The sequence below is a fragment of the Carcharodon carcharias genome, chromosome 16 (assembly GCF_017639515.1).
Source record: "Carcharodon carcharias isolate sCarCar2 chromosome 16, sCarCar2.pri, whole genome shotgun sequence".
Lineage (NCBI taxonomy): Eukaryota > Metazoa > Chordata > Chondrichthyes > Lamniformes > Lamnidae > Carcharodon > Carcharodon carcharias.
The window spans coordinates 83,537,870-83,609,958 of record NC_054482.1 but is presented as its reverse complement, the minus strand read 5'-3'; the positions used below and the strand labels follow the sequence as shown (position 1 = coordinate 83,609,958).

General features: G+C 42.3%; 1 protein-coding gene across 1 annotated transcript; it reads right to left on the bottom strand.

The window, feature by feature from the left end:
* Positions 1 to 46,357: 46,357 nt before the first annotated feature.
* Positions 46,358 to 50,180, bottom strand: klf17 (Kruppel-like factor 17). Its single transcript, XM_041207765.1, has 3 exons — positions 49,917 to 50,180; positions 47,904 to 48,951; positions 46,358 to 47,515 (listed from the first exon to the last, which is right to left on the bottom strand). Exons 1-3 carry the CDS (start codon positions 50,001 to 50,003, stop codon positions 47,340 to 47,342), a joined length of 1,311 nt encoding a protein of 436 aa, XP_041063699.1. The 5' UTR covers positions 50,004 to 50,180; the 3' UTR covers positions 46,358 to 47,339.
* Between the last annotated feature and the right edge of the window lie 21,909 nt (positions 50,181 to 72,089).

Sequence of the window (72,089 nt, the reverse complement as noted above, 5' to 3'; positions counted from 1 at the left end):
GAGATTGGCTTCACAAACTGACTGCAATGACTAGAAGCACTATTTAAAGAAGTATTGAGATGCAAGCACTCAGATCTGCTGCTTAGTGAATTTCCAGTGGATTTATGAACCTGGAGATTGATTGAATTGAATTCTAACTCCCAAAACCTTGTCAGGTCAGAGGTTAAAATTCAAAAAATCTGAAACAGGAAACCAGCCAGCTTCAACTTGCAGTTTTAAGGGAGGTGCGATGAGGGAGGGGAACTGGTCCACTCATGGGAGGTGGGTTGGTCATTTAACTATTATAATTATGTTCTCTGCCTCCATTTTAACTGTCATTCAATTTTTAACTCACATCAGTCAGGTGCCCCCAGAGGTAAACATGAGGTAAATGCCTTCCAGCACTGCTTGTGGGCCAGGAGGAGAAGGACTGTTTCGCCAGGCCCAAAAAAATACTCAGTAAACCACATCCCACACCACCAGCACAATTATCTGTCTGCTATACTCACCCTCGATAACCATCGGAGCCTGCCAAACACTATCTGATCACACCTCCCCCGATCACGATCGCTGCCCCCAACCATCATTGAGCACCCCTTCACAATCTGGACTCTCCCCACTCCCCACCATCATCAGGGACATCCCCTCGATCTCTAATATCCTCTCACTTTAAGTAAGTCACTAATAAAAGAGGTGGGTTTCCTATTCAGGTTTAAATTGGGTGGAAAATCCACTTGCTGAACTTAAATGAGGTCCTGAAGTTAAAATAAGACGAGCCTCAAATTTTCGGCAGCTAGTGTGCCTCAAACTCATCAGGAAACATTTTCCCCCCCATTGGTGGGGGGAGGGGGGTGGATGGTAAGTGCAGGAGCGGGCACCGGTGGCCGGCCTTCCAATCGGCACCCCCGGCTAGGGGGGTGGGGCGGGGGTGTGGCCATTTTACATGGGCGGGCCAATTAAGACCTGCCCAGCGTGATGTCTGCCAGGAAGCGCTATGAGGGGGGGTTTCCCTCAACCGGGAGTGTGCTCTTTTGCGCATGCACATGAAAGAGCGCATAGATCCCCCTGAGGCAAAGTTGCTGCCTCAGGATGATCAGCTCCGAATAAAACGTTGACAGAAATATTATTTAAAAATTTCCCTGACATGTCCCCTCATGTGACACTGTCACGAGTTGGGACATATCCATAACTTGTATTTAAACATTTGATAAACATTTAAAAGCCCTCATGATGAGGTTTCATGCTTTTTCCGAGGCCCTACGATATGACCCTGATCATGCAGTGCAATTGAGCTGCCCTCAGCCAGACAGGATTCAGGCATTCTCAGAGGCTGTGTGAAGATCTATGTATATCATCATCCTCCTGCAATCGAGCGACTATTAGGGCCCCCACCACATCTCCATGACAGCAGCATTCTCACAGAGGGTGGTCACGCTGCCATAAGCCAGGCTGGAGTCAAAGGTTCACAGATACAATGTGAGGATCTCATGGTGTTTCCTCACTGCATGTTGTTATTATCTTCCACAAATCTAGCAGCAATGAGGGCCCCCTGAGCACACCTGCATAATCTAGCCAGTGTGAGGGCCTTATCTCTGTCATTGTTGCCTACGAGGGCCTCCTCAGCCTCATCTCTGTCGGTGCCTTCCTCATCAGAGGGGACGTGTAGCTCCTCCATTTCCTCCTCAGCCAGCTCGTCTCCCTGTTGCGGCACCAGGTTGTAAAGGGCACAGCATACGATGATGATGTGTGACACCCACTGGGGACTGTATTGCAGGGCTTCACCAGACTGGTCCAGGCACCAGAACCTCATCTTCAGCACCCAATGGTCTGCTCCACCATGTTCACAGCTACAGCATGAGCCTCATTATACCGGAGTTCTGCTGCAGTCTGAGGAAATCGCATTGGGTGTCATCAGCCACAACCTCTGTGACTAGCCCTTGTCCCCGAGGAGCCATCGCAGCAGCTTCTGTGGACCCTGGAAGACTCCAGGGATCTGTGACCGACTGAGGATGTAGGCGTCATGCACACTCCCTAGTAACCATGTGCACACCTGCAGGATGCATTTCTGGTGGTCGCATACCAGCTGGACATTCAGCGAATGGAAGCCCTTGTGGCTGATGTAGTCCACCATGTGTTGCGATGGAGATCTGAGCTCCACATGAGTGCAGTCAATCGCACACTGCACCTGTGGGAAACCCAAGATCTGGGCGAATTGAATCAAAGTTGCATCCTGGCTGTCCTAGTCCCAGGCATAAAGCTGTGTGCCTCGCAAAGATGGCATCTGTGACCTTATGGATGCACTTGTGGGTGGAGGCTTGAGAGACCCCACAGGGGTCACCTGTGGAGCCCTGAAAGGAGCCATTGGCACAGAAATTGAGCTCCATGGCCACTTTCACGGTCACTGGCAATGGATGTCCTTCATGTCCCCATGGCACCAAATCCTGCAGTAACTGGCAGATGTGAGCGACCAGTTCCCTAGACATTCGCAGTATTCGGTGACACTGCTTCTCAGTCATCTGCAGGCATGAATGGTGCCTGTCTATAGATTCTGGGTGTCACTCGACGCCGGCTTGCTACAACTCGCTGTGGCTCTTGGGCAGCATGTACAGGAGCCCCAGCTGCCCCTTCTTCCTGAGGTTGCTGCTCCTGCCTTTGCGTATCCAGGAGTCTCAGTTGCTCTCTCCTTCATCTTCTTTGTGCTCTGTAGACCACCAGGCATACAGCTAGTTCACCAGGCTCCATGAACCTGAAGTACTCCTCCTGTAGAATGAAAGAGAGACACATGGTTAGCATGGGTGTACTAAGGACATGTCCTGGTTAAGTGTGAAGGCCCCTTAATGCTTCCTGAAGAGTGCTGGCCACCACTTGGATGGCCAGAGATTAGTCCGCTGCATGGCTGCCCTGTTAACTTAAACCATGGGGGACACTCCCCAAATCAGGATGATGACATTGCAAGGGGCTGTGAGCTCCTCCAGCAGTGACTGCTACATGGCCAGCTTTAGCGAGGAGATTGTACAACATGTGCAGTCCAACTGCTCTGCAGTCCACTAAAGTGCTCATGAATTTGCAGTCTGTGCCAGGGGGCCGGCGGTGGTGGAGCTCTGGAGAACTTTGTGGTACTTTGATGCCTTTGCATCACTTGAGCGGGCAGATAGGCTAGGAGACCAGCCCCAACCATTCCAATGTGGCTGCACAGAAAATTCCGCCCTTTATTTTGAAAACTCCAATGAAATCGCCTCTTAAACTTCAAAACTATCATCGTAGATAAGCAACAACAACCATTTAAAGACATACCTCTCAAAGTATATAGATTCCATTGAGAAATGAAACCTCCTTGGGAAAAGAAAAACATCTGTGGCTAACTAAAGAGCTTACAGATAGTATTGAATTAAAAGTTTATAATATTGTCAAGAATAGTAAGCCTGAGGATTCAGAGACTTTTATAAATTGGCAAAGGATGACCAAAACATTGATGTGAAAAAATGGATTATGAGAATAAATTACCCAGAACTATAAAAACAAATTGTAAAAGCTTCTACAAGCATGTTAAAAGGAAGAGAGGAAGAGAGTAGCAAAAGTAAAGGTAAATCCCTGAGAGGTAAAGCCAGGAGAAAGGATAAAGGTGGCAAAGGAAACAGTAGTGATGTTAAACAAATATTTTGGGATGGATTTTACCAATGTCATTGGCAATCTGACTCAATTCCCAGGCCAAGAATCCAGAAGTGGTTGTGGCGTGACATTGCTCGATTTCCTTCCCAGAGGCGGCTTATTAAGGATAAAAACAAAAAAACTGCGGATGCTGGAAATCCAAAACAAAAACAGAATTACCTGGAAAAACTCAGCAGGTCTGGCAGCATCGGCGGAGAAGAAAAGAGTTGACGTTTCGAGTCCTCATGACCCTTCGACAGAACTGGCTTATTAAGGAGCTGTTTCCAGGAGCCCTGTCCAATTAAGGGTGGTTGATGGATAAGTGAAGTGGGAGGCCCGATCAGAAAGTTTGCTGCAATATCCAGTTGGTAGTGCCATCACGAGAGGCAGACGCTGCTGGGCCAGGCAAGAGACTGCCAGAGTGCCTCAAAATGGAGGTGCTCTCTGTAGCATTGTAAAAGGTGAAAGATCCCTTATGGTCAGAGTTGTCAGGTCATTGACCTGAGGCGGAGCTCCTCAACAGCATGGCTTGAAGGCACAGCTGTGGTATTGCACCTAAGCAAGTTTGTGCAGGGATAATGGAGAGGAAGCTTTGATGGCCCCTGGGCCTGCCATTGGGAGGTCCTTCCAGTTCAATTCTAGGATTTGCTGTCAAAGGTGGCTGACACTACTCCTCCAATTGGTCCAATGATGGACCTAACTGTCATTCCTGCTGCTGGGTGCATAGATTCTGCTGTTCTCACCCCACCCCTGGCAAGGTCACGCAGAGGTGTGATTGTGTTAGGCACACAACCCAACACACTCATTTCCAATTTTGCTGTACACCCTGCCTCCCACCCCACCTTTGGGGCTGGGAAAATTCAGCCCCTTGTATCTGTCTTCACAATATAATAGAAGACACAAAAAGACATACCAAGGGTCTAACAGGAATTAGGAACTTAAATAATTAATATTCATAAAGAAAAATTACTGGAAAAGCCAACAAGACTGAAAGCTGACAAATCTCCTCGACTGATGGCTTACATGCTGGGGTTCTGAAAGAGGTGACTGGAGAGATAATAGATGTAATGTTTGGAGTCATTGAAAATGTTCCTCAGATCTTGGAATTATCCTCATGGTTTAGAAGATAGCAAATGTAACACTGCTATTCAGGATAGGGGGGAGAGAGTAAACAGGCTTTGAAAAGCAGCCTCTCAGTGTTCATGCTGGAGCTCTTCAGTGTAACTGATCAAGGCTTTCTGTTGCAATCCCTGAAGAGCCTGATAACTTTTAAAAAGAGATTAATTCCACGGAAATCAAATGAAATGACCAAGGAACAATATTTCACATTTTAAGACTTTTACTGCAACAAATAAACTAAAAGCACAGAGACTAAATATTACTTAATAGGCAATTAATACAGAAAACTAAGGAAAAAATATATTCCCATTAACTAACTAACACAACCAAAATATTCTTTATAGCACAGTTTTATTTTATGCCCAGCTTTCAGCAGACATGTAATCTTAAAGATTAAGTTCCAAGCTCCTCCCAGATTTTCAGCAGGCTTCCTTCTTCCTGCCATGCCAGGTCAAGTCTTTCAATATCCTTTGAACATCATGCCATTCAGTCTTCTGAGTATCCCCAAACTGACCTGAGCAGCATGGCCTGATCCAGCAAATCCTTGTTCCTTAAATCTCCACAAGTTTCTCTCTTCAAACAAAGAATGAGTTCTCACTAGCATCTTGCCTGGTGGTTAACACACAAAGTATTTTCCTCTGTTCTTCACAGCAGTAGCCCTACGTCAGTGTCTCTATGTCTGTGTGTCTCTTTATCCAGAAACCCAGCTGCCCCTCTTTGTGTCAAGGTGTGAAAACTGTCACTTGATTTTCAATAGATTTTGGTTACAGATCACATGGGCCAGTATCCAGGCAGAATTAGCATGATCACTATCTAGGACATTCTGTTTTACCTTAGGTTAAAAAGAGGCATTTTAAAACATAACTCTCTTGTAAAGTTCCACATTTGTGCCACTGCCCAGATTGGCAATTTCATTGAAGAAGCTCTTCACACTATTCACTTGGTGGGTTGACCCTGGCCAATTGCAGACACAGTGTGGAAGCCATGTGTTGTTGGATAAAAAGGAATTCATTCCTTTATATGTACCATTAGCATTTAATTTTTAGTTAGTCTTGCTTTACAAGGATAATCATTTGTTGAAGGATTCCTCTATATAATTGAATAGGCCAAAGGATCATTGCAACAGATTTACATTACTGGTAACAAGCATATTTCTTGCAAATATATTTCTTTCAGGAGTACAATCTCTATTATATACCCTTCTCAGTTTTGTTCTTCCGCCCATTGATACCAGGTTTTGCTTTCTACCTACGTCAATAGATAATTGACCTATTTCATCTGAGATTTTCTCCAATTTTTTGCAATCAGCTTATAGACACTTGCTGTCTCATCTTTGCTTGTAGAAATATTTTTCTACAGGGTAATTAGTAGGTGACCCAATTATATTTTTAAAAACCCTATAGGTTTAAAGTGTTTGAAGATTTCAGCGTAGTTTCCCCACAAGAAGATCCTGGGAGTGGCTGAGAAAAAGCAATCTGGCTGCCAGCATTATTGGCAGGGGCAGCAGAGGCCTTTCTCTTGGCAATGGCTCCTACCAGGCGCCTATCCTGCATTGCTCATGATCCTTGATCCGGGGAAATAGGTCAGGCCGAGTAGGCGTGGCAGATGGAAGTCCCATTCTGCTGCTACTTCACCCCAAAGAGAAGAATACAGATTTGATCTTATGGTTGGCTGCTGCATTGTTGTGTTGCTGGTTAATATTACATAATGAGCCTTAAAGTTTACAATTACCAACATCGTACATACTCATTGGCTCATTTGTAGCTTTTAGGCTGGGCACCTGGCTAACACTCATTCTGTTCTTCCAAATTCTGACATTTGGGGAGAATTTTCTCCCTGTTGGGAGGGCTGGGCAGAAGCAGGTGTGGGCGGGCCTGCTGCCATTTTACGTGGGAAGGCCAATTAATGTCTGCCCAGCGTGATAGGCACCCGAAGGCCCTCAGCGCTACCTCTGTGGGCGGGGGGAGGAGGAAGAATCGGGGCCTGCACGCAGAAATCTCCCTGAAGCACAGAGCTACCTTAGAGAGGTAAAGAAAAGTCATAAAAATGTGAAAAATTAAAAAATGAAATTATTCTGACAAGTCCCCTCTTATGACATTGTCACATGAACTGGGACATGTTTACGAATTTACATGAAACATTTTAGTAAATTAATAAACCCTTCATGAAACCTCATCCCGCCATGGATGAGGTTCCATGAAAAATGCAAAGGTCGCCTGGGCTCTTCACCTGCCCATCAACCTTAAGGTTGGATGGGCAGCCCTGACTGAACGGAAGATTTAGGCCATATATATTTTACATGCGCTTTATTTGTTTTAAGTGTCTGCACATAACAAGTTGGAAGAAATATGGTCACAGAAGGTCCAATGCCTACAATCTGCATTCCCCTTACCTTAGCCCCCGCTATACCTGGCTAACATCATCTCCTCCCACCATTAATACTGGGCTCTCCTCTGTCATTCTTTCCCCCCAGCTTAAACCTGCCATATATTCTGCTCTCCAGTCCTCCCCCACTGCCTCCTAATCCCCACACCTCAGTTTATACCATTGTGCTCACCTTCACCCATCACATATTAATGCTTTAGGCCTGCCAGGTGGTAATGTATATTTCTGAAGCTTGCAGAAATCAGTATATGCTGTAACCATTAAGGAAGAATATATGAAAAAAAATTCTGTAACACCCTCATCTCTTATATCAAATTAACTGATGCTTAATGGTTTCAGCAAACCTTTTATTTCCAGTGCAAGGGGAAATTTTACTTGTTCCATTCACAGAGAAAGCCCTGCAAATGCCAAAAAAGTCACACAACAAAAAGTTAACTTCTAATAGCTCCATGTCAATGAGATAATAAATGTCACACGTAGGGGCCTGATCACCAAAATTTGACTTAATTTGTGAGTAAAATGAAGCAGTCATGACTAGTTACCGCAGCCTCACCTCATGGCTCATCGAGGAATGTAAGACTATTTGGCTGAGTAGATTTCTGAAAGAGCTCCGCTGTATTCTTCAGTTTTGAGTACCATCTTTTAGCAGCAGCATTCTTACTTCCTTACCTCCATTACATAACCATCAATGGATCAGAGATCTTGCCAAACACAGATTCAGAATATGGCAGCACGTTGGCATTCTGCCTGTACATTTCTCTGGTACCATTCACTTCTCCAAGGCAACAGTATTCTTAATCCACTTCACCTAATAGCTGTTCTCTTCATGGGGTCAGAGCTGAACTTGTCCTTTGTACTTACACAAGAGGAGGGGTAATCAGCATTCTCAGCTACCCTCTCTTGCTTTCCTTCATCTATTTAGGCAGCTGTCACAAGCTATCACTGCTCATTGTACAATCTTTTTCACTTTCAGGCTCCTACTGATTTCACAAGACTTTCTTTAGCAACTGCTGCTCCATTCTGCTACAGGCCTCACTTGAAGAAAATAAAAAGCGCCAATCCTTTGCTGTATCTCCTGATTAAACAATATTTGATTACTTAATCCCATTCCTAAAAGCCCATTAACAAAATTCCTATTGCTTGCTTTTGAGGACACGCTTCTAATCAGTGTCTCATGCAAATATAAACCAAACAAGTTGCCATTGCCAGAAATATATCACCCAGTTAGTTCCTGTGCCTGCCTTACTTCCTCACCCCTCCCACTTATTTGCCCATATTGATTATCTAATCCAAGATACTTTTTAATATAGGTTTTAGCACATGATATGTTATATCTTCTGAAATCAGAATCTTGCTTTATGAATTCTTAAACATAATTTAATTACGAAAGGAGTTACCATTAACTTTATTTTTTATGTGTTTACTAAGGAATATTCCAAGAAAAATATAGAAGTTCATATAGTTAGGTTGGATTTATTTTGAAGGAATGGATGAGCAATTGGCTTCCATGGAGCATTGTGAGCTCAGGTACAGAGGCTGCCTGCCACTAGTTCCAGTCATCAATTTTCACGCAGGCTGCTGGAAAAGTATTTTGATTTTCTGACAGGTTCCTTTTACATCATGATAGTCAGCTTTACTATTGAAAACTGACTCTCTCTTTCTCTTTATGATTCCTTCCCACTCTTTTTCTTCTCTCTTAAGTCTTGTTATGTTTATTCTTTTCAGGTGGGAGGTGTGCTTTTGCTTGAAAAGAGCCTTTCCTTGCTCCTATCCTCCCCTTCTATTCAATTCCCTTAAGGGAGCTTTGTTTCTTTTGAAAATTCAGTGGGCTTTTTAAATTAAATATATGTGTGCAAGATATATATCATGTATACAATATTTAAATGTATATCAAATTAAGATGAAGAAAGTCACTTTGTTTACTTTCTGTCTCAATGTTAATATTTGGAATGTTTACATTTTCTATTAACAGAACATCAATGGAATAGTCAGAAGCTTTTCGTTTGCTTCAAAATCAAACTTGTGCATTTTTGATAAATAAACAAAACTTAGAATGGTGAGAAACAATGGCACTCAATTTATTGTTCTCACTAGAGTGACGGAGATTGACGGGCGACTTGATAGAAGTTTACAAAATTATGAGTGGCATGGACAGAGTAGATAGTCAGAAGCTTTTTCCCAGGGTGGAAGGGTCAATTACTAGGGGACATAGATTTAAGGTGAAAAGAGAAAACTATAGAGATGTGCGGGGAAAGTTTTTTATGCAAAGGTGTTTAAGAGGCTGCTTGACAAATACATGAATAGGATGGGAATAGAGGGATACGGACCCCAGAAGTGCAAAATGTTTTAGTTGACGGGCAATATGATTGGCGTAGGCTTGGAGGGCTGAAGAGCCTGTTCCTGTGCTGTACTTTTCTTTGTTCTTTGTTCAATTTCTTTGAGGATTCTAATAATATCTTGGCAAAAATTGTAGGGACCTTGTTGCATTGGGTTTCCCATGTCCCTGGGAGTTCCCAGCTGGATTGTGAAAAAAGAACCACTGCCCACCTTATACAAAGTCAATAATGATGAAGGTTGGAGCAGGGGCTAAGGCTTCCAAATTTTGGGAGTTCACAATTCTCCAACTAGGAAGAGACCAGCATATTCCTGAAAGCTAAATCATAGTTTAAGGTAGATACAAGTGGATCCCGTTAAGAGTCCATAAGAGGAGATCAATTTGGACCTCCAAAGAAAAGTGAAATCATTTTATTTTTAAAATTTGGCTGCTCCCCCTTACGTATGAGATTGCCCATAAAGACACCGACACTAATTGGCTTCATGTAAATGAGATGCCCTCCCACTGACCCTGCAAACTTCAGCAGGGTCAGTGCTCAATGATCAGCAGGCACAATCCTGTCAGAGTTGCTGGTTGCCAAGCCTGCAGATTTTCAGGGCCTCTGTCTGGGTGTCTCAGCTTAATATGCTTTCAGAAGTTTATAGCACCAAAAGTAAAAAGTTACAACAAGTAAGACATTTATACATTCAGTCATTTTTTTTTCTTTTTGATTTGCACACATGGTGTTGTACTGTGGGTTCTTTAGATATCTCAATGATGAGATTTTGAGACTTGTATATCTAAACATGAACCCTTTATTGTTAACCTTTAACTATTTATAGATCCCAGATTACTCTCATGCATGGTGCTGTTAGCTCCATGCAGGCTGGTTGTTTCCAGAGTGTTCTTTCTAGAGACTGTTCTCTCAGTCTATTACCATGTTATTCTATGCATCAAACTTTGGGCAGTGTTATTCTCCAGTCCCACATTAACTCTTGCTCTGTTGAGCACCTTTACATTACAATGACATGTAGCCACGTACAACGTCATACAACACACAGCCTTTCTGTTTTCCAAAATAAACATAAATTTAACCAATTTTGCAATAGTCAGAAGCTTTTCATTTGCCGGATAAAGCTTTTCAATGTGGGTCCTCTGGCATTTTTGTTCAAGTAATAATTGAGCTGAAACTGCTGGAAGCCAAATGTTGGCACTTGTGAATCCCAGTTGCATGCTTGTTGTGGGGTGACAGCAAGAGTTGGTACTTTAGATAGAATTTATCAGCAGACACTTCTTAGGTGGAACACATTCTGTTTACTTACAAGGTACTCAGCAGCTACACGTGTTTTTTCACATCAAACCCTAAATCCATACTTCTGCTTCTAACTACAGACTACTGATTACAGGCGTAACCCACGCTACTCCTCTATTAGTTACAAGAGATCATGTGATCTTCCTTTATAACATCCTTCTTAAACGTATACTACACATTACATAAAACCATAATTTCCACATTCCTCCCTCTTTACTCAGAAACATATTTTATATTTACAATTACAGTTTTCTCAAAATAGCAAATTATTTACACAGGTAAGTAATTTACAAATTCCATCTTTCTAGGCGTTTCCTTAGGCATGTAGAACATCTCAGCTCCACAACTTCAAATGCTTTGTTAGGAACTTCATTTTCTGGAGTTGTCTGAACATCAGGTTCTTTGGTGGGCACCTGGAAATCTGTTTCCTCAACTTTTGTAGGTATACCAGATACTTCAGACACATCTGTACTAGGCTGAGTTCTCTCAACAGGAGATATTGACCCGGTCGTGAACACTGGTGGTAACATTTCTTGGTGATTTGCTTCTCTCTTCCTTAGATGGTCCACATGTCTCCACATGACTCAGCCTTCCACCTTCACATGGTAAGATAGAGGTCCAGTCACTTGCCTTATTTCACCCGGTAACTACTTTGGCCCCTCTCCAAAGTTCTTCATATATACCGTCTCTCCCACAGTAAATTTCCTCTCGTAACTATGCCAGTCATGTCTAGTTTTCTGGCTTCCCTGGCTCCTTTCCACCTTGCCCCCTAAATTTGGCATTATCAAGCTCAATCTCATCCTGAGACGCTGTTTCATCAATAATTCTGCAGGTGCGACGCCTGTTGTTGTGTGAGGGGTGGTCCTATAATGGAAAGGAAAGCATGTTAGCTTGGTTGCTAAGGAATCCCCAGTTAACTTTTTCATGTTTGACTTGAACGTTTGAACCACCATTTCGCCTAGTCCATTTGAGGAAGGGTGGTATGGTGAAGTTTTTACATGAGTGATACCATTAAGGCTGATAAACTGTTGAAACTCAGCACTGGTAAATGCCATGACATTATCTGATACAATGTTGTAGTTTATTTAGATGATGTTCTGGTGACAGGACTCACTGAAAAGGAGTATTTGGCGAACTTAGAAGAAGTCTTAAAACGTTTCTTGCAAGCTGGAGTGTGTTTAAAAAGGAAAAGTGTATGTTCCGAGCAAGGGAGGTAATCTATTTGTGTCACCAGGTAGATTCACAGGGTCTCCACCTGGTTGAGAAAAAAGTGAGAGCCATAAGAGAGGTACCTACGTCAAAGAACACCTCCAAGCTCAAATCATTATTGGAAATTATCAATTTTTATGGGCAGTTCTAACCCAATTTGTCTACAGAACTGTATTCTCTACTCAAGAAGAACCACTGTTGGTCTTGGGAGGCGCCCCAGAAAGAAGCTTTCATTAAGGTGAAACAATTGTTGCACTCATCCAACCTATCAGTACATTATGACTAGAGGAAAGAATTGGTGTTGACATGTGATGCATCCCCCTACGGGGTGGGAGCAGTGCTCTCCCTTCGGATGGATGATGGCACGGAACGGCCTTATATGACCACTTCTGGTAGTCCATTAATTGCAAAACTTTGACGTAGCTTCTCAATTGTAGCAGAAGGTGTTGGTGACTTCGCCTCCTATATGCCCATCCATGCTGAGTGGGCATCAACAATGAGCAGAAACATTGTTCTCATGAAAGGTCCCACATAGTCAATGAGTAATTGTACCAATAGCCTTCCTGGCCACTCCAAAGTGTGTAATGTAGCTGTTGAGGGTAACTTTTGTAATTGCTGATGCTGTACACAGTTCTTCGCTAAAGTATCTATTTTTCCATCCATCCCAGGCCACCATAGATAACAGCGTGCTATGGTCTTCATTCAGGAAAAAATGGCTTTCTTCCCTTTGGAGGAACCATTACGTGCTCCCCACGATAAGATACCATCCTGGCTGGCTATTTCATGTCTTCTGTTGAAGTATGGTTTCATTTCATCAAACACAGGCTCTTGTAACCAATCATGAAGCACTTGTTCTCACACTTGCGGTAGGACTGGGTCCCTACTTTTGCAGTCTCTGATCTGTCTAGCACATACCGGCGATGAATCTAAGAAATTTAACAATAACACAAGTTCCTGTGGAGCTGGGTCATCTTCATTTTCTTGTAAACCCCAATGACTAAGTGCATCAGCGATTGCAATTTGATTTCTAGGCCTATGTACAAAAGTATATTCGTATGCTCCCTGGATCAGAGCCCAACATTGTATTTTTGCTGAGGCATTGGGTAGTACAGCCTTATCCTCGTTGAACAATCCTAGCAATGGCTTGTGGTCAGAAACAATAGTGAAATGACAGCCGTGCACGCACTGGTGAAATTTCTTGACACCAAAGATGATTGATATGTCTTCCTTTTCTGTTTGTGATTATCCCTTTTCCACTGTGGTGAGCATTCTTGACACATATCCTATAGGCCGTTCCATGTCATTGTCCAAGTGATGGGAGAGCACTGCTCCCACCCAGTAGGGGGATGCATCACATGTCAACATCAATTCTTTCCTCTGGTCATAATGTACTGAAAGGTTGGATGAGTGCAACAATTGTTTCACCTTAATGAAAGCTTCTTTCTGGGGTGCCTCCCAAGACCAACGGTGGTTCTTCTTAAATAGAGAATGCAGGGGTGCCAGTTCTGTAGACAAATTGGCTAAGAACCGCCCATAATAATTGATCATTCCCAAGAATGATTTGCATTTGGAGGTGTTCTTTGGCACAGGTGCCTCTCTTATGGCTCTCACCTTTTCCTCAACCAGGTGGACACCCTGTGAATCTACCCGGTAACCCAAATAGATTACCTCCCTCACTTGGAACATGCACCTTTCCTTTTTTAGACGCACTCCAGTCTGCAAGAAATGTTTTAAGACTTCTTCTAAGTTCGCCAAATGCTCTGTTTCACTGAGTCCTGTCACCAGAACATCATCTAAATAAACTACAATGTGGGGCAATCCCTGCAGTAAACTTTCCATTGTTCCCTGGAAGATGGCGCAAGCTGAGGAGATGCCGAAAGGCAATCGAGTACATTGGCACACCCCTTGTGGGTATTAATTGTGACAAATTACCAGGAGGCCTTCTCTAACTCTAATTGTTGATAAGCATGACTCACATCAAGCTTTGTTGAGGCAGTTCCACCTGCCAGCTTGGCATCCAGATCTTCGATTTTTGGTGTGGGATGTCTGTCCAGCTTAGCCACTTTATAATTTGTAGTTTCCACAAATTTGGAAGCTTCGGTCAGGTTTAAGTATGGGGACTATTGGCACTGCCCATTCTGAGACCTGCACAGGTTCTATAATGCTTAGTTTCTCTAATCTGCCCAGTTCAATGTTGACCTTTTCCCACAACGCATAAGGTACTAGTCTTAACTTCATGAATCTCAGGGTTGCCTCTGGATACGTATGAATTTTTGCCTGCAGCCCCGGATCTTCCCAAGTTCATCCTTGAAGACTGAAGCGGATTTTTGTAGTAGGTCTGGTATCCCACTTGCTCTCAACTGGAAAATTTCAGCCCATTCTGACTTAATCTCCTTTAGCCGATTTTGTCCCATAAGGCTTGTCCTTCAACTGATACCACCATCAAGGGTGGTTTTATCGGTTGGCTTTCATAAAGGACAGTAACTCTGCTTATGTCTTTGACTTGGATGTCTTCACCGGTGTATATTTTTAATTTGGCATCAGTTTCTTCCAAATTTAATTTATGTTTACCATAATTCAGGTATTTGAAGGTGTGTTCACCAATTTACTATAGTGGACTGTGTCCACTTCCATTCTATTAGGTCTGCCATTTACTTTGACTGTTATATATATCTGTCTTTCCAACCTTCAAATTAAATAACAAAAACATATCTGAATTTCTTGCATCAGGCTCTTCAACATTGTAGATCTCGCTGAGTTTTTTTCTTTTGTTTGAAAGTCTGCCTGATTCTTTCCTTACACTGTCTCATTATGTGTCCAATTCTATGACAAAAAAAAGCATTCAACTTTTTTAAACTGCCAATCATTATAAGACTGCTTGTTTCCACCTCTATTGCAATAATTCCTTGTTTTTGCTGCTAAGTCATTTCTTTTTATTTTTCTGCTAGAGGTGGCTGTTTCCCGCTTCTTGGCAGAGTCTTGCATTTTCGAGCTCTTTTTGCCTGGGGCTTCCCACCCAATGTGGAGGACGGCGCTATTTTGCGCTCCCTGTATAGCTTTTGAATCCCTTACTGCACTTTCCATGGCCAGTGCTATCTCTAGCGCCTTCTTAAAATCCAAACTTTTTTTGGACAGTAATCTCTTCTGAATCGTGCCTTCATTCACAGCGCACACTAAATGATCTCTGAGCATATTGTTTAAAAATATACTCGCAATATTCTCTTAACTGTTTCAAACTTGCCATATAACAAGCAACTGTCTCCCCCAGGGCACTGTTCCTTGAATTAAACATGAAACGTTGCATTGTTACCGAGGGCTTTGGCTGGCAATGGTCCTTCATGAGGTCCACCAATTCATCAAAATTTTTCGAATCTGGGGCACTGGGTGTCATGAAACTTCGAATTAAGCCGTAGGCTTTATTCTGACATGTGGATAAAAGGATTGCCCGCCTCTTCTCTTCTCCTGTCTTGTCGTTCGCTTGGAAATAGAACAATATAATGGGACTAATCATCTGTGGCTGGGTCGAAAGGATCAATTGTTCTGAATTGCGGCTCTCTGTGAGGGTATTACTTCGACAATTTGGAAATTCTACTTACATTTATTGTATGAGTTACCGCTCAATTTCGTTTCTCTCTATTTCTTTCGCTGAGTGATCTTACTCTGGATGTTAGTTCATTGTATCTTCCTTTTATCCTCGCATTTTCCTTGTTGCCAGTTTGTTGCGTCCTCATTGCAGGTTTGTTGGGTCTTTGCTTTATCTTCACTTTATCCTCGCTTTATTGTTGTTGCCAATTTGTTGGGACTTCTGAATCCCAGTTGCACACTTGTTGCAGGGTGACCAAGTTGGTACCTTAGATAGAGTTGATCAGCAGGCACTTCTTATGTGGAACACAGCCTGTTTATTTACAAGGTGCTCAACAGCAACACATGTGTGCTTTCACATCAAACCCTATATCCATACCTCTGCTTCTAACTACAGACTACTGACTACCAAGATAGCCCGCCCTACTCCTCTATTGGTTACAGGAGATCATGTGATCTTCCTTTATAACATCCTTCTTAAAGGTATACTACACATTACATAAAACTATAATTACCACACCAAAGAGAAAGATTCTAGCAATTCAGCAGCCTGATTGGAATCGATATATCCTGAGAAATCAAATACTCTGTAAAGGCTTGAAGGCTTGGACTGCATAATATACATTCAGCGAACAAAATGACAGCCCAAGGCAAAACTGTCAGGGTTGAATTTTATAGCTTGTATGTATTGAGTGGGCAGTGGATGGTTTACTGAAGTCAATGATCGGTCTGATCAATTTTCTTGGTCAGCCTCAGTTGCATGCAAGAAAAGAGGTGTCAGCGCTAATCATGCTTATAAACTACACACTGTTTGTGGAGCTGGGAAATTGCTGGATTCACTGCCACTTAAAGGCAGCCTGCAGCCCTTAAAGGAGAGGTGCAATTTTCAAAGATGGTCAGCAGACAGCATGTAACTGAGACATCAGGTAGCATGGCATCATCCAGAGTCCACAGATTCTCTGTTATGGTATTGGAGGTGCTCATGGACTATATGAGGAACAGGGAGAAGTTCTCTTTCTCTCTAATAGGCTACAGATGCCATTTATAATTAGCCAGCAGCAATGGAGAGAAGCAGATGAGTAAGCCAATGCCAGCAGCATGATCCCAAGGCCTTGGCTGCAATGCAGGAAGAAATTTAAGGACTATATGCCTAGAAATGCCAAGGTATGATTTGCTTCACATCCTTGCACTAACAAGCCTCCAAGATCTGACTTCCCAAGTCTTTTCTCCAATCATAGTGAAATACATCACTATACCTCCTTCTGCTTGCACTGGCACACTCAACACCTTCTACGATCTGCATAATGCTCCCTTTCTTGCCTATACCTGCTGATTCTTCCTCTCAGCATGGAACCTATACCAATCTGCCTCACACATCCTTCAAACCCATCAACAAGGCACAGGCCAACTCACTTCCACTCTTCTAGCAGGAGAGTTTCAAATATGGCTGAAGGGAGAATGCAAGAACAGGGGGCAATCTTGCTGCATTGCAAACCCTGACACCAAAGGAGGACCCCACCATTGACACCATTGGTAGAGGGAGAGCTCACAACATTGGAGATAATGTAGTTGGAGACCATTCACTTCTGGTTGGTTGGGCATCTCTTTTTACTTAACTACCTGACTACAGATTTTATTGTGGAATGGGATCATTTCATGCAAAGGGCTTGATCAAGCAATGAGAATGCTCCCAGGCTTCATTGTCATATTCAGGCTCCATCTCCCACCTGAATCAGCAGAAATCAGTGCCTGGCTGCACATCAGAGTGAAAATCCAGTTGGTAGAATGTCGCCACCAGGACCTGCGGTAATGATCTGTAGTAGTCACATAAATGGTGAGGGGCCTGGCAAGGTCACTCAGGGGACAGGAGGCACTTCTGCCCTTCTGGACTACAAGAAAACTTGAAAAAAACAATTTAGAAGAATTCACCTTCCCTATAGTCTCTTCTGACTCTCAGCCCAATTTCCTACAGCTTAAAGAACAACAAAATCTTATTATACCATTATAAAGAAAAAACAAAATGAATTTAAACACATTATGGAGTCAGAATTGCACATGGCATCCACCCGCCATTTCAGGAGATTTCTCTTTGCCTAGTAATGTACTAAACCTCTGCCCATCCCTTACAAACCAAATAATGACAAAGAGGTGGGGTCAGGGGTGGGACCTCCCCTGAGCCACTCCTCAGTCTGGAAGGACATAGGAAACAGGAACAGGAGAACCATACGGCCCCTCAAGCCTGCTTAGCCATTCAGTATGATCATGGCTGAACCTCAGCTTCAACTCCACTTTCCTCCCCATTCCCCTCATGTCTTGATTCCCTGAGAGACCAAAAATCTATCTATATCAGTCAGAGATATATCCACAACCCTCTGGGGTTTCAAAGATTCACAACCCTTTGAGTGAAGAGATTTCTTCTAAGCTCAGTCCTAAATGAATAGCCCCTTATCCTGAGATTCCCTAGCCAGGGGAAACAACCTCCCAGTGTCAAATCTGAAAGTGTATCTAGTGTAGTTGTGGCAGCTGGCACACCAAGCAAGTGGAGACACACTTGGTCCCATTGGTGCAGCCTTGGCCAGAAAAGGGGCTTTGACCTCCACCCTGCTAAGGCATTTAATGTTCTTTTTATCTCCAAATCAACCCCCTTTGCAAGACACTGATGGGACATTGGTCAAGGTTGTCATGGGGATCGAGAGGGATGGGGGAAGGAGATGTGCTCTGGCAACATCTTCCCACAAGCTGGCAATCAGGCAGATGAGCTGCACTCTCACTGACTGAGACTTGGATAACATCAGCACAGAAGGGCAACCTTGGATGCAATTCTAAGATAACTACTAGGATTGTGATTTTGGGGTGAATGATTTTGCATGGCTTTGTTCTTGACTTGGAGGATCGCGCAATTGCATGGGTCAGATGGGTGCTGCTCCTATTGGAGCATTACAATGCCCACCTGCCCATAACTGCCTCAAGCTAGGTCTCCTTGCAAGACTGCTACACATAACCCTACTTTCAAAGATCACAAGTTGCTACCAACTAATGCCAATATTACCCCACTGCCCTTGTCTCCCCCCATCCAATTGTCATCAGCAACTTCTCTATGGCTGCCACTTCCTCTGCTTTGGCCACCACTGCCACCCTTGTTCAGCTTCTCCCTGACCCCATCACTCTTCTTCCCATAATGATAGCCCTCTTCCTGATTGTCTCATTTCCTGTCCTAATTGCTTCCTTTCCTGGCCCAGTTGCCCCCTTTCCTGGTCAACAACCCACCCTCACCCACCACTGCCCACTCCCCACCTTCCTCATTTACCTAAGGGCCAGTGCTGAAATGAGAGTGGGCCACTGGGTGCTTCACTGACAACATGCCTTTTCCTTCTAAAGCTCGCTGGCTGTTAGGAAATGAGGCCTCAGGTCCAATGTTTAGAGTTTTTCATAACTCCAAACCACGAATGAAAAGTTAAATATAACTACATCTTAGCCACATTTATTTGTTTACACTAATATAATTCATGGCCATTTTGATTTGCTCAACAACATTTCATTGTTAATAGTTCCAACTAAATTGTTACACTGTATAAAGAGATCAAATAAACAGTTAGCTTAATTGTATGGGACTCGATCCATGTATGGTGGTTTAACAACACTGTTATTTTTATGATACTGAGTTCTCAATAAGAACAAGTTGGATTCAGTTAGAAAGCCATTTTTTTGATGTAAATAACTAATTCTTCTTTCCAATAGAGCCTGTCTTATTCCATCTTGGCTCAGTGGTGGCACTCTTGCTTTTGAGTCAGGAGGCTTTGAGTTTAAACCCTGCTCCAATGCTGCCCTGTCAGACTGGGCTTTTTTGATGAGAGATTAAAATGAGGCCCTCTCAGAAGGATATAAGAGGTTTTCGCTGGCTAGATCAGCATGTATTACCCATCCCTAATTGCCCTTGAGAAGGTGGTGGTGAACTGCTTTCTTGAATTGCTACAGTCCATGTGCTGTAGGTACACCCACAGTGCTGTTAGGGAGGGAGTTCCAGGATTTTGATCCAGCGACAGTGAAGGAACGTTGATACAGTTCCAAGTCAGGATGGCGAGTGGTCTGGAGGGGAACTTCCAGGTAGTGATGTTCCTTGTGTCTGCCGCCCTTGTCCTTCTAGATGGTAGTGGTCATGGGTTTGGAAGGTGTTGCCTAAGGAGCCTTGGTGAGTTGTCGCAGTGCATCTTGTAGATGGTACACACTGCTGCTAGTGTGCAACAGTGGTTAAGGGAGTGAAAGTTTGTGAATGTGATGCCAATCAAGCCGGCTGCTTTATCCTGGATGGTGTCAAGCTTCTTGAGTGTTGTTGGAGCTGCACTCATTCAGGCAAGGGGAGAGATTCCCACAACACTTTTTAAGGAAGAGCAAGGGAGTTCTCCAGATTAACCCCCAACCAACATCACTAAAACAGATTACTTGATTTTTATCTTATTGTTGATTGTGGGATCTTGCTTTGTGCAACTTGGCTGCTGTGTCTCCAACATTACAACAGTGATTACACCTCAAAAGTATTTACTTGGCAGTAAAGTGCTTTGAGATATCCTGAGATTGTGAAAAGCACAATATAAATGCAAGTCTTTATTTATGCTTCATTCATGATCCCCTAGCTCTAGAAATAAGTGTCTGTATTTTACGAAAAAAAGTTAGACCAAGATAGTACAGGGCTGCAATGTGTTATAATGTGAACAGTATGGAATATATTTTATAAATCAGTGCTTCCATTGCAGTTCCGCAGAAGAGTCATATTGCATTTGAAACATTAACTCTGTTTCTCTCTCTATAGATGCTTCCAGACCTGCTGAATTTTGCTGGCACTTTCTGTTTTCACTCCCACCACAGAGCTTGGTGTTTCAGGGCATACAGTGGGACTTGTCATTTAAGACCATTCATTCTGTCAAGAGAAAATGGTCTCCAAAAATGGGTGGTCTCTCATTGAAGTGCTATTTCATGGAGCAGCCCAGGCTCCTTCCAGAAGTGTGACCCTCAGTCTAGTCCCTACCTGTTAGAGCTTCTTCCAGCACTGCATCTGGGTCTCATTACCTGTCTGATTTGCAATCACACCCTCCTGTCCTTGGCCACTTTTATGTCTTGGATAAATGAGTTTGTTGGCCAACCGAACTCTAACTGCAAGCCTTTCTATGTTCTCCTCAGTTGTTGCTTGCAATCAATAATGGGGAGAAACTGATGTAGAAGTAAACAGTGATGATTTATTGAGACACAGGGCAGAGCACCACATCATGCGTGCTCACTCAGAAATCTCCAGAACTAGACGTGCTGTTCCCAGTTGTCCATGCTGTACAGTGATTCGTCAGTGCTGTTACATGATCAGTACACTTGTATTCTCTTAAAGGGACAGGGTACCTCACTTTACCACAACCACTAGACATGTACCACTTCCTAACTGAAAATGTGTGACTGCTTCCTGGATCAAAGTGTCCAGGTAACGCTCCTCCCCCCGATGCCCCGCATTGTTTGCACTTTGATTCCAGCGCAACTATTCTGAACTGAAGCCCTTTGAGATACAGATCCTTACTGCAGCTATGGTTGTCCAGCATTGTAATGCTCTCCATGAACTCCCACATGCTGCAGTTATGGCAAAGCACCTGCACTGTCATTCCTGTAAAACTTTGTTTCATTTATTTAATTAATTAATCTTAAGTATTTATTAGCTTACATTGTTCAGTCTTTTAACTTAAGCATTTGATCTAGTTAAAGTTATAGATAGCTTAAATTAACTAGTTACCTGTAACATGAACACAATGGGTTTTGGAAGCAAGAAAAGCAGCCCCTCCTTCCCTCTCTGCATTAAATTCCCACTTGTACCAAATTCCCAGCTCTAATACTCTGCTTGTGATGCCCCCTGGTCTACAATCACACTGGCCTGAGTTTTTCCTGCGTTGGGCGGTCTCGGTGGGAGCAGGCGGGGAGCAGTCCTGGAGCTGACCGTGGCCCGTGATTGACTCCGCACTGCCCAGCATAATACGAGAGTGGTAGTGCTGTGCAGGCGAGGGGAGGAGGGAGGGTCGGGTCCGGGCGTCTTTCGTATGTACGTGCGCAAAAGAGTGCTTCAATCTCCCTGAGGCAGCTCCGTGCCTCAGGGAGATTGAAGCGCTTTTGAAAAAATAAACACATGTCATAAAAATTTAATGAAGCATGTCCTCTCATGTGACTGTGTCACATGAGATGGGACATGTTTTTATTTTTCATAAAAAGTTTTAATTCAATTTGTAAATGCTTTAGGAAACTTCATTCCGTTCATGGATGAGGTTTCCTAAAAAACACAAAGGCTGCTTGGCCTTGTTGCCTGCCCGCCAACCGTTAGGTTGGACGGGCAGTGTAAACTTGAAATTAATTGCTTCGTTAATGGCCTTAATGGGCCTTACAATTATCGGTGGGCGTGCAGCCAACTCCGGCTCGTGCCTGCTGAACAAAATTTCGCGAAACAGCGCGATCACATCGGGACGCATGCCTGATGTCATTGTGTGTCCTTTTACATATTGGCGTGTCGGGCCCACCCCCACACGACGATTTAAAATCCTGGCCACCGCGTCAACCTCCGTGCGGTTACGTGATCAAACCTCAGTTTGATCACCTCTTAATCCTTCATACAGAAGGGAATACAAGCTTGGTCATTGAAGCCTGTCCTTGTAATTTAACCCTTTTTATCATCTGTCATCATTCTCACGAAAATCTACTTTTCTGAATTGTCAAAATTTCTGGCAGGGTTTTCTGAATGCACTATGTGTCTTGGCTCAGTATCCACAAACTTGGATATATTCCTCTCTGGACCCGAATCCATGTCTATATATAGAACTAAAAGATGAAACTCCCACTAAACTACTCACAGTTGAATTATTTACCAGGATTCATTAAGTAGGTTGAAACCCAAGAAGTCATATGTAATGGCCTTTTCTGTTCATAAACAGGGTAAAAGTATTTTACACTCCTGAAAGTGCTCACAATAAGAACCAGATTAATATTTTAATCCAGTGGAAATGTTGCTCAAATGGATGTAGAGTGCTAAATGCCTCTTTGCTTTCTGAAGGATTGGTATATTTTTACTCATTCTAAATTTAACAACTTAAATATGGCAACATTCCCCTTCCCTTCTTGCATTGGAGTAAGAGTGGGGGTGGAAATGGCCTCACTAACATCATAGGCTGGAGAGACAAATCAGTGAATTATACATACGAATATTTAATGTATTCATACTACATTTTTGTTAGTGCCTCTTTTATATATAGGTGTTGACCATTTATTTCAACTGAAAACAGCACACACAAGAACGTGGGATTCTTATTGCAAGTCTCTTAGAGAAATTCAAGGTTTGATCAAAATTTTGACTCCAATGTGGCCTTGAGTAATAATTCAGTAATAGTTCAGCGAACCCATTCTTTTTTGTAATGACCGTTTGCATCTTTTTAAAAAATCACAGGTTCAATCAAAGGTCTGTGCTGAGTTACAGTTCGGGTAGCTGTGGATGTAGTACATTTGGCCTCAATGTCCTCGAAGCAAGGCAGGAGGGAAATCCCAGCTAGATTCCCAATCCTGATTGTCAAACAACATTGACCCTGGTTTTGAAGTATTCACAATTAAATCATTTGCTAAGATTCACTGACCAGGTTAAAATATGAAGTGGATGAAATTGGTGTTTAGCGATGGTGGGAATCGTGGACTGGATTTTCTGCCCCTGCTAGGGTTGGGATTGGTGGCAGACAGCTGAAAATTAGTCCCAGAGCCAGCATATCAATTCCCCATCTCTGTCCCATCTCTGGACCACTTTTGCAGGGATAGGGTCAGGGAGCCGGCTTGGCTATCCACTAGCACAGGGTGGTTAGCTGATTAAGCTCGTTCTCTGCTTGATTGGGGCCAACTAAAGGAGAGCTACTGGTATTTTTCAATCAGCTTCCAGGTTCCTGCATTGTTGGGGGCCAGTTTAGATGCCCTACAGCAGACCAGGGAGTCAGCGCTGCAAGCACTCCCTGCCGACCTGGGTGCAAGACCAACCATAGGCCACCCTGTAGAGGGACTTGCCCCCCCCCACCTTAGTTGCCTGGCTGCTGAATTTATTTTTTAATTAAGATGTAAAACAGCTGGAGAAAGGGTGCCTCCATGTTGAAGTGCCCTCTTAGTTACTTCTCATCATTACAGCTCCTCTGAAGCTGGAAGGCCTCTGGCTGGCCCTTCAGTTTCGAGAACACATCACCACAATTAATTAGACAGAGGACCTGCCTTGTGTCAATTAAGGGGGCAAACACCTGTGAAAATCCCAATGAATGACAGTTTCCCTGGGGGGGTGGGGGGGTTGGATTCCAGATGCAGAAACAGTCCGAACTTTTGTTTCCTGCCTGGAGGGAAAATCAGCCCCATGTGACTGAGAATCATCAGTTCATTTTACACACTGTGTCCAATTCTTCTTCCTTAAAGACAATGAGAAAGAAAACCAGATACATTCACTATTGTCCATCCTGTGCTTGCACTGAAGACCAATTTCACCTGTGAAGTTGGATTCGCTACCTTACTATTACATTCACAGTCCAGTGTGAGTCACTACATTCAGGTGATAACTAAAAAAGAACATTTGAAATTTGCAAGCAGTGAGGTAAAAGTTAACAGCAGGTCTGTTCAGAACTTGTACTTCTGGATTATGCTAAAATCTGGTTCCAAATTGCTATAATCACAATTCCAGCAAGTGAGACATTTTATTTGAAGAAATACGAGGCAGGCTTATCTTTTGGCTCCCTTAAATGATAAGGCTAAGCTTATTAAAATCCTCACACTGTGCATTACTGATTACCATGACTGGTATTAAAATAGCGAAGAAGGAGTTATTTGCATGTAATCTCCACTGTGATGTGAAAATAACCATGAGTGTGTTAGCCAAGCAATTGCTGCAGCAGTACTTTACTTTTTACCTCATGTTTGCATTGCCCCACACTGTGGCTGAACCATTCAATTACACTTCAACAGAAGAAAACATTTCATTCCTCCGCAAATATGGAGGAGGATTAGTTCCTGTAGTACCTGTGCTAGACCTTTGCTTTTCCCTTCCAGGTTCATATGCAGCACAAACCAATAAACTCAGTGCTTGAACTGTGTTCAGACTGTAGAAGTTCATTGCAAAATGGGTTAGGGCAGTTTCAACCACAAATAATAAGTGGAAAGAATCATAGAATCATAGAAAATTTACGGCACAGAAAGAAGCCACTTGGCCCATTGTGATTGCACCAGCCAAAAAAGGAGCCACCCAGCCTAATCCCTCTTCCCAGCATTTGGTCCGTAGCCCTGCAGTTTACAGCACTTAAGGTGAATGAGTTTAAATGAGTTGAGGGTTTCTGCCTCTACCACCCTTTCAGGCAATGAGTTCCGGATCCCTACTACCCTCTGGGTGAAAACGTTTATTTCATCCCCCTCTAATCTTTCCATCAAGCAATTTAAATCTATGCCCCCTAGCCACTGACCTCTCTGCTAAGGTAAAGAGGCCCTACCCATCCATTCTATCCAGGTCTGTCACAATTTTGTACATCGTAACCAAATCTCCCCTCAGCCTCCACTTTTCCAAGGAGAACAAGCCCAGCCTATCAAACCTTTCCTCATAGCTGTATTTTTTTCAGTATTGGCGATATCCTCGTAAATCTCCACTGCACCGTCTCTAGTGTAATTACATCCTTTCTGTAATGAGATGACCAGAACTGCACACAGTGCTCCAGTTGTGGCTTAACTAATGATTTATACAGTTCCAGAATAACCTCCTTGCTTTTACATTCTGGTATCTTGTCTAATAAAGGAAAGGGTTCCATATGCCTTCTCAACCACCTTATCGACCTGTGCAGCTACCTTCAGGGATCTGTGGGCATTCACTCCAAGGTCCATTGTTTCCTCTACACCTTTCAGTATTTGCCCATTAATTCCTTTGCCTTGTTTGACCTCTCCAAATGCATCACCTCACACTTCTCCAGGTTGAATTCCATTTTCCACTTTTCTGCCCACCTGACCAGTCCATCGATATCTTCCTACAATCTACATCTAGCGTCCTAACTATCAACCACATAACCAATTATTCTGTTGCCTGCAAACTTCTTGATCATGCCCCCTACAGTTACATCCAAATCTTTAATATATACCACAAAAATCAGGGGACCTAGTACTGAACCTTGTGGAACGTCAATGGAAACAGCCTTCTAGTCCCAAAAACATCCATTAATAATTACTTTTTGTTTTCTGTCATGGAACCAATTTTGTGTTCAGCTTTCTACATTTCCCTGGATCCCATGGGCTTTAATTTTTTTAACCAATCTGCCATGTGGGACCTTGTCAAAAGCCTTGCTAAAATCCATGTAGACCACATCAACTACACTACCCTCATCAATCCTCTTTGTTACTTCCTCAAAAAATTCAATCAAGTTAGTAGGACACAATCTTCCCTTAACAAATCCATGCTATCCTTGATTACTCTGTGCTTTTTTAAGTGACAGGTTATCCAGCCTCTCAGAATTGATTCTAATAATTTGCCCACTACTGAGGTTAGACTGACTGGCCTGTAATTATTTGGTCTATCCCTCACTCTCTTTTTAAACAAAGGTACAACATTAGTAGTCCCCAATCCTCCAGCATCACATTTGTATCCAGGGAGGATTGGAAAATGATGGTCAGCTAATCACCTGGTCAAAGTAATTTCTCAATTTTACCAAGATAAAAACAAGTCATTCGGACTCGAAACGTTAACTGTATCCCTCTCTGCGGATGCTGTCAGACATGCTGAGTTTTTCCAGGTATTTTTGTTTTTGTTGTCAATCTTACTGGTGCTTTCTGATATGATTAGATAGCAGAATGTTTCCTAACACTACCATTTTGATGAGCACTGGACTTTGCACAGGGGGCAGCTAGCTTAGTTGGCTAGGTCTAGCACATGGTTCTTCCACCAACAGTTGAGAGTTCAATCCACCCCGCCCCCCACCCCCTCCCACCAGCCTTGGGCATAGAACTGAAGAAGAAACTTCACACAGATTTAAAACAAAAATAAGGTGCCTGAGAAAATGGTGCAGTCAATGAAAAAGCAGTTCCATTCTGGCATTGACTGTGAAAATAGAGTACATGTCTCTTGATTAAATTAACATTAGGGGCATTACAGCTCTCCTATTTTCAAAATTTTGATAAAAAATCTCACTTGAAATATCAGCATATCTTTCTGACATTGAGCAACTTCCCTGCCAAAGGCAGCATGCTATGCAGAGTCTGGTTTTCCCAGGAGAGGAATGGAATTGATAGTGAGGGAATGGAGTTTGCAATGTTGGGGGCTGAAGACTGTAGTATAAGGGTCTGGCATAGAAAGGGTTAACATGGGGCTGGGTACAGTACCACCCACAGTGTGATGAAAGGACACATGACCTAAGTCCAGCGGGTAGTCCTATACTGGTCAGAGATGTGCATAGAAGCAAGCATGGAGAACACTTCTAACTGTTTTTACATATATAGTTACTTGTAGTTAATAAACACTTACTGTTAAACTATATAAGACTCAGAATCTCTCCATGCAACCAACCAAACACACAACATCTTACAACGAAGATAATGGCTTTGGACTCTGCGCTGCTTATTTGGAGGAACTTGTAATTTGTTCATGACTGGGTGTCAGACAAACAGGCTGAGGACAGAGGCACTGGTAAGATCAAGAGAGGTGGTGGTGAGGGGACAGCTGGGTGTCATTAACGTATGTGTGGAACTTAATGCCCTGCGTTTGGATGATGATGCTGAGGGGTGACATGTAGAGAGGAATAAAAAGAGTCCTAGGATAGATCCTTGGGATATTTCAGAAGTAATGGTGCCAATCAAAAGTCAATGAAGGGGATTCTCCGATGCCGATTGGATAAAGAAAGTTCAAATTGCAACCTATTGGTATCCTCCAAGAAAGCTGAAGGCCTCACAGGAAAAAATTAAGAGAAAGATAGGCATGAATCTGGTGCCAAGTGTTGAGGAAGCCCAGCATCTGACCCTTATTTGATAGTTTCTAGGAGGAAGATGGTGCTGCAAGGTCTGGTTGTGAGAAAGGCAGCCCTCTCTGCCACTCAGTGGTACCAACCCTACAGTTCAGCATTCCAACTTGGAAGAAGCAGAGGCAGGCTGAAGGGCAGCAGCTCATCAATATTGTTATTGACTATGCCAGACTTATGTTGGATGGTAGCTGCAGGTGCTTTAACAGCCTTGCATCTACCTCTCTGCTGACCCTGAGCTCATCATTGCCAGTGCTTACAGATATGGTTGGCTGTATCTTGACGGATGAAGCCAAGCAGGCTACCCTGGTTCTTGAATCACTTTGTACATCCTCTTTTATGAATCACCACTGAAATCATGACCGCTGTAACTGGAATGCTTTCATAGAACCACTCAGTGTTCCAATAGTCAGGTCAAAATCACAAGTTAAGTGATAACAGCATATTCAATGGCACAGACACATATTGTAGCTTTGTCTTTGGATGTTTTATTACTACATATGTTGGGACTAATAGCCCCTTATGCAGTCATTTGGGTGGTGATGTGAAATTGAACTTAGTGCCTATTATAAACCACGCCTATTTTTCTTTCCATTGAAATCACTAAGCCTGAGCTTCCCACCATGATGTACATGTTATGCATTTCCATTCAAAGCATATTACAAGCATTATAAAATAAAATGTCCATAGTATAATGGCACATTCATTGCCATAAGTGCCAAAACTTCCATAAGTGGCGTACTCCTAGTCTCAGCCTTGGAGAGATGCAAAAGAAATTTGGAGGAAGAGTCATTCCTGAGTCATTCTTTTAATGGACTTCCAAAATAGCTGATTATATAGTTGCATTTACAAAGGCCGGGGTACTTGCTCCAGGAAGAATGTACAGATAAGGCAGCGGCAGAAAACAATAAAAATATCTTCAAATAAATCAATTGCAGGTATCTTGACTATGCATGATAACTATGAGCCTGGTCATAATCCATACAAGATCCACTGAGTGACTTTACTAGTTTTTTTCTCTTCCATGCCCAGGAAAATAAAAGGTTGCTATTGGGAGATGGTAAATTCCTAGCATACATAACCAATGAAAAGAGAATTAAACTTTAAGATCCTACGTGTAGTTCTGCCTTTCTCACTGAAAATGGCGGGGCAACAAAATGGAAGCATGTCACCTGTGAATGAAGACATCAATGTGATTATTAAGCAGATACATGGAGGAAATTGATGTGAGAAAAATGCAAAAATGAAAGGCCGGGAAAAGTAATTGAGAAAAAGAAAATGGTCAGAGACCAATAAAAGAACAAGAAAGAGCAGGGAACAATTTCCTACTGCACCATACCACCCCACCCATAATGAAATGCATTCTATCTCATAACTGGTCATGACGTCTGCTATGTTTGGAATAAAAAAGAGTGATATCCAGGATTTTTGTGTCGCTCATTGTATCAGCTGGAATCACAAAGGTCAACATCAACAAAATATACCGTGCAACTATGTCTTAGAAATTATGCTCTTTGTAATTATTGTTTATTTCACTTGTAATTCAATACACTTGTGGATTCAAGGAGATGTAAATGAAACCATAATTAACATGGCTTTTTTGAAGTGAACTGCAAGCACAGACTTTGAATAATTATGTTGTCAAATGAAAGCAAAGCAGAATTACAGTTGAAAAGACAAAATTTGTATTTTGAACAAATCTCAACCTTCTATAACTTCATAGAAACTGTTTTAAGACCAGGGATCTGTGAAGGGGCTCTTTTTATTGTTGAAGAAACATAAAGGTTGAAATAGTTGAAACTGGGTGGGTGGGTGAGTTAAAAGAACCTTTGAAGAATGATATTTTGTTGGAAAGTTATTCAATAATAACTCCAAATAAATTCAACAGCTGCAAAGCGTGACTGGATCAAACTACAGTAGCAAAGAATATTGTAATCGTAACATTAGGAATACAGTCTCCCATTGACAGGAATAAGAACAGGAAAGGCCAGCATAAAAAAAAAAAATTCTCTGGTCTTGTGTGTAGTGTAACACCTGCTCAGACATGATAAGATAAATATTTGCTTCAGAATGGGATTGATTTTTTTTTAAAAGAGGTAGGTGTAGGCATATTTGATCAAATACTTAATAGGACTCATCTAAGTGGGAGTAAAGTCTCGTTTGTGTATGTGAAATAAACCAACAGACTAAAGGGATAATTTTAACTCTGCCTACCTGGTGGAAACAAAGCAAGTGGGCAGTTAAAATTGGCCAGGAGAATAGCCTACCAGCTTCCGTCTGCAATTTTAACCTGCTTTTGTGAGGAGGTGACAAGGCCGTTTGCCTGGAATTGGGATACTTCTTTAAATATGTAGATGAGACCAATATATCAGGTCAAAAATACAATAAGCAAATCAGAATAAAGCATCTTCTGTTTGCCCGAACGCCATGTCTTAAATTCAGCTCCAGAAGACCATATGTTACTTCTACATCAAGTATTATCATAGCCTTGATCCAGATATGGATGCATGAGCTAAAGGTCAGAGGGGAGGCGAGGGTAGCTACCCCGAATGAGGCAGCATTTGACTGAGTGCCAGCAAAACTGTGTCTAAAGGAAAACCTGCCAGTGGCTTTAGTGATATCTGACACAAAAGAAGATTGTCATGGTTGTTGGAGGCTAGTCATCGTAGCCCCAAAATATCATTCCTGGAGTTCCTCAACAAAGCATTATTTTAGCAACCATTTTCAGCTTCAGCTTCAACCACCTTCAATAACGACTTTGGCAAGGCCTCAACCAACCAGAGTTGACCAATGAGCAACCTTTTCTCAAGCAACATAAATTATTGCTCACTTTGAAATTTGGCACTCCTGATGAGTGCAAGATGAAAAGCTTCGACAGCATGTCTTTTTTCAGCAATACTCAAATTCTGTGCCACCGAGCAACTATTCCAAAATTTGTTTCAATAGCTCTTCCTTTTTCATAGCCTCTATCACCGAGAATGGCAAGACAAGCATTACTGCGTGAACACCATCAGCTTCAAGTCACACATCATGCTAACTTTATTCATCATTCCTTCATCAGTGCTGGTCAGTATTTTTTTTTATTCATTAGATGTGGGTGTTACTGGCTAGGCCAGCATTTACTGCCCATCCCTAATTTAAGGGTCAACCATATTGCTGTGGATCTGGAGTCACATGTAGGCCAGCAGATTTCCTCCCCTAAAGGGCATTAGTGAACCAGATGAATCTTTACAACAATGGCTTCACAGTCATCATTAGAATTTTAATTCCAGATTTTTATTGAATTCAAATTCCACCATCTGCCGTGGCAGGATTCAAACCTGGGTCCCCAGAGCATTACCCTGGATCTCTGGTCCAGTGGCAATGCCACTATGCTATCACCTCCACCATTGTGGGAACACAATCACCACAAAGATGGCTGCGATTCCAGGCACACCACAATCTTCACAGGGGATGGATAATAAATGCAGCCTTGCCAGTGTCACCCTCATTCAGAGAAAAGATTAAATTATAACAGAAAATGCCGTCACTTTGTGAAGCTTCTAATTTAATACTGATTTGTTTTGATCTGCTAGTAATCTTCATTGTGCCCATTTGTGATTTTTGTAATGCAGTTTATGTAGCATTCTTCCAGCCAGCAAGATGGACAATTTAATCCCACAAGTCTGAGTGTTATTGGAACTCATTATTTTTCATTCACTGTTCATTTGCTGTTCATCTCTAGTTAACCTTGAGGAGGTGGTGGTGAGTCCATCTCTTAAAGTGCTTTAGTCCATCTGGACAAGATACATCGACAGTGCTGCTAGGGAGCAAGTTCCAGGACTTTGATCCAGTGAGAGTGAAGGAATGGTGATATAGTTCCAGCTCACGGTGGTGTGTGGCTTGGAGGGGAACTTTCAGGTGGTGGTGTTCCCATGCACCTGCTGCCCTTGTTCTTCTTGGTGGCAGAGGCTCTAGGTTTGTATGGTGCTGTTGAAGAAGCCTTGGTGAGTTTCTGCAGCACAGTTTGTAGATGGTACACATTGCTGCTACTGTGCGTTGGTGTTGGAGGGAGTGAATGTTTAAGTTGGTGGATGCGGTGCTGATCGAATGGACTGCTTTGTTCCCAGAAATGAAAGGATGGTGTACTAAACCAGCATAACATCCATCCTGCATTCTGAAATAAACATGTAGTTAGAAGCTTCCTTAGCTTATTATCATATCCCCAGAGCTCTCTCTAGCTCTGGACAAAGGACTTGGCTAAGTTACTGAGGCAATTATTGGGAACCGCTACGGCTGAATGGAGTTGGCTGAAGTCTCTCATTTTTCAGCCTCATCACTCAGCGATAATTGTTCTTATATTGTACATACAGAATAAGAAATGACAGGCAGTGAGTTACAGGGCAATATTTCATTTGTGGGTCCTTATGATCATTAACAGAACTCAGAGACTGAGTTATTGCTTTATCTTATTGCCAGCTACTAGCTATATGTATAATTCATTCTCTTCAAAGTTAGCTTATTTTGCTTTACTTATGGTTATTCAACAAGCACACATAATGTGATAAAAGCTGGATGACCTAGGTCAAAGGGAGATAAAGATGGTGGAGATACAGGACCTGAATATGTATAGAATCACATGATTTATGCTATAGCATTATAAATTCTTTATTTACAGCAATGGATTACCAGCCAATATGGGATATGTATTCTAAATATACTGCAATCCACGAACCTCTATTGCATTATAAATCTTATGCGGGTTTGCACCATGCCCACAAAACCTTACTTCTTGTCACAATTAAGTCATACTTTTTATGTCAAGATTGGCATTAGATATTGTTTTGTAAACAGTTGTAATGAAAAAATTACTTTTAAAGATATAAACATTTCATACCTGTCATGATACATTTGCAGTTACTTGCCACTTGCTGGCGCTGTGTAGGTATTTCCCAGAGTTATTGTTTGGGCTTTTACCCTCATGTTGCTGTTTCCAAGAAAGTATTTTCTATAAACTTTTTTTTTTACAAATGGTTTAGGTATTTCTAGCTTCTTTTTTTCAATGTTCCCCCTTTTAGGGCTGCCTTTCTGATTTTAATTTTCTTCAATCTCCTTGCAGTGCTCCAATCCTTCTGGCCTTTCTTCCAGGTCATCCGCTTCACACTGGCCTCTGCACCTTCTTTCTCTCTTCTTTTTGCCAACTCTCATGGTCAATTATAATCTACACTTTATGAGTTCTAACTCTTCTCATCATACCCTGCAGATCCAGTCTTCTCAATCTTTCCTGATGGGGCCACCTACCCAATTTAACTAACATCCTTGTAAATCTTCTTTGTATTTTTGCTGGTACTTCAATATCTTGTTGCAGCATGGAGACCAGAACTTCACACAATACCCATCATGTTAGTATGGGTGAGTGAAGTATAAAGATGTAATAGGATTTCTCTTATAGAGGCTTGAGAACCGCATTTAATTAGAAGTTTGGCCAGTCAGTTCTTATTCTATTGGTGTTTCTGGTCTTGCATTAGTAAGGCCCACTACTCCCTCTGCCTCCTCCTGCTGTTCTTCCTGCACAGCAAGAATTGGTGCAGTCTTACCTCCTGGCACATGAGTTGCCCTGTTGTAATGGCGAAATGCTGCAGAACAAAGTGGATGGAAATAATCTTTGCGATTCTATTGACGTCACCTAATTCATCCAACTTTGGAGCTGCCACATCAATATTCCAACATATGCTATAAATATTAGGATGGAAGAATAAGCCTTACTATGCTTTTCTTTTTAGCGTTGATTTGGGAACTGCTGTCATTAGACATTAGTCATCTGTGCAGTTTTCCTGCTTCCTCAAAAGACGACCTCCTCCTCCTCCTCCAGGTACCATGCCTTGGACATTGATGGGATTAAATTATTTATGATTATTATATAGCATAGATTTGTTCTTTGGTAATCTAAAGGAACTTGGGTGCTATAAGTGATATGCTCTACTCTGTGAAGTCCATCCACTGGATCGAAATTCAGGTTCCGACCAGTTGCCTCTTCCTTTTCATTGGGAAACTGACAAATGTGGTACTTCTGACAAAAAAGGCTGGAGTAACCTGCTTGAAGCAGCAGTATATGCGCAAATAACTTATCTGGAAAATTACAACAATAGTAGCTTGAAATGAGCCAGTGGTAAAAAATGGTTACTACAACAGCATTTTCACAGCGACAAGTAGTGCTGGATGCAGTCTTCAGGTCAGCATCCAATATACAGCAAATCTAGTAGCTACTTCCTTGTTGAAGGCTTGGCTGTCAAGGTGGATCTCTTCTGACATGCTCAGATAATTGTGCCTGAGTTGGATAAGGTAGTTCCAGAGGATATTACACCCTCTTCTTTCTGCTCCAAACTGGACAGTCAGCAGCAAGCCAAATGAAATGGCTGGCACCGCTTGCAACTGCAGAGGTGGCAACAGGTAGTGCTGCTTTTCGTAGCATGTTTCATATGAATTCTGAAGTGAAGCAAAGGAGCAGCAAGAAGCAACATCAGATAGTGAGCTCAAAGTTCAAAAGTTGAAGCAAAAAGCAGCAGTCAGAATGTAACTACCAATAATACAGTAATGCTCCTTTAAATGGTTGCATTCTTTAATGAACAGCTAGCAAACATCCCAATAGGCACTCAATGAATTGAGGGCTGCACTGCAAAAAGTATGAAATTGTACTTGGGACAGGTTAGCATGCACACACTTAATTGACTAATCACTAATGAGGCAGTGTACTGCAGAAATACTTCACAAAAGCTGCGAAAGCAGAACTAAAATTCGATGACTATTGCACTGAGGCATCACTTGCCTATTCTGCTGCAGAGGTGCAGTGCCACAAACATTACTGAGCAGAAGCAACCTCACTATATATCATGAAATGTGTATTATATATAAAATTAATAAATGATACATAAATGACAGGCATTATACAAGCTACATAAAATATACAATTATAAATTACACTTGAATCCTATACAAAAAATAAGAAACAACTGAGAATGATGACAATGTGATGCTCTCATGTTAGAGCTCAGATTATGCTATCAAACAATTAGCACAAAACTCAAAGTTTTGTAGCCATCATTGTTGTAATCACTCCAGAATATCTGCTGACTGTTATATACTATAAAATTCATGGAGTTCATTTTATACTTTTGGACCATACCTTTTGCTGCAGTGGTTGATCTAGCAGATATCGATGTCTGGTGCAAATTATAGCATTGACATTTGATGATCTCCATGCTGAAGGTGATACAAGCCCAGCAAATAGATTAAATCAGTTACTGTGATTTGTGTATTAAAGAACCCAACTATTGGTGTACGCAAGCCAGTGTGTATCGGTGCAGGCCCCCAGTCCAGATAAATGGCAGCGGAGGAGCATCTGTTCGCAGCAGGAAGGGCATCCTGCTGTACAACCACCCGTTATATCCAAAAATTATGGTTGACATGAAGGTAATTAACCAGCATTGTGGCGACCTCATGTAACATGGGAAAAGCCAAAAGAGAAACCAATCAACTTTCAAAAACAGTTCCTCTGACATGTCTTCCTTCTTCCTTAACCAAGGTTTTCCACCAACGGTGATTGACAGGGCCCTCAACCGTGTCTGGCCCATCTCCCGCGCATCCGCCCTCACACCTTCCTCTCCCTCCCAGAACCATGATAGGGTCCCCCTTGTCCTCACTTATCACTCCACCAGTCTCCGCATTCAAAGGATCATCCTCCGCCATTTCCACCAACTCCAGCATGATGCCACCACCAAACACATCTTCCTTTCACCCCCACCGGCAGCATTCTGCAGGGATCATTCCCTCTGGGACACCCTGATCCACTCCTCTATCATCCCCTACGCCTCAACCCCCTCCCACGGCACCTTCCCATGCAACCACAGAAGGTGCAATACCTGCCCCTTTACTTCGCCTCTCCTCACCGTCCAAGGGCCCAAACACTCCATTCAAGTGAAGCAGCGTTTCACTTGCACTTCCCTCAATTTAGTCTACGCCATTCGTTGCTCCCAATGCGGTTTCCTCTACATTGGAGAGACCAAACGCAAACTGGGTGACCGCTTTGCAAAACACCTTCAGTCTGTCCGCAAGCATGACCCAGACCTCCCTGTCGCTTGCCATTTCAACACTCCACCCTGCTTTCTTGCCCACATGTCCATCCTTGGCCTGCTGCATTGTTCCAGTGAAGTTCAAAGCAAACTGGAGGACCAGCACCTCATCTTCCGACTAGGCACTTTACAGCCTCCAGGCTGAATATTGAGTTCAACAATTTTAGATCATGAACTCTCTCTTCCATCCCCACCCCTTTCCAATCCCCCCCCCCCTCCTTTTTTTCCAATAATTTATGTAGATTTTTCTTTTCCCACCTATTTCCATTATTTTTAAATGTATTTCCATCCATTGTTTTATCTCTACCTTTTAGCCTATTTCGATCCCTTCCCTTCCCCCCACCCCACCCCCACTACGGCTATCTGTACCTTGCTTGTCCTGCTTTCTACCCTTAATTAGCACATTCCTTAGATAATATCACCACCTTCAACACCTCTTTGTCCTTTTGTCTATGACATCTTTTGGCTATCTCCACCTATCACTGGCCCTCTATCCAGCTCTACCCCCACCGCCACCCCCCCCCCCCCCCACCCCACCCCCCACCAGCTTATATTCACCTCTTTTCTATTTTTACTTAGTTCTGTTGAATAGTCATACGGACTTGAAACGTTAACTGTGTTCCTCTCTGCAGATGCTGCCAGACCTGCTGAGTTTTTCCAGGTATCCTTATTTTGTTTTGGATTTCCAGCATCCCTAGTTTTTTTTTTTGCTTTTAATTTATCACTGTGATGTCCGTATTAGGAAACTGTTATTATAGTGCATTTATGAATTTTGGGCTATCACAGAATTCATTGTTATTCATGCAGTCCTACCTATTTCAATTGCTGTTGTTTCCAGAACTTCATGTAGTTAAAAGGCCAGTTTCCTAAAAATCAAATTTTGAACATTCCATTGCTGTATTTCAAAGCATCTGATCTGCACTTCATGAAAATATCCACAAGGAGGTGCTATTGCACTGTAGTCAAAGCAATGTGATAAGTACTGCCATCTAGTTGCAGAATTTGGATCATGCATTTCTATAGTGTATCTTAAATACATTCATAAATCTGTATCTAAACTAAATTATTTACAATTAAATGGTGAATTATGACAAATTTATGTGATGGAACTAAATTATCAATCTTTAAAAAAAATTATTTTCAAGCACACTTTCTGAAATTGACTCACTTCCATGTATATGCCAAAGCTGGTTTATAATGTAATTAGAGAATGAATGATTTAATTGGCATAAACCATTAAATTATACAAAATTACTTTTTTTCTCACAATGCTTTTCTTTCATGCAGCCAATGCTATACTCAACTTGAGAGCACTTGATAGCAATACAGAGTACATAAAGTAAATTGCTATAAATTAGTTTACACTGTAATTTTCCTCCTTATTCAATGAAGGAAGCTGTCAGCTTTTCCCTGTTCAGCTTGTGGTCTTACCATGTGGAGAATTGCAGATTTGATCAATCCATAGGGCACATTTCAGCATCTAGACTCAGAAATAACAAAAAAGAGGCAACTTGAAAAAAGGATCATCCACTAAATGGTAAACCTTTTTTAAAAAAACTGCATTTATAAAAAGAAGATTTTCATTATTTTGTAAAATTACAGTTAGTCCAAAACTATATAGAAACACTCAGAGTACCATTCTAACTTTCTACCATTTTAAGGACATATTATCTTGATCTGGTACTGAATTATTAAATTGTTAAGTGAATCACCCCATTGTTTAATGGTTTGTATAATGAAAGATGAAGCCATTTAGTTCAGGAAGGCTGCAGGTTTGAACCCCAAACAGGGGTTCAAGAGCAAAAGAAGATCATTCGGTCTCTTGAGCCTGTTCTGCCATTCACTTACCATAGATCACAGTGTATAAATCATCCCAGTGAATAAGATGACCCAATTTCTTTAGCACCAAATATCATACTTTTGCACATACTCGATGCGCAAGTAGACCCAGCTTTTGAGCTCCGAATTGCTATATTCACATTTATAGTCGGCCTTAATTTTTCACCCCAGAAATGCATGTGTTACTTAGCTTATGCTGTAAGTCAGCTCATAGAATCAAGCAGGCGATACAGGCTGTGTTGCAAAGAAGATGTGCGGGGAATAAAGACATGCCCACACAGGACAGACTGCACATGGCATGGTGAGTGATAAGCAGAAATGGCTCGTCCAACAAAAAGGACAAAGTACAAAGTTGCTTTCAAGCTAAAGGTCACAACTCATCAAGTAACTGTTGCAGCCAGGGAATTCGATGTTAGTGAAAAACTGGTGTGAGATCGGAAGAAGAAGGAATCCACCCAGAGAAAATGCCCAAGACCAAATGTGCCATCAGAACAGGGACCGGCCACTGGCCTGATCTTGAGAAGAATGTATCAGAATGGGTTCTTGAAAATTGTCTGAATGGTTACATTGTCACCAAAAATGCAATACATATAAATATGCAATTAAGTGGGCCAAATGAAATTCTGGAGTCCAGCAAAGATTTCAAACAGTTTAGTGTTACAACAGAAGACCAAGCTTGCTCAGAGACTACCAAAAGACACCAAAATTACCAGTTTCCAGTGGTTCATCACCAGCGGCAAAAATATGAGTACCCATTAAGTCACATCAGCAATGTGGATGAAACACCCAAGAATTTCAATATGACCAGCAACCTAACTGTGAAGTAGAAAGGTTCAATAACAGTTCTAGTGAAAACAACAGGACATGAGAAGACAAGATTTTCGGCGGTACTAACCTGCATGGCTGATGGAACAAAATTAAAGTCTAAGGAAATTTTCAAATTTGCCAAACATTGCCAAACATCACAATCCTTGCAGGAGTCTTTGAGTATGTCCATGACAATGGCTGGAGGCATGAGGATGGTGTGAAGTTATGGATAGATGTCCTGGTGGCCTATAGAGAGAATGCAGCTTATTAGTATGGGACACGTTCAGATCCCATGCAACCGATGAGATCAAGGATATCCCTGCAAAGAAATACCATGCACAGTGCAGTTGTACCAGGGGGAGTCTAACGTCCATAGTTCGACATTTGGATGCACGCCTCAACAAACCACTCAGGATCATGTTAACTTCGGGTGGAATGGGTGGATGGTTGATGGAGAAAAAGACCTCCACAAAGAGTGGAAATATGCATGTTGTCCTGCTTTATGTTTTGTGTGGTTTCATTATCAAATTGTGGGTTTCATCAAATGTCAACAGATCATTCAAAAAATGTAGATAATTCAATTCAATGGATGAAGAGGAAGATGATTTGTTGTGGAGGGATAACTCTGAAAGCAAATGTGCCACACCTGATCCAAAATGGGATCCTTCTGATGTTGCCATTTTCAAAGTGACTCAGAATGAATTTGGTGTTTTCTTTGCATTGGATGCCAAAGACAATGAATTTGATGGTTTTAAAATGTTTTGATTGCGATTGAAGGTATCCTTGTACAATTAAGTCATTTACTAAACCATGCCACATTCATTTAATATGAATTCCTTGTGTTATGTGTTTTTTTTTTCACATTTCAAGATGCCAACTACCCAGATTGGCAGTTTACCTTTTATACTCAGTATATAAGTCAATCCCCATTTTTGGAAAGATTTTTGTGTGCTTCAAATGTCAACTTATACGCCACAATCTATGGTAGATCAGGGTTAATCTGTATCTTAACTCCATTTACCCACCATTGTTCCATAATCCTTAATACCACTGCCACAAAAAAAATCTATCGCTCTCAGTTTTTAAATTTTCAGTTAACCTACACTCAACAGCTTTTTTTGAAGAGAGTTTTGCAGATATCCATTACTCAGCCACCGTGAGGATTGAAGACAGGAATAAGACCAGGCAGTTGAGTGGATTGCCAACAGTCACAATTAACTGTCACAAATTGGGCGAGTCTTTTGGAGAAAACTTGGACCATAGAACCATGCTCCAGCAATGAAGCATCTGCAAGAGTGGAGGAGAATGAAAATATCTAGTGAAGACAAATTGGAGGGGAGGTAAACATGGCAAAAAAAAAACTTGGGAAAGCCATCTAACAATTAAGCTAAATACATTTTCATGACGTTAGACTCCATTTTTAATGATGGCAAAAGTGTCATTACTCTTCTGAAACTGACAGCAACCACAGGAGACTGCACATGCACAATTACTTGTGGAAATCCAGAAGTTGCTATCAGTGATTCTACATTTCTCCTTAGGGTGCACTGTTGAAACCCTTCCACCCAGGGCTGCAATCAAGTAGCAATCACGGAACTGATCTTATTGTATAAACTCTTGAAAATATTACATCTCATTGAATGATGTGTAATTGGATTATTACAGTGTACTGAGTTCATAATTACCACTGAACAGCCCAACTGGCCCTCAAAAACTAAATTAATATTTATGGAATAACAAATTTCTCCATGATGATAAAAAATTGTCATTTTTAACATTTTTTTTTAAAAGTGTGTTTATGATATTTCAGTTTCCACCTTAATCCAATGTGCATGACCTAATCATTTATTTTGCTGTCTGTAAAATCTTAATTACAAGTGAAAAAAGGACAGCTTTTGCAAACTTTTTTTGACATGTTAATAGATGTTTAAATAAACATGAAAAATTCAGGCAGGGGGGTGGAGCTGGTGCATAGGGAGGTGGTGGCATAGTGGTGTTGTCACTGGACTAGTATCCCAGAGACCCAGGGTAATGTTCTGGGGACCTGAGTTTAAATCCCACCATTGCAGATGATGAAATTTGAAAGCGTTCAAAATTGATAAGGAGGAAGCATTGAGTAGACGGTTGGCATTAATGTTGACAAGGCACTAGGACCAGACTAGATGCATCCAAGAATTTTGAAGGAAGTAAAAATAGAAATTGCAGGGGCACTGGCCTTGATTTTTCAGTTTTCCCTAGACTCAGGGGAAGTGCCAGGGGGCTGGAGAATTGCAAATATTACAGCCTTGTTCAAAAAATGTTGTAAGGATAAACCTAGCAATTACAGACCAGTCAGTTTAACTTCAGTGGTGGGCAAGATTCTAGAAACAATTATTCGGGATAGGATTACTAGTCACATGGAAAAATAACGATTGATAAAGAGCCATGGATCTCTAAAGGGGAAATTATGTTTAACTAACTTGCTGGAGTTTTTTGAAGAGGTAATAGGTCAATGAGGGTAATGCCATTGATGTCGTGTACATGGATTTTCAAAAGACATTTGATACAGTGCCTCACAACCGACTTGTGAGAAAAGTTATTGTTCATGCGATAAAAGGTACAGAAGTAAAGTGGATTAAAATTCGCTGAGTAATAGGAAACAGAGGGTAATGGTCAATGGATATTTTTCGGGCTGGAGGAAGGTTTGTAGTGGAGTTCCCAAGGGGTTGGTATTGGGACCTTTGCTTTTCCTGATATATATTAATGATCTAGATCTTGATGTGCAGGGGACAGTTTCAACATTTGCAGATGATATGAAGCTTGGGAGTGCTGTAAACTGCGAGGAGGACAGTGTGAACTTCAAAAGGACATAGACAAGTTGGTGGAGTGGGCAGTTAGGTGACAGATGAAGTTCAATGACGAGAAGTGTGAGGTGATGCATTTTGGTAGGAAGAATATGGACAAGAAATATGAAATAAGGGGTGAAATTTTGAAGGGGGTGCAGGACCAGAAAGACCTGGGTGTATATGTGCACAGATCATTGAAGGTGGCAGACAGGTGGAGACAGCAGTTAATACAGCGTTTAGTATCATGGGCTTTATTAATAGGGGCATAGAGTACAAGAACAGAGAGGTTATGCTGAATTTATATAAGACACTCGTTAGACCTCAGCCGCAGTATTGTGTACATTTCTGGGTGGCACATTATAGGAAGGATGAGAACACATTGGAGAGAGTGCAGAAGAGGTTTACAAGAATGGCTCCAGGGATGAGAAACTTCAGCGATGAGGATAGATTGGAGAGGTTGGGATTGTTCCCTTGGAGAGAGAAAGGCTAGGAGGAGATTAAGTGCCGTCATTTCACTACAAACTCTGAGTCATTGAAGTTCCATAATAAAGACATACAGAACATATTGTGACACTGGAGGAGTTATTGAGAAATCATACATTTTTATATCTACTGAATTTGTAATGTGAATTATGAAAATGATGGGATACAGGTTCACATGCTGTGCACAGAAGGCTAAATTGTGCAATTTTAATTCCATCATCTATTATTGTTGGGCTTGTTCTTTATTTATAATGTTCTTGATTCTCTATTACATATATTCTGTATAAATTATCCCAAATCCGCATTGTTTTCTCACATCAAAACCGTTTGTAAATTAAGTGAATAATGGTTCACAATGCTCTTTTATGTAGCCAATCCTATACCAAACCTGAGTGTACTTGAAACTGATATAGGGTGCATTAAGTAACAAAACTATTCATACCTTGGCTCTAACATCCCTTGGTTTGATGAACAAAAATTGAACTATCACTTACAAAGATATTCTACAATGAGTCTTAAAGTAACATAATGTTGTTCCTCTTTTCAACCCTTCAAAGTATTATTTGTACATTCCAATAATTTTAAATACAAGCTGATGCATTCTCTTTTAATTACAAATTGGAATTAATTAAAGATTGGTTCGATGGTACATTCATTATGATTGTTAATTTTCAATTGGCATCGATTTACTGTCAGCAATAAACTACATGGCACATAAATTATTATTTTTAATAGCAATTATTTTTAAGCTCTTTATTTTCTTTTCTGATCACTTTAATCTCCATGTCTTTTTTAACTTGAAGTATTAACTCTCTATTAAGGCTTTGGTCACTCTCTGATACCTCAGCTAATATATCATTATTTATGAAGTGAGTGTTGTCACTGAGGAAGGCGTTAGATACATGTATCACTTGGAGTCAAGGTTATTCCATGACAAATAAGAATTTCTTCAATTTTTTTTACTGGCAGTTGATTTGAAGTATAAAAGGTAGAAGAAACATCTTCATCTTTCACACCACAGAATTGTACAAAATGCTTTACAGCCAATGGAGTATTTTTGAAGTATAGGCACCGCTGTAAGAAATTAAGCAGAAAATTTCAGCACAGCAAGATCCCATAAACAATAATGTAGTCATGACCAGATAACCTGCCGTTTTAGTGATGTTGATGATTGGCCAAGACACTGTGCATAACTCTCCTGCTCAGCATGAGAAAGCAGACAAGGCTGCAGATCTAATGTCTAATCCAGCAAGCAACACCTCTGACAGTGTGGTGGAGCTCCCTCCGCATTGCACTGGAGCCAGCCTAGATTTATTATAATGAAAACAGAAATACCTGGAAAAACTCAGCAAGTCTGGCAGCATCGGCGGAGAAGAACAAAGTTGATGTTTCGAGTCCTCATGACCCTTCAACAACAGAACTAAGTAAAAATAGGAGAGGGGTGAAATATAAGCTGGTTTAAGATGGGGGGTGGGGGGAGAAGTGGGGGGGGGTGATGTAGGGACAAGCAAGCAGTGATAGGAGGAGATAACCAAAAAATGTTACAGACAAAAGAACAAAGAGGTGTTGAAGGTGGTGATATTATCTAAAAGAATGTGCTAATTAAGAATGGATAGCAGAACACGCAAGGTACAGATAGGTCTAGTGGGGGTGGGGTGAAGTAAGACTAAAAGGGCATAAAAGGTATAGATTTAAAAATAATGGAAATAGTTGGGAAAAGAAAAATCTATATAAATTATTGGAAAAAAAGCAAAAGGGAGGGGGAAGAAACAGAAAGGGGGTGGGGATGGAGGAGGGAGTTCAAGATCTAAAGTTGTTGAGCTCAATATTCAGTCCGGAAGGCTGTAAAGTGCCTAGTCGGAAGATGAGGTGTTGTTCCTCCAGTTTGCGTTGGGCTTCACTGGAACAATGCAGCAAGCCAAGGACAGACATGTGGGCAAGAGAGCAGGGTGGAGTGTTACATTGGCAAACGACAGGGAGGTCTGGGTCATTCTTGCGGACAGACTGAAGGTGTTCTGCAAAGCAGTCGCCCAGTCTGCATTTGGTTTCTCCAGTGTAGAAGAAACCACATTGGGAGCAACGAATGCAGTAGACTAAGTTGGGGGAAATGCAAGTGAAATGCTGCTTCACTTGAAAGGAGTGTTTGGGCCCTTGGACGGTGAGGAGAGAGGGATTGAAGGGGCAGGTGTTGCATATTTTGTGTATGCATGGGGAGGTGCTGTAGGTGGGGTTTCAGGAGTAGGGGGTGATGGCAAGTGGACCAGGGTGTCACGGAGGGAACAATCCCTTCAGAATGCCCCAGGAAGGGTGAAGGGAAGATGTGTTTGGTGGTGGCATCATGCTGGAGTTGGTGGAAATGGCGGAGGATGATCCTTTGAATGCGGAGGCTGGTGGGGTGATAAGTGAGGACAAGGGGGACACTATCATGTTTCTGGGAGGGAGGAGAAGGCATGAGGGCAGATGCGCGGAAGATGGGCCGGACGCTGTTGAGGACCCTGTCAACTACCGTGGGTGGAAAAAGTCGGTTAAGGAAGAAGGAGGACATGTCAGAGGAACTGTTTTTGAAGGTAGCATCATCAGAACAGATGCAACGGAGGTGAAGGTACTGAGAGAATAGGATGGAGTCCTTACAGGAAGTGTGAGGAGCTGTAGTCAAGGTAGCTGTGGGAGTCAGTAGGCTTGTAATGGATATTGGTGGACAGTCTATCACCAGAGATTGAGACAGAGAGGTCAAGGAAGGGAAAGGAAATGTCAGAGATGGAGCATGTGAAAATGATGGAGGGGTGGAGATTGGAAGCAAAATTAATAAATTTTTTCAGGTCCCGATGAAAGCATGAAGCAGCACCGAAGTAATCATCGATGTACCAGAGAAAGAGTTGTGGAAGGGGGCCGGAGTAGGACTGGAACAAGGAATGTTCCACATACCCCATAAAGAGACAGGCATAGCTGGGGCCCATACGGGTACCCATAGCCACACCTTTTATTTGGAGGAAGTGAGAGGAGTTAAAGGAGAAATTGTTCAGCGTGAGAACAAGTTCAGCCAGACAGAGAGTAGTGGTGGATGGGGATTGTTCGGGCCTCTGTTCGAGGAAGAAGCTTAACGCTCTCAGACCATCCTGGTGGGGGATGGAGGTGTAGAAGGATTGGACGTCCATGGTGAAGGGGAAGTGGTTGGGGCTTTGTTCTTCTCCACCGATGCTGCCAGACCTGCTGAGTTTTTCCAAGTATTTCTGTTTTTGTTTTGGATTTCCAGCATCCACAGTTTTTTGTTTTTATCTCTATTATAATGAAATCTCGGTCCTGTGAATCTATGACCTTCTGACATTAGAGGACAGAAGTGCTAATAAGTTTGCCACAGCGGATACTGAATTGAGCACAATGTGAGTGTTTTTATGCTCAAGGTTCTTTTGTGCTTTTAAAATAATTAATACTGTGGTCATTTGCTGTGTGAGTAATGGATAACAATTTGGGAAGGTGAGGATTGGTGATAGAGAGTGGAAGACCTCTTTCTGTACTTTGCACAAACCCATGAATTTCCCTTTCCTTTTTTGCTGTATCTGATGACCTGCTAACAAAATTACAGAGGCATAAGACTTGTGAATTCTGGGGTTATCAATTATGAAGGGAAAAACGGGTACCCGCTTTCTTTAAAGGAATTCTCCCTTCAGCACCAGAGCAGTGCTGAATCTCAGCATGCAGCACTCTCAAGACTGGCCAACAATCCCTGTTTTTATTAAAACCTCTGAACAGCGCCCTTACTGAGGCAGAATGGATTTAACAAACGCCGCACAAATGTTTGAGCACTTTGCTGGCAATTTGTATTGAATTGTACACGCCGTCCTGTTATGGTCCCGTGCGTGATAATAACTAAGTTGAATTTGCCCGAGAATATTTATTCCACCTAAGATCTTCCCTGCCAGCGGTTAAAGATATTCACCCCATCAAACTACACTGCAAATTTAGAAGTTACCCGCCAAAAGATAATGCGTGAACCCATTCTCTCACCACGCTCTGTCCTTGTTTATAAAATGAGTATGGTTAATTCGTAAACTGTTTAAGACACCCGCTACACTTCAGGTCAAAGGCGCACCGAAGTTTTTCACCACCAAGAGGAACCTGAGACATCAATCCCTGTCTAGCTACTTCGGAGAAATAAATACCACAGAATCTGAAAAAAAGATTTATAATTGTCGTGCGGCTTACTTCTAACTATTCTAACTACAAGTATTTCTGTCTTTCTGTCACACCTCCCATCGAACCGGTCAAATTAAACCTGTTAAACAATGGGGGAGGGGGTGGTGTGGAATCACCTCTGGGTCGCCTCTTCGGCAAAATGCTGAGTTGCCACCCCTTTCGTTGCGATACAGATCATGCTGAGTTTGGGACAAGTGTCTCGGCGCCTAGATCTGTGGAACTGCTCAAAGTAATCGTTGCACCTAAATACTGAAATAGGAATTCGCAGTGGTCAGAAATCCTTCATGGCTTGACGGAAACAGTCAATTATATACATATTTAAATGTTTTCATAGACAGTGAGCGCTGTTGGATGTTTTAGAACTGGCATAACGACGTGGCAGGGGTGAGACGATGTGAATCGGGTCCAGGTACTACTATGAAATAAATTGCACTGGAGCGAATCTTCAAGAGAAAAGTGAATCGCCAAACTGATCAAAACGTTTGGAATATTTGCCCCCTTGGTCAAAACAAACCAAAAAAAAAAGCGCACAGCAAATGTGTTTTTAATACTTTATTCATAATATATATATTTATATATAATCAAAACACGAATATAAAGAATGCATTGGAGGTTCACGGTGATGATGTCTTAATTGCTGGCACTAGATCACCAAGAACCTCCCATCAATAAAACAGCAGTTAGTTCCAGTGTTTAGATAACTCGGTGTTAACATTAGAACCCCGATTACAAAGGAAACAAAAAAATATTGCACTTTGAACACTTCTTTCAACACTATCTGCATAGAACACGTCCTCTTCAATTTATGTCGAGACAATGAAGTGAGTCATACTTTGAGAACTTTAATTTTTTTGTGTGGCTGTATTTACGTTAGAAAGTTTTTCAAGTATATTTAAAAAAGGGAGCTGCTGCGTTCTCTTTATACAATGCAAACTAACCAAAAACAAAAATAGAGAAAAAGAGGTCAACAACTTCATCCGAGGCAGTACCTGGTCTATTTTATCATGAAAACATTAGTGCCAGTTTGAACCAACGCCCTCCACTTCCAAGCAAAACAAGGTTCAAAACAAATGTATTTTCATTTAGCTTGTCTCTTGTTAAGTGAGTGTCCGTGTAGCAAATAAACTCCTGTACAAACAATTCTACAACAATACGGCTTGGACTTAAAGTATACCTTTGCTTCATTTAGTTCTGCTTGCGAATTCAGTTTTAACCCAAACAATATAGGCTATATATACATTTAATGTACAACTGGGTCCGGCCCTGTTTCTGTTGCATAAAGCCTCCCCCACCCTTCCCCCCTCCAGCTGAGTTTATTGTCTTCAGTTGTAATACTTTTTTCTCTGGAAGACATATCAGGGTGACAAGAGTTTTTCTCTCTCTCTTTAAATACTGAGTAATAATTTAGTGCTACTTTTTTTAAAAGATCCTTTATATACATAAATTAGTCATTACCCAGTATCAAAATATTGTAAATAATTTGATCTGTATAAATAGTGTGCCCAAGTTTGCCCTCGCTGTTTACATGTGCCTCTTCATGTGTAAGGCAAGGTGGTCAGATCTGGAGAACGCCCTCTCACAGAGGTGACACTGGAAGGGACGGTGGCCGGTGTGTTTGCGATAGTGGCGAGTTAATTCGTCGGACCGAGCGAATTTCCAGCCACAGCCTTCCCAGTTGCAATGATAAGGCTTCTCACCTGGAGAGACAGAGGGAGAGAGATAAAAAAAAAGGAGTTAGTTGGGGCCAAATTTCCAAAACATTGGCGGCATTTAAAAAAACACTGAAGTTTGTGTAAACATTTATCTTATTCCTCCATAAGCCATTGTGGTCACTTCGCTCAATAAATGCTTTAATTAAACACCCCCCCCCTCCCCCCACCGTGCCTTATCTTTCCGTGCAGTTGACACCACACGCACTTGTTCTGTTTCATACTGTGCACATGTGATTAAGTTGGGAAACTTTGTAGAAAGATAACTCGAGAAGTCTTAAATCTGTTTTTGCAGTTATATTTCGTATAACGTCGTATCTTTAAGAACCGCAAAGTGTCCGAGAGGGGGTTTCGACTCCTGCTTGGAGTTACTCACCTGTGTGGGTCCTCATGTGCGCCTTGAGGTGGGAACTCTTGGTGTACATCTTGCCGCAGCCCGGGAACTCGCAGTTGTGAGTGGCTGTGCGTTTCCTCGCCCACGACCGCCGGCCCCTCTTGGGTTTACTGTCATCCGGCATGCCCACAGGTGAAAATAAGTCGAGAGGCGAAGACGGCGGGGTCAGCATCATCCCGTGCATGCCTGCGGGGATCTTCAGAGGATCTCGGTAGACATTGAACTGTCCGTGAAACTGCGCGGGCACTTGGTGGGCATAGTGCGGCGGGTAGGCGCTGGCTATCTGGTACTGTTGTGGCACAGGCATGTGCGAGCGGCGGTGCATATCTGGCATTGGCTGGCAATCCTTGGTCACTATTTGGCCCGAAGGCATTGAATGGGCGACTCTGTGATGCCCGAAGCTATGGCGGTGCATTTGCTGCTGCTGATGGTGCAGAGGAGGCAGACTGGGTTTTTGGTCCATCATTGGTCCCATGCACTCTGAAGGAGATCCCGCAAGCATACAGGACTGGCCTGATTGGGGCTCTCTCTTGATTTTATGTCCCATGTGGTGAATATGGTCCATCGGGATGGATCTTTGGATAGCGTTACCCATGTTGGGAGATCTCAGCTCTGTATACTCTGTACTCTCCATGGCAGCCTTGATGCTGAAGCCCTGACTGAGTTCACAGCCGCCTGAAAAGGTGGTTGGCAAATCCGGGGTGAGCAGTTCAGCGACCAGGCTCTGGTTTGGGCTCCCTGCGAAACTGTTGTTCCCATAGTTACTGGAGGGAGGGTAGGAGCCATCGCTGTCATACACGGTGCTGCAGCTCTCCGGGGTCTCGGGCAGAGGGTAGGTTGAATGGTGCCCTCCCGCGCTCCGGTTCTCCGAACCCATCGTATTGGACAAAATAAACTCCAAATCCACGAATTTTCCCAACTCGTCGTCTTCTTTCTTGACAGACGGGTTCTCAAGTGAGTTGAAGGCAGCGCTGTTGACCGGCCTTATCTGGTAGACACACTTGGAGATGGGCTCCTCAACCTTCCATCTCTATTGGAACAAATAAAATTGAGAGAATTAGAGATGGTTAAAATAAAAGTAGGGCTGTACTATCAAGAGGGCAGCTCTTCCACTTAATGTTTGTCAAAGAAACTCCCGAACGGAATGGTGTGATGCTCCGAACTCACCAAACTCGCCGAACCAGTTTGGTCTTCTTCAAAGAGCCGGGTTTTTTTTAATTTGTATAGTCGCTTCACAGGAGCGGAGAAACATGACTGTCATAACTCACCCGATTCATGTTCTCCCTCCCAGTCAATCTGCTACATTCCTTATGTTAATTCGCTTTAACACTCAGAGCCCCAGCAAAAGTCAGAGACTAAAATATTTCGTTCCTTTTTTAACTCCGTTAGTGATCTTTAGGAACTTGCAGCGGATGACACATCCGTCTTACACGGATCATTCTACCGGGAGGATTTTTTTAAAAGGCTGATTTCAGAATTAGCCTTTCAACACCTCACTGCTGTCAGTGGGAGATGCTGCCGAGTGACTTATACCTTACACAAAGAGCTGCACGCAACACCTATAAAGATTAAACTGCACTTAGAAGTTAAAGACGGAAATAGACAGGTACACACTGTTTTGAATGCCAAAGATTTAGCTGTTGAAGACAGGGAAAGAGTCCGCAGCGAGCGATATTTAGATTCATTGCAATGCAACAATGCATAAGTCGCAAGTTAGTAAAAGTTGACAGGTTAGCAGGTTGTGGAAGATGTTAATTATTGAAATAAAAACAGAAAATGGCTGGAAAAACTGATCATTGAAAGCAATTGAAGGAATGTAACAATTGAAAGCCTTGTTTTAGCTCCGGAAACTATCACGATCTACGGAATAAAGAAAGTTTAAGAAACTAGATGCAACTTGATGAATTTTAAAATAAGAGTTCCGCACGAGCCAGAGGAAAGTAAAACACATTTTACACGGAGACGCAAATAAGCCGCCAGGTTTGTAACACTTACATTGATGATCTCAGTTTGTTTTTGCACCAACGTCTCATGACTGGCAAAGGTAGCAATTGAAGGAAGCATAGTGTCTGCCAGGGCCATTGCTGCTTCCTTGCCTGAAGAATGCCTTCACAACAAGGGGCAAGTAGAAATAAACTGGCTTCTGATTCTTAATTCCAAGGAGTAAAACAGTTTCAGGTTGTGAGTGTGTGGTAAGAAGTTTCTATCCCAGTAATCAGTTCAGAACTGTTTCTCCAACTCTGGGAGTGGGGCTTGTTAATACTCTCTCCGCTATCTGATTGGCCGTGAGACTCATCAATATTAATAAGTGTGATGGTAGCTAATTAGAAATCATCCAATCCCGCGTGGCCAACTCCAAAAAAAAAAGCTTCATATGACCTTCCGCAATCTAATTGGTGGGATTTTGGTTTATAAAAATGAAGCACCTGAAGTGGTAGGCGGAGGAGCACCATCATGATTGGCTCTTTCCTCCCGACAGCCTGTCATTGGTGCATGAGGAGTTAAAGCTGTTTGTTTTTTCTTTTTTTTTAAAAAGTTATAAATTTGTCCAATGGTGTCGCTAATGTCACAGAAAGCGAGGCAAGCAGTAACGCTGACGTGATCTAAATTTAGTATTGGTATAAAAGGGGTTTTGCGGGGAAGCGGAGAGTGAGTCCACCCAGAAACGCGGTTGCCTTGTTCCAGGGTTATTGAAACCGCTGGACTGGCCGCAAAAACCCAACACCAGCGAGCTAGTTTCTGCTGGAGTCAGCTTCTGTGTGAGGCCCGCAGGTGAAAATCCAAGATCTTTTCGTGACAATACCTTCAAACACCTTCACAGGCAGATTTCAGCTGGCAGCTGGAACGAGGTGTCCTGATGCAAACGCCCAATACATTTAGTTTTTAAAATGTATATCTAATCAATTCAAGGTATTTTTTTTGTTATATTTTAATTCCACCCTCACCCCGACACTCAGGCACAAGAAAGTCAAACGAGTGGCAATATATAACTTTTTAAAACAATACCTGTAATATTTGTGTTCGCCTTTGTGCGGGTCAGCTTCAGTCTACCAAACTAAACTTTTATTGTGGGACTGATTTCAATACGGACGGACAGGATCTACCCTCCAGCATATTATTCATACGGTGTGTAACACACTCAAATTCACAAACCAACATTCTCACACGCACACATACACATTCTCACACTCATACATACACACTCGCACATACACACATTCTCACTCTCACACATACTCAGATACACACACGTTCTCACACTCATACACATACTCACCAATACACACTCTCTCAAACACACACACATTCTCACACTCTCACTCACGCCCACACATACACACACACGAATTCTCACACTCACTCGTTCTCACACCCATACACACACTCTCTCTCACACACACACCTGTTGCAGGAAGGCAGCGCATTTTTCAGAAATCGTGGCTACTGAGTAGCCTTTGACAAGATGGTACAAGAAATGTCTTCTCAGATCAATTCGATTTCTGCCCCCGAAACCTCTTTTCCCGGGTGCATTTCTTTAAATGGGAATATTCCAAACACTTTAGGTGGAAGCAGTCCAGTCAAGAGGTTTTCTTGCGTTCACGCCTAGCTTCATACTCGATTAAATAGAACTTACAATGCATATCAACTCGTTGTATTAAATAATATATTTTGTCTTTTTTTTGTTCTCGATGTTAACAAGGAAAATGCATATCCCGTGTTATTATAATCAAACGAAAGTAACATATAGTCACTGTTTGAACATTGTGGGGAATATCTTGGGGGAGCTTGGAATTGTACTGATTATTCTCAGAGTAGACAAGGCAGAGAAACGTAGCAAGGCTAGAAACGCGCACACATCGACCCTTCCCGGAAGGATGACGCTATCTCTCGAACAGACATTTCTCATTTTATATATATTTACCATGTAAATGGGATGGACACAATGCAGTGTCAGAATTAATGGCAGCAATAAAAACAACCAGGAAGCAAAAGTAAATAAACAGACTTTAGAGGGTAAAAAAAAAATCCAATAAAAGAGTAAAGTCTTTCTCAGTTTTACAATGATACGACCACAGAATAATGTTTCTCAGAATTCGCAGCCTGCTTTCAATGTGGCAAGTAAGAAGTCAAGTGTATTTGTGAGATCTGCCTTACGAAATATTTTGACTTTCTCCTTTATTGTAGATTAACTCTGGCAATAAGGGATAAGAATAATGTAGCGGATTAACTTAATGTGGCTGTGCCCTGTTCACATTTTAACTATACGTGTCTTTCATCGATGTAACCAATTATATATTAATTTCAACATCCCTCTTCTCACCAAATACTCTTTAATAAAGAGAAACATTATTTGAAGTTAATAAGATCTACGAATTTTAGGATTTCCATTTAAAGAAAATCAAGTTGTTGTGGTGAAATAAACCCGTGTTGTTTGTTTTGCGAAAATAATGCTACAAATTGACTAATGACAAAGTGTTTGCTTTGTTACATGGTATCTATGTTCAGCAGCACAATGCATATTGTCTGTGTCAGTACAGTGCAGTTCAGCACTAGAATTACGTTTGCCCTCATTGTATTTCGAGGTACCTAAATCATTATGTGAAGTATTCGCTGATTTCTAAAGATTTGCCTCGACATCTCTTCCCACGGTGCATGTTGCAGCAAACGTGAATACTGAATTCAACAACTTTAGGTCTTGAACTCCCTCCTCCATCCCCACCCCCTTTCTGTTTCTTCCCCCTTCCTTTTGTTTTTTTTTCCAATAATTTATATAGATTTTTCTTTTCCCACCTATTTCCATTATTTTTAAATATTTTTTAAATCTTTTATGCTCCCCCCACCCCCACTAGAGCTATACCTTGAGTGCCCTACCATTCATTCTTAATTAGCACATTCGTTTAGATAATATCACCAACTTCAACACCTCTGTGTTCTTTTGTTCTTTTGTCTGTGACATCTTTTGATGATCTGCTCCTATCACTGCTTGCTTGTCCCTACAACCACACCACCCCCCTCCAATTCTCTCTCCACACCCAACCCCCGCCACCCCCCCACCCCCCCCCCCCCCCCCCCACACACCTTAAACCAGCTTATATTTCACCCCTCTCCTTGGATTCACCTAGTTCTGTTGAAGGGTCATGAGGACTCCAAACGTCAACTTTTTCCTTCTCCGCCGATGCTGTCAGACCTGCTGAGTTTTTCCAGGTAATTCTGTTTTTGTTTTGGATTTCCAGCAGCCGCAGTTTTTTGTTATTATATATTTATTAATTTTAATGACGTCCTCCATGCGGAATGTGGTCTTTTCAATGAAGTCCAATTTCATTTCAAACCACATAAAATGATCTGTGGTTTGAGGAAGGGAGCCGACAATATTTTTCCTTAAAGTGAGAAGCTTTCCCCAGATCTAAATTCGAAACTGTGAGCAAAGTTTGAGGTTGTACCCTGCTCACTGACGGGGAACCATGGAAAACCTTGAAGGGGTTTGAGACTAACTTATGGGATGAAACAAATCAGAAGATCACTTCAAAAAGAAATCACAGCTCTTTTATGACAATTCACGAACCCGCTTTATTTGAAAATTTACAATTTTCGTTTACAGTGTAAGAAAATCCTCAAGCTCACTTAGTACGAGACAGACTGGTTGCAAAACGAGTAAACACAAATTATGACACATTTTACTGCAGTTCGATGTGTATATAATTTGAAAGGAATCAATTCACCCCCGGCATGTGAGACTGTCAATAAAGATTCTACAGGCTAATAGATCATAAACTCAGATATTTATCATTTAAATAAATAATTGGTCGAATTTTTCGACAACTTGTCGAATTTGGTACAGTAACTTAGTCTTCAATCGTGATACAACAAAGGTATTTGACACGTGTAACACTGCAGAACTAGGACTAGGCTTATTGACTACACTTAATACAGACACACACAGGTACAGAAACTCACACACAAACACCCCAACACAGACACATACACGCACAAACACACACAGAGAAACTCATTCACAAACACCACATCACAGATACACACAAACACCCCAACATAGACACACACACAAACACCCCAACACAGACACATACACAAACACCCCTACACAGGCACACACACAAAGTCCAGACGTCAATGCCTGCTCTCACAAATCATTGCATTCTATGACTGGGTGTTGGGAAACTTGTTAGCTGTTTTGTCAGCTCGGGGATGGTGGTTATGGTGGGGTAAAGGGTGTGTATGTTTGGGGGTGCTGGGGGTGGTTGGGGGAATTTTAACTAAACTGGTACCTGTATCGGTGCTTAACCTAATAACATAAATATGATAAGCCAGGAAATTACAATTATCAGATCAATGTGCGACCTAACGCTCTGTCAGTGAAACAACCGATCGTCAATCCGGTAATAAAGAGTTCTAAAATGTGATTATTATTATTACTTGCAATGTACTATTCGATCTAATCTGCTCCAGGGCGAGTTCATTCCGGTAACGTTTATGGAGAAATCGAAAATACAAAAAAAGTGATTCTTAACCTTGAAGACATTTATCCTTATCTGGGATTTGACAGTTCCCCAAGTGGACCCAAAGAATCTTATCAGGGCAAGAGTTGAAGATGAGGGCCAGGCTGTAAGAGTTTGTTAGCTTGGAAATACTGTCGACTATATGGGAAACTATACTGAAAAGCAAAAATAAATGACCCCCCCCCCCCCCCCACCTTTCAGATGTGTCAAACTTTATTCAGTGCTCTAATTTCCCTTTATGTTAGGATAACTAGAATGATCGAGATTTGATGGTAGTATTCTGATTTCGCTTGGAGGTGAATCTGAGAATGTGATCCCAGGATTAGAAAGCTAAATAAGGTCCATTTATTATTGCCCTGAAAGCGGTTATACTTCAGATCTGTAGAACATAACGATTTAAAAAATATATTATATCTACTTTGGAATGAAGTGGCTTAGGGAGTGTGCTCTTGTTTAATACTGATCCTTAATTTTATCCATTTAAACTGGGTTCAGCAAACCTAGAGCTAACGTTTACATTTATTACATTTGTTAATATATTTACCGTCCTCATTTGGGCTATCACTGGCCTTTTGAAGGTCATCGTGAATGTTTAAAGAATGAATAGATCCCATATACAGTAAACATAATGAAAATGCTGTTTGTAAACAGAATTTCTTAAATACAGATTAAATGTTCATTTCCATACCGCGACCTGATGGTAAATAACAGGCGCCAGTGTATATTTGATAAAGTCACAATAATTTGCAGCCAAAGCCTTTTATTTGTATTTATTGCAGGCGATTGCTGAGAGGACAGAAAGTGCGTTAGCTTGTGTGAACTTGTGCGAGGGAGCTCCGAGAGCTGAGCCAAAAATCTATGTTGTGGCCGGAGTTCCTCGCCTTCTCCTCTCTTTATATACCCTTGTTATTTTTAACCTAACTACGCAAATCATAATCAGAATGCGGCATTGTTTCTCTCCGGGACCAGAAGGAAATGGGAATGTTGCGAGTTTCCTGATAGAGTTTGGACTTCGGCGTGTGACTGAGACAGTGACAGAGAGAGAGGGAAGTTGGTTCAAATCCAACTTTCAACTTTCACTAGGTCAAAAAAAGCACAAAACCCATGCAGCGTTAGCGACAACACAATCTGCACGTTTCTTTTAACAGTGTGTAACATCTAACGGCGATAGCAACACAACCTTCAACTTCTACAGTAAAACTATCCGATAAAACTTTCTAATACGGGACCTGAAAATATGAAATGAATCGGGCTATGGGGCTGCTAGTTTGAAGCAGCGGTGCTTCATTTGTGGACAAACTCGGTCCACTCAAATTGCTGGAGTCGATCTAGGCCATTGGTTTAAGTTGTCTTTTTGAATGTATCATGGCACCACTTGCAGGTCCTCCCCTACTGAATGAGATCTTTGACTGTGCCTGGGGTGCCCCGGTATAAAGTTACTTTAGATTACTCGCTATCGACTATTCTGGCTATACGACTGGACCATGATAGCTGATTTACCCAAGATCACAGCTTCCATTCTGATGGTGTTAGCTTTGGGCAAGATGCCTTATCTCGTCAGGCGATTCACCACATCATAGAAAGGCCTGGCATGTGAATTCCATTGAGAGTTTTGATGAGCCTCTGGTAAATGCTGTACAGAAACAATATAATCCCGAGGTAAACCATCAGCTTTGCCTTCAGGTGAAATGTCTTGTAGATTTCACATTCGTTTATTTGAAATACTAAAAGCAGAGCTCTCCTTTTTAATACAAAGGCATCGTTCCCTCACTGAAAAGTGTTATATCAAAGCATGTGAAGAGATGCATTAAAGGTAAACACGTTTCCCCCCCACAAGAATACTTTATTCTTAAAGTTTGTATAAGTACATTACATAACAGTTCAAATTTGACACTACATAAAGCCTAATGCAGTTCAATTTCTTCCAATACACTAAGTGGCATACTGGGGTGTCTCACTACCCTACAGGTTACATTTACAATACACATTTCATGTGAAAGATTGGTGCACAGAACCCAAGAGGTATGGGTTCCCAGTCTCTAGATGTACTCTGGCATGAGGGCCTCACTCTGTGACCTTTCCCTATTGAGCCTTTGTGGTGGTTACCACAAGCTTTAGTTCATCCTTCAGCACATTACCAAAGTATGTGAATCCTCCAAGGAGTGGCATTCGCCATCAGATTGTAACTCGGCTCCTATGTTTCTGTGCTATGCAGGAGCTCTGTATTTCTGGCCAAGACATCCAACCCTGTGTTCTCCAGAAATGTGGAGCATACCTGAAATGGAGCTGCTCTTTCATAGCGCTGGATGGTAGGAGGAAACAAGCCATGCCCCCTTTTTACAGCACTCGCTGCTGTATTCTGATAAGTAAAGAGTTCAAATGTCCCAAAACTTCAATGGAAAGTTACAGAGAGAAGGGAAGTACAGGGGGTGGTGGTGGTGGGGGGTATGGTGGGTGGCAGGGGTGATGATGGAGTGAGTAAGGTAAATAGGTAAGGGGATAGGGTGGGTTGGGGGGTAGGGATATTGAGCTAAGTGGGTGAGGTGGTAGGGCAGCAGGTGGGTAGGGTGATGGTTGGGTAGGGTGACAAGTGAGTAGGGTGGCAGGGTGGCAGCTGGGTGAGGTAGTGTGGTGGTGGCTGGGTCAGGTGGCTGGTGGTTAGGATGGCAGGTGGGTAGAGTATTAGGTGGGTAGGTGGATGAGGTGGGCAGGGTGGCAGATAGGTGAGTTAGGTAGGTGGGTCGGGGATAGTCAGATTGGATTGGGAGGTCAGGTTGGTTTTTGGGAAAGTCGGGAGGGTAGTCAGGGTGCAAAGGTGGGAAGTCAGGAAGGGGGTTAGTGTGTGATTGGAGGGAGGTGGGGGGGGGGGTGGGTGGTGGCAGTCAGTTGTATAGATACTAGGAGTTAGACTAGGATTTTTCTGTCCAACATTGCCTGGGTAACTATTTGGGTAAGTACATTGGAACCAGCCAGAGTTTATGCCTCTAAATCAGAGTTGGAGATTTTTTTCATAGGGTCCTGGAAAGCAGGGGAATTGTCCATTGGATGTTCATAGTTCCCGGGCAGTTCCTGTGGAATCAGCGCATTGGGAACTCTGTGGGGTCCCACAGTGCATCTTGGGGCTTATGTTCATCTCTGATGATCCAGAGGCCAGAAGATGTGGGCCACTGTTACTGTTAGATCAAAGTGTAGACAGTCACTTCTTCTGGCTGATGATATTAAGTCCATATCATAGTGAGCTGTGCCACAGTGAGCTGTGCCACAGTCAACTGGAGATCATGTGTGCATGTGTGTGTGTGTGTGTGTGTTTGTGTGTGATGAGGGAGGAGGCTGCGGGGGGAACAGAAAGATGCAAACATCAACAAAATTTATCTGCGGACCATTTCTTTTCATTGCCTTGGAAACAACTGTAATTCAAGAACTTGTCATTTGTTGTGACTTTGATCTAAGATCCAATGTACAAGTTCACAGCTGTTTCCTCAATCGTGACTACTAGGAATAATGTGAGCATAGGCTGAGCACTAAAATACATCTTGCTTTACACATGTGATGCCCAGGCTTTTTCTATTCATTGACATACATGCAACCCATGGAGAATAGGGAGTACATCTAAAGTTTAAATTGTGGGTGCATAATCTGTTTATGTCTTAATTAACTAATGCTAATAGATCTCAAAGATCTGAATTAGGATTTCAATATCAATGAGGCAATCACAACAAAGAATGACATTTTTCCAAACCCCCAGCACATAAAATCCAAGCAGAATAAACTAGCAAGTAAGAATTGCATATACAAATAAGACTGAGCTCCCTGAACTTCGAATTACCAAGCCTCAGGATGGTCCTTTTTCCAAGTCAGTAATTTCAGACAATAAACTCTGTCCCCCTCCTCTGCCCCTCCCCCTCCCCAATTTTGTTTCCTTTTCTTTGCATGTTTCTTTTTTTATCTTTCAGACAGCTGCACACCTGCTCTAAGCATACTTTTGTTTCTTTGTTTATTTTCTTGCCCCATCGCCATTCCCTTTGGTCCAGTAAAACTAACTCTTCTATCATTCAGTCTTTCCTGACTTTCACAAACCTTCCCACCCGCCCCTTACTCAAAACCTATCACATCTCTAACTTTTCCCAGTTCAGATGAAAGGTGTTCCACTTGGAGCATTAACTCCGTTTCTCTCTCAACAGATACTGCCTGACCAGCTGAACGTTTCCAGCATTTTCTGTTTTGATTTCAGGGAGATACCTCCTGGCCAAAGATTTGACATTGCTTCATTTCACCATTCGTAGGTCGTGACCCGGTCAGAAACTCCACCAATAGCAATGGTTCTGTTCATCATGCCATTGGCCAACAGGTGCACCATTCTGATGAATTGGTGTGGGCAACTGAACATGGCTACAAGTTGCTAGACACAGTCTTGGCTCCCTGTATCAATAATCTTAATTAAGAGCAGCATTGCAATAGTGAGGTAACAAAAATATGGATGAGGGTTTCAGCTGAGGCAGGGACAGAGGCAGAAGATATTGCAGAGGTGGAAATAGATTGCCCTGGTAATGGAGAAGATCCGGGGCCAGGAGCTCACCTCATGATTTGAGGATCCAAGGTTGCGAGCTGTTTGGTACAGCATCTGCCAAATGCTAAGGAGGGCTGGGAATGGAGCTCATGACAGGGCTGAAGGTAATAGCTTTGGCTTTCCCATCTTTAACTGGAGGAAGTTTCTGCTCATTCAGTACTATATGGCGGACAAGCTGCATGACAAGTCAGATCCAGTAGATAAATCGAGAGAAGTGGTGGTGAGATACAGCTGGGTCTTGTTAGCGGACATGTGGAATATAATGTTGAGTTTTCAGATGACGCTACTAATGGGCATGTGTAGATGAAAATTAGGAGTGGGCCAAGGATAGATCCTTAGGGAATTCCAGAAGTAATAGTGTGGCAGTGGGAAGAGAAAACTATTGCAGGAGATTCACTGGCTACAACTGGATAAATAAGAATGGAAGCAGACAAGAACAGTCCCCCTCAGCTACGTGATGGAGAAGAGGCACTGGAGTAGGATAATGTGGTTGACTATGTCAAAGGCAGCAAACAGGTCGAGAAGGAGTTGAGAAAAAAGAAACAATACAAAACCAATATTGGTCCTTTGAGGCAATAAAACACAGTAAGTTTTCAAGACATTTGTTTTAGCTCTAATCAAGGTATTTGCTAAATTAACCTATTGAGACAGTAATCATTCTTTAGCCAATGTTCAGTTATTTTTATTGCAATGAAAGCATGAAAATAACACATAGTTTTCTTCTTTTCTTGTTGTTCCCAAGTAACTAAATTTTAATGAAAAGGAAGTTATATGGTAATGGGAATAGTAATTAGAGAGATGTTTGTTTACGAGGCAGACGTACACAGAGCAGCAGTCAGGCTATCACCTCCATCAGTCTCCTGCCTTCCAAACACATTAAAGCAGCTCTATAGTTTAGTTAGTCTGATAACGACAAACAGTTTGCCAATCATGCTAAAATATCTCAGGATTTCGTATGATGTGGTGAGACTTTAAAACATTTTTTTGTAAACACAAAAAAAGCGACTACCATTATTATTTACAGAAAATATTACAGAGCATCCTAACAATAACATCAAACATGCAAACATTCGATCTGAATCTTCGATTTGTTGCTGAATAAACAGTAAATGTATAATTATACCAATATTAAATGATAGATTTAACTCGATTACATGGAATCGGTGCCCAAGGATTTCAATTGATTCTTTTTCTCTGTAGACTAGCTTGCACATCTTGTACTATTTGTTTATTTTCTTATCCATGTACTTAACTTTACAAAGGCTGATCTTTGTGTCTCTCCCCTCCCCTCCCACATAGTTTGTTCATCAGCTTTTCTTTAGGCCAGGCAACATTTTACCACCTTAAGAAACAAAAACTCTTTGCTGTTGTTGGTTTTTTTGCTGTCTTTGTTTCCCTAGTCCCTGTCTGCACTGACTCCTCTGCACCAAGATCTGACCTCCTCCTCCCTTTCCCTTTTATCTATTGTCTTCACTCATGATCAGTAGGAACAGATTTTTACAGGTGAAGTTGAGAGATTGTATCTTGTAACAAGAGAAATTGGGCAGTGATACTATATAAGAAGAATCTCAAAAGTGCAGATGGAGGCCAAAAAAAAAAAAACAAAAAAACTGCGGATGCTGGAAATCCAAAACAAAAACAGAATTACCTGGAAAAACTCAGCAGGTCTGGCAGCATCGGCGGAGAAGAAAAGAGTTGATGGAGGCCAGTTGATCTATCATGCCCGTGTCAATTCTTTGGAAAGGCTATTCCATTGGTTCCAGTTCCTCTGCTTTAACCTCCTGGCCCAGCAAAAAAAGTCTCCTCATCTCCCCTCTTCTCCAGTCTCTCCACATAACTGAAATGCTCCATCCCTGGTATCATTCTAAAAAATCTCTTCTTTATCCTCTCTAAGGTCTTGCTATCCATCCTAAAGGGTAGTGTCCAGAACTGATCATAATGTTATAACTGAGGCCTAATCAATGGTTTATAAAGATTTAGTATAACCTTCTTACTTTTGCACTGTGCCACTATTTATAAAGCCAAGCATCTCATGTTTTTTTTAACAGCTTTATCGACTGGTCCTGCCGCCTTCAAAGTTGTGTATGTGAATGCACAGGCATCTCTGTTCTTGCACTTCTTTTGAAATTGTACTGTTTGTCTTATATTGCCTTGCCTCATTCTTCTTCCCAAAATGCATCACTTCACACTCCTCTACATTAAATTTCATCTGCCACGTATCTTCCCATTTCACCAGCCTGTCGATGTCCATCTGAGGTCCAGGTAGAGTCTGAAGATCATGCATTGGACTTATCAGCCATCTTAGAATGCACCGAACCTAAGTGCAAGCAAGTCATCCTCGATCCCGAGTGGCTGTCTATGACAAATTAATGTTTTCTGTTTACTGTATTTCCAAGTTTTGTGTCATTTTCAAACTTTGAAGCTTGGTCCTCTATACCTGAGTCTAGGGCAAGAATATGTATCAAATGGATTAGTGGTCTTAATACTAAGCCCTTGGTGTATACTTATGTCCAATCTGAAACATAACTGTTCACCACTATCTCTGCCATCTGTCTGCTAGCTATTTTCATATCCATACTGCCACTACCCCTTTAATCCCAATGTTTGAAAGATTGTTATTTGCTGATGGGAGTGCAGTTGAATTTCTGTACAACTGGCACAATTTGTTTACTTATGTATTTTATCAATAATTAAGTAGAAAGATGAATGCATGAGATGCAAGCATACTTGAAATCTGCAGTTCTGTTTAATTTTACATGAGAGACACATTTTAAAAACTGATATTCAATTCCTGGAAACTGTTTCTGGACATATGCCTTATCACTATACTGAGAAAGTGCACACCCAGGCAGTTATCCGACATTCTATACACTCCACAGAAAGTGTTCCTTTGTTCTTTTCTTTAGTGGTGTTTAAGAGGCAGCTTGACAAATACATGAATAGGATGGGAATAGAGGGGTACGGACCCCGGAAGTGCAAAATGTTTTAATTGACGGGCAATATGATCGGCACAGGCTTGGAGGGCCGAAGGGCCTGTTCCTGTGCTGTACTTTTCTTTGTACTTTGTTCTTTGTTCTAAGCCCACAAAAGTAAAAAAACCTAAAGATTACATTAATCTCATGATGAAGATGAAAGGGCCAGCATGTGACCCAAACCACAGATCACAGATCCAGGTGTAAATGCAGGCATGGAATTTTCTGTAAAGACAAGATTGAGGATGAACACCGTAAGTTAGACTTTGTAGGCCTCAATTGGTTCACAATTTGCTAGGAAAATAAGGGTGTGTTTAACGTGCATGCTGTTATTAGTGTATTAAAAAACTAGGCATTTGTGGCAAAGAAGAGATGCACCATGAGTTATGAATCTCCACAAATTGTTGGATGATTTGTGATGCTCTGCTGTTTGCCATGCAGAAACATAAGCTTGCCATCTACCTCTCTGGTAATGTCAATAAATTGTGACATTTGCACTGTTAAAATTAATAAACTCACTGCAAAACAGCAACAACTCCCAACAACAACTTGCAATAACGTGGAGCTTTTAACATAATAAAACATTCCATGGCAGTTTACAAATAAAATATACAACATGCAATGTTAGGAGGTATTTCGACAGATGACCAAAAAATTGGTCCCAGTGATTAATTGTAGAGACCACCGTAAAGGAGGAAAAGGATATAGAGAGGTGGAGTGGAATAGGGAGGACATTCCAGAGTTCAGGGCCCAGCCTACAGGAATCCAAGGCAATCTCCTCCAGCCACTGATTGTGAGATATTGTTCCCATACCCACTTGCTGTAAAAAATCAAAGCTATATGTAGCCATAAATGCCTTTATTGAGTTTTGTGGAATTAATTAGTTTGCCTGTGCTAATGGTAAAAAGTTAAAAAGAACGTTGAGAAACTACCTCTCTGTATGTGTTTAATGAAGCCCTACATCAAATTTACAGATATTTTGGTTGGTAGCAAGTTGCCCGGTAAGTATCTTGACTTTTGATGGGACTTGATGCAAGCAAAAAGTATCACCAGATGTTTGTGCAATCATTGTCAGAAAAGTCAACAAGGCTCTCTGACATACTTGTATGTTTTCTGTAATCCTTTGTAATTTAAAAAGACAGGTCTAAATTTAAAAAGCATACCTACAAAAATATTTGGTGTGGAGTAAACAACTTGTTCTTTAGCCTATTAAGTTCTTCAATTTTCTGATTATGAAGGAAACTGAACAATTTTGTAGTCAGTGTAAGATAGAGTCAGAAAGAAAAGGAGAAAATAGGAAAGAATACACATAAAATTACATGGAATGAGAAAAAGCCATTCACCAATGACATGCAATTCACTCCACTGTGGATTCTATCCAACTCCCTTAATTTCCTAAGGAAAAGTTTTGCAAAGTTCATCCCTGTCCTCTAAAGGGAAATCAGACTGAGTCCAGATATCTATCAAACCTACATCCTGTATTACACACCCTAGAACAGGTGCCTTCCCTGACATGACATTTTCCGTGGTCCCAGCAGCCATCCCACCATATTCCATTCATCATTCAATTATATTTTTCATGAGTATCTATCTTTATAATCATTCTTTTTAATAGCCAGTCATAAATAAGATATGATTTAACAGCAAAGTTCAGAAAGTCTATGCTAATATCAAGAGAACATTTCTGAATGTACAGTATTACATATAACAAAAGCAGAAGGATGGTCTTTATAAATGGGTATTACAACTTTGCTATACATAGTGCATGATTCTTTGCTCAGTATTAGTGATGTAAATTATGTGCTAGAAGTAAATAAATTGATAATTAGTTCCTTAATCTTTGGAGCAGCCCATTGGTAAAAACCTGGTGTATAATCCAGTGTCAATTATAGAAAATATTTGGGCCTCAACTGATACTTCCTCCATGTATATTCCTTTAAGTTGTAGTCAACACCATTTCAGAGGAGAATAATAAGACTGTGACTAAGAGGGAGTGTCATGCCCAGTACAGGCATGAAGATATTACAAACTTAAGCTGTGAGGAGGACAGTATAGAACTTCAAAAGGATATAGACAAGTTGGTGGAGTGGGCACAAAGGTGTCAGATGAAGTTCAATGTGGAGAAGTGTGAGGTGATGCATTTTGGTTGGAAGAACAGGGACAGACAGTACAAAATAAGGTGAACAATTCTTAAGTGGGTGCAGGAGAAGAGGGACCTGGGTGTATATGTGCATGGATCATTGAAGGTGGCATAACAGGTGGAGAGAGCAGTTAATAAAGCAAATAGTATCCTGGGCTTTAACAATAGGGGCATATAGTACAAAAGCAGGGTGATTATGCTGAGCTTATATAAGACACTAGTTAGACTTCGGCTGAAGTATTGTGTACAGTACTGGGCATCACACTTTAGGAAGAATGTGAATACATTGGAGAGAGTGCAGAAGAGGTTTACAAGAATGGTTCCAGGGATGAGAAACTTCAGTTATGAAGATAGACTGAAGAGGTTGGGACTGTTTTCCTTGGAGAGAAGGCGAAGGGGAGATTTGATGGAGGTGTTCAAAATCATGAGGAGGCTAGATAGAATAGATAGGGAAAAATTGTTTTTGCTCATAAAAGGATCGAGAATGAGAGGTTCGAATCTGGAATGCACTGACTTGGAGTGTGGTGAAGGCAGGTTCAATCGAGGCATTCATGAGGGCATTAGATGATTATTTGAATAGAAACAAAATGCAAGGGTACAGGAAAAAAGCAGGAGAATGGCACTAAGTCATTATGCCCCTTTGAAGAGCTGGTGCAGACATGAAAGGCCAAATGGCCTTGTTCTGCACCGTAACATTTTGTGATTCTGTGAATTTTACAGCTATATTTAAAGAAAAAGTGAACAGAAAAGCTGGTAAGGTGGCTTTTGGCATTTTGAACTGTAGACAGAAGAGTCTGTGGCCAATATCTGATTAAGTATGAAACTGAGTGAAGGAACCTTACAGCCACTTGCGAGATTCACACATATCATTCTTTATGGATGGACCAAAGCCTACAGGCAGTGGGGTTTTCAGACAATTTGTCTCCAAGGGCAGGATTTTGAAGTCGTCGGGCGGACATGGGAGTAGTCGGGAAATGGTTTGCTGCCCGCGATTGGCCCCTGACCATGATTTCACGCTGGCCGGCCGATTAAGGTCCACCCAGCGTGAATGCTGCTTGTCAGTGGTCAGGAAGGGCCGTGTGGGGGTGGGTGGACCTGGCGGCTGGTTTAAAAATGGCCCAGGCAGCCCCTGGAAGGCTGTAATGGAAGAACTTCGCCTCTGCATCTTCAACATTCAAGTTATGGAGTCGAGTGTGGCTGGAGATGCCAGGTGGGAGAGCAGGTCGGGCGGGCACTCAGCCCCCACTTTTCAGATGAGTGCCTCGCCATCCTGCTGGAGGAGGCGGCTGCCAGGAGGGACATCCTTGTCCCCAGAGATGAGAGGAGGTGGCAGCACTAATGAGCAGTCATGATGTGGTGCAGTGTACAGAGGTGAGAGTTTCAGACTGTACAACCTTTCTAGTGTAGTCCCTTCATTGATGGGAGCCTCAAACCTGGAGTCCCCATTGATCATTGAAAGACAATGGCGCCATGATGCAGATCTCCATTGTCTCACTAGGGTACCTGGCATGCACAGTGACAGTGTGATGACTTTAACTAATGACATGTCCTTGTTCTCCCTTTTAGATTCGCCAGCACGCACTCACACAATTTCTGGACCCTGAAGGGCCACCCCTGATGCCCTGAGGACCACAGGGCTTCACTTGCACCTGCGTCACACCTGCTCTCTGAACCAGGCACCAGTGCAGATACCAGCACCTCAGTGGGCATTAGATCGACAGCCAGAATGTTGGTGCACATTGGTGAGGACACTTCACACTCACCTGAGGTGCAGGCGGAGGCAGAGAGTGCCCAGGGCACCAGCAGTCGGAGGGCTGCTGGGGAACAGGACAATGGTCAGTCGAAGGCAGATGATGAGTCTCTGGAGTCATCCATTAGATAGCATAGGCTGGATGTCCAGCAGGATGTGTGGGATGATCTAGCCGAGATCCATGAGGGTATGCATGCCATGATCTCAGTGGTGGAGGAGTCCATGCGGAGCATGAGCACTGCAGTGACCCTCATCGCCAAGCGACTTGCCTCCTCCATTGAGAGACTAGCGACTCTCATGGAGAAGCAGCTCCAGGGACAGAATGAAAGGTCCCTGGGGTTGCACTCGGACCTGCAAGCCCTCACTCTGACACTGATCTCAGGAGGGCAGTGCCAGCATGGCAGCTGGATGAGGCACCTAGTATTCCAGCTAGGTGCCCGTCCATCAATGGTGAGCAGGGAGGTCCAGAGTGACCTCACATTGGTGCACAAGCTGCTTGTCAGCTCTGCAGGCTCCTCTCAGGGTGCTCTGGATGATGGCAGCAGCTCCTCCACACCTCTGCCAGTGACCGTGGCACCTGATGAAGCTATGATGACTGGGGAGATGCCAGCCATGGCACTGGCTGCTCCCTCCCAGACGGGGCCAGCACAGTCTCCACTAGCCAGAGGACGAGTGTCAAGGTCATCAAGGCCAACAAGACACCAGAGTCAGCAGGCTGTCTCCAATGCTGCTGCCAGCGAGAATGGGGGGCGGGTGGGGGGCAACAAGATGTAGCTTTCAGAAACGTAAGTTAAAGGCACCATGAGAACAAGAGGGACAGATTCTGTGATTTTCAGTTCATTTATGTTTGGTTTATCTTTACTGGTCTGGGAATGAAGACCAAAGAATGTTATGTTAATTTGTTTGGATTGTCAAAATGATATAAATTTTGTTTTTGTCAGAATGGCCTGAGTATGCTTCACCTTTTTTTTTGGTGCAGGGTACACCAGTATGTAATACTGGTGTCCCTGCCTCCCTGGAGGTTACTGAAGTCTGCCTCCACACCCTCAGCATTCTCCTCACCAAAGTCCGCTTCTGACTCACTACTGAATTCATCACCATCTGCAGCTGTGTCAAGATCCTCTTCCTCCAGTGGGTCTCCGCTTGCCGGTGCCAGATTGTGCAGAGAGCAGCATGCAACCATTATCAGTGACATCCTCTCTGTGGGATATTGTAGTCCTCCCCCGAACGGTCCAGGCATCAGAAGAGCATCTTGAGAAGACCTTTGGTCCCCCCCACCACCTCATACCCACCCCCACCTCCCCCGCCCTCCTCCTCCCTCCCGCCCCCCCCCCTCCCTCCGGCCACTAACATAGCCCTTGTGAAAGCATGACTCTTATTGTAACGCTTCTCTGTCTCTGTTCTTGGATGGTGGAGAGGTGTCATGAGCCACCTCTTCAAAGGATAGCCCTTGTCACTCAGCAGCCATCCATCCAGTCAGGCTGGAGCACTGAAGAGCTTCGGCACCTGGGAGTGTCTTCAGATATAAGCATCATGGGAGCTGCCAGCGTACCTTGCACAGACTTGCAGAATCTGCATCCTGTGGTCAAACACTATCTGCACGTTCATGGAGTGGAATCCTTGTTAACAAAGGCACCGGGCTGACCCGCTGGAGCCTTGATGGCCACATGTGTGCAGTTGATGGCATACTGTATGTGGGGGAACCCAGCAATCACTGCAAAGCCAATGGCTCACTCTGCCTGGCTGGCCTTGTCCGTATGATAAAGAATAAAGGTCAGTATCTGCCAGAACAGAGCTTCTGTCACCAGCTTGACGCAACTGTGAACAGCTGAGTTGGAGGTTCCAAACAGATCCTCCATTGAGCCCTGGAAAGAGCCAGAGGCATAGAAGTTGAGGGTCACTGTGACCTTCAGGGCCACAGGCACAGGGTGCCCATCCACATAGCTGGAGTTGATCTCAGGCCCAATCATCTGACAAACGGAGATCACTGTCTCCCTTGAGAGGCGGAGCCTCCTTTGGCATTGCACCTCGGACATACTGAGATAGTTCAACGCTGTCTGTAAACCCTGTGAGCAGGATAGTGGTCTCTTCTGAAGCCCCTTCTGCCTTAGACTTCCTGCTGGTCTTGTGCCTGCGCCTCTCCTCCTACAGGTCACTTCCCTGGAAGCTGCACTGGGACACATCACCTCCTCTCCCTTCTGCCCCTCTCTTCCTCCTCAGAGAAGATGCCACCAGCAGAGACCACAATCCCCATTACCAGAGTAACGGAAGGGTCTCTCATATCTGCAAGAGTCCACACAGTATAAGTCCTCCGGGGGTCTTGGAAACATCAAGGATCCTGAAATGAAGCCTGGAAATGTTAAGAATGAAGCCCCGAACAGAGATGAAGCTGCCAAGTACCAATTCTCTACCAGCAGCAAGCTATTTCCTAAACTCCTCACTACTCACAATGGCAATGCTGCTGACCCTTTTTATCCCGCCCTTGGATGAAGTTTTTTAAAATGTCAGCTAGCTGCCTGCCTGTTTGGCCTGCGCGATGAGCACGAAATTGCACTGGCAATGAAAAATCGGCGTCAGTTGGCTTTTTAATGGTCTTAAGTGGCCTCTTAGTTAATGGCAGGCGTGGCTCCGACACCTGCTCGTGCCTGCCGACTGAAATATCACACGAGTGTGTGATGACATGGAGATGCTCATTCGACATCATCGGGCACTATTTTACGCCCAATCAGGTCGGGCATGCTTCAGCCTATGGGATGTGAAATCCTGCCCCAAGTTTCACCAGGGAAAACGAAACTCAATGGTTGTTAGAAAAATGCAAATGGATCCCATTGGCCTTTCATCGTATTGTGATGGCCACTCATTGAAGCACAAAGACATTGGTTGTTTCAAACTATCAAAGTATGAAAAGTCACAACACAGGATGTTTATTGGCCTAACACACCAGCTTATTTGGAAGAGGACTTTGGACTTGTAACAGGTCACATGAGTGAGACAGCCATACTTGTTGCCTGCTCTTAAAGAAGTGAGAATCCACTCTACGGAGACAGGGAGACCAGCGGAAAGTTATCAAACCAGCTGCAGTCAACTAAGCAGCCAAGGTAATAAACAGCTATACCTTGAAAGTGGGAGAAAGATTCCCTCCAGGCTGTTCTAACTTCAAGTTGAACTGAGAAGCAACCACCTGGCAATTCAACTACAAAAACTCTCGCAGCTTACTGAGAATCCTTTGCTTTTCAAGACCTTCTCTCCAGCCAAAGCATCAACTTATCTAATAAACTACTCACCTGCTATGAAAGAGACTAAAATAATCCCAAGTTGTAACTGTATTGCTTTATTCTTCAACTGTCTCATATTTTTGTGTGAGTAATAGTGTGTGTGAGACATCACATTTTTAAACCGCTGGGGGAAGTGTGGGATAAAAAATAACCTTTTACATTTTAAAACCCAGAAAAAAGCTTGCTGCTGGAATTATTTAAATTGGGACAACAACTCTGTGGATGAGAAAACGCACACATCTCACATACAACACTTTGATCGTGGACAATAATAAAACACATAAATCCTGCCCATGACAGGGAGTGTATGCCAGCACCTGTAGACCAGGAGCCAGACCATTATATGTGCCATTTAGCCAGGATCCTCTACAGGGCCATACAACCTTGAGAGAGTGCTATTATAAGACATAGGGATGCATCAACAACAGTTGACTGGTGATGGCATTTTGTTACCCCACTGTACTCTTGCAGTATGTTGGGGCAGCACATTTGGTCAGATAGTCTAGGTGCTAGCAGTAGGAACACAAGGGAGTGATATGTACCTCCCACTTTGAGTATTGCTACTCTTTCAGTCAGGATTACAACATTGGTTTTTATCATGCCTTTGATACTTCACATAGAAAAAATAGATGCCAAACAACGAAGGAAAATTAGATTGAGTGGTGAAATGCTTCTTGAAAATGGAAGGCTTTAAAGAGCAACTTTAAGGAAGAGATAAAGGTGGAAGGCTTTAGACAGGGGATTCCAGCATGTTGGACCTAGATGACTGAAGTCATGGTTATCATTAGTATTAGTGCAGGAAGGACGCACAAAATACAGGAGTCAGAGAGTATGGAGAAGGGATTATAGGGCTAAAGGAAGTCACAGAGTTAGTGAGGTGTGAGGTCATGGAGGGATGTAAGCTCAAGGTTGAGAATTTTAAATTTGAGGCACTGGAGAACTGGGAACTAATGAAGGTCACTTATGACAGAATTAATGGGTCATATAATTTGACATGAGGTTGGACATGGTAAGCAGAATTTCAGATGAGCTGAAGGATGGAGTATGGGAAACCAACCAGGTGATCATTAGAGTAATGGAGTGTGGAAGTAGGCATGAATGAGGATTTCTGCAGCAGTTGGGTAGAGGGAGGTGTGGAGGCAAATGATGGATTGGAGATGAAAGTGGTCTTTGTGATAATTAGGATATGAAGCCAGAAGCACAATGTAAGGTTGATCAGGTTATCAGATTGCATGTTGTCTGTTTCAGCGTGAGAATATGGCAGTTAGTATCCAGCTAATTGATGTGGCAGGTCCTGACTGGAGGTACTTCTAATGTGAGGGATGCGTCAAGGCCAAAACCCAGGTTTTTTTGTCACAGATTTTTTTCCACTTATTTGAAGTCAGAAAGTATAATGGCTGTTGGAAAAGTCTTGAATTATCCTTGACAAATTTCTGTACAGAATCCCAAGAGATTAATTTAAACATTCAAACTGCCTAGCACTTATTTTAGGCATCCGCATGGGAAGTCTAAAAACTGGCCTTATGAATTTAGCTGTGGGACAGATAGCAAATCGGGCTTAGGATGTCCCACTACTAAATTTGTATGTTCTGTATTGTTTTACACCTGAGAAATGGGCATAAACCGGTCAAATATCTACCCTTTTAATGAATTCTTATCAATTACTCTTATGCATAATTTTATAACATGCATTAGTCCATTCATGCCTCCATTAAAATAGCTGAAAAGTGAATGGGCATTCACAGAGTTTTCAGCTTTTGCTAATAATTAGAACACCATAACTCCTGCCAACGCAAGATGCATGCATGGGATGCCAATGACATTATACCACTGCACCCAGCCTGCCAGTGCACCTCTGCACATGCATGAGAAGCTTTTATATCTGTATGGACACACTGCCTGCAATGAATATGGTTGGAAGTTTAGGTTTAGCCTGAAGAACAATAAAGCTCTCTATTAATTAATTAGGGACAGGGACAAATATCCTTCCAAATTCCATTGTTGAGCCAGTCAAACTCAGTAACAATAGAGTGCCCATCTCCGTCTTATGTATCAAATTTTTGAGTCTGCCAGAGAGGATAGGCTGACCAGCGCCATTTTTAGTCCAGGCCGCTGCTGATGCTGTTGCTCGCTGTGATAAAAGGGAGCAACAGAATAAACTGTGCATGCGCAGTGTTGACAGCACAGTCTAATTAGCAATTGGATCTTTGTTCAAGAAGATATAACTGATTTTTAAAACTTAAGAAACTTTCGAGTACAGGGTCTGAGAGAGCAGGAAGTGCTTGAAATTTAATTTCAGAGTAAATAGCTCCGTTTCTCCTGCTGTCGATTTGGTGATGATTGTGCTATGAATCATCTGAAGCACTTCCAGCACAAAACTCTTGGAGAGGGCCTGCTTAGGGCTCCGAGCTTTCAGAAGAACTCTCCTGTGCTGTGTAAAAGCTTTTGATTTTTAACTCTGTAGGTGTCAGAACCAACAGTTGCAGCATTCTCTTTCCTAGATCAGATTAGACAGTATCTTATGCGACTTGCTGATTGGTGTAGGAGATAGCTACAAAAAGAATTCAAATCATACTTTGTGCAATTAAACATATCAGATAGATCTCACCACATACAAAAAGAGGAAATGTACATTTTTGTTTGTGGAGTTATAAACACAATTCAGATATCCAAATCTTCATAATAGAAAAAAAGGTTATTATTTGATCAAAGGAACCATCTGTTAATTAAACCAATGAACCAATCTGATCTGAGATCAAAGGTCTCTTTGAGAATTAAGGTCAAACAATATGGACTTTGTTACAGACATTATTATCCAATGGGGGTGCTGCTTGCTCTGTTTCTTCAGTTTGTGAGTTTGATGAAAACTTGAGATTTTGCAAAAAGGTCTATTGTCATTAAACTTAAAGCAAATTTTTCAAAAATATATAATAGAGAAAATCATCC

Bases quoted from the DNA above. Each gene is read 5' to 3' on its own strand.
- klf17 (XM_041207765.1), bottom strand. From the start codon at position 50,003: ATGGCCCTGGCAGACACTATGCTTCCTTCAATTGCTACCTTTGCCAGT. The intron at 48,952-49,916 runs GTAAGTGTTACA...TTGTTCCAATAG, and splicing joins AACAAACTGAGATCATCAAT to AGATGGAAGGTTGAGGAGCC. The intron at 47,516-47,903 runs GTGAGTAACTCC...CTGTCTCTCCAG, and splicing joins GCACATGAGGACCCACACAG to GTGAGAAGCCTTATCATTGC.